This window comes from Ovis canadensis, chromosome 3 (genome assembly GCF_042477335.2).
Source record: "Ovis canadensis isolate MfBH-ARS-UI-01 breed Bighorn chromosome 3, ARS-UI_OviCan_v2, whole genome shotgun sequence".
Taxonomy (NCBI): Eukaryota; Metazoa; Chordata; class Mammalia; order Artiodactyla; family Bovidae; genus Ovis; species Ovis canadensis.
The window spans coordinates 139822682-139873662 of NC_091247.1; the positions used below are offsets into that span (position 1 = coordinate 139822682).

The 50981-nt window shown below is 49.9% G+C and overlaps 2 protein-coding genes and 1 long non-coding RNA gene across 5 annotated transcripts; 1 reads left to right on the forward strand and 2 right to left on the reverse strand.

Annotated features, from left to right (window-relative positions):
* Positions 1-266: 266 nt before the first annotated feature.
* Positions 267-9477, forward strand: LOC138435756 (keratin, type II cuticular Hb3-like). The gene is made up of 9 exons (XM_069580751.2): positions 267-650; positions 4591-4802; positions 5400-5460; positions 6235-6330; positions 6841-7005; positions 7216-7326; positions 8345-8565; positions 8734-8765; positions 9302-9477. Exons 1-9 carry the CDS (start codon positions 267-269, stop codon positions 9475-9477), a joined length of 1458 nt encoding a protein of 485 aa, XP_069436852.2.
* Positions 9478-11241: 1764 nt separating this feature from the next.
* On the reverse strand, positions 11242-27668 carry LOC138435755 (keratin, type II cytoskeletal 7). Of its 2 annotated transcripts, XM_069580749.1 has the most exons (10): positions 27546-27668; positions 24442-25107; positions 22880-23091; positions 20476-20536; positions 19190-19285; positions 17659-17823; positions 16431-16556; positions 13341-13561; positions 11918-11952; positions 11242-11548 (listed from the first exon to the last, which is right to left on the reverse strand). In XM_069580749.1, the coding sequence occupies exons 2-10, from the start codon at positions 24766-24768 to the stop codon at positions 11391-11393; spliced, it is 1401 nt and encodes a 466-aa protein (XP_069436850.1). In that variant the 5' UTR covers positions 24769-25107; positions 27546-27668; the 3' UTR covers positions 11242-11390. The 2 variants fall into 2 exon arrangements, with proteins under 2 accessions (XP_069436850.1, XP_069436851.1); XM_069580750.1 differs by lacking the exons at positions 11918-11952; positions 27546-27668 and having other exon boundaries at positions 24442-24890.
* A 9439-nt stretch (positions 27669-37107) lies between these two features.
* Positions 37108-49750, reverse strand: LOC138435757 (uncharacterized). 2 transcript variants are annotated; one of them, XR_011255220.1, is made up of 3 exons: positions 49470-49750; positions 48507-48569; positions 37108-37638 (listed from the first exon to the last, which is right to left on the reverse strand). It is a non-coding gene; the product is annotated as an uncharacterized lncRNA (long non-coding RNA). The 2 variants fall into 2 exon arrangements; XR_011255221.1 differs by having other exon boundaries at positions 49323-49750.
* Between the last annotated feature and the right edge of the window lie 1231 nt (positions 49751-50981).

Consider the following 50981-nt stretch of genomic DNA (forward strand, 5'->3'; position numbering starts at 1 on the left):
CGCAGCGCACCGCCGGCGAAGCTGAGCCAGCGCTACCCGGTCCCATAAACCGCGCGGGGGCGGGAGGCAAACGCCGTTTTATGGAGGCAGCCGGGAGGCCCGGTTCACTTTAATTCCGGCTCGCAGAGGCTCGCAGCCCGACCTCCAAGCTCATAAACGAGTGGGCCGCGCGCTCCCCCTTCCGGCCCGCGGGCCGCGATATAAGGCACATGGTGGGCTTCTGGGTCCAGCTGCCCTCTGCCACCGCCGCTCACCGCCAACGCACCATGTCCTGCCTCTCATCGCGCGTTTGCATCCCCCGCGGGGTCCGAGCCTTCAGCTGCGTCTCCGCCTGCGGACCCCGGCCCGGCCGCTGCTGCATCACGGCCGCCCCCTACCGCGGCATCTCCTGCTACCGCGGCCTCACCGGGGGCTTCGGCAGCCGCAGCGTCTGCGGGGGCTTCCGTGCCGGCTCCTGCGGCCGCAGCTTCGGGTACCGCTCCGGCGGCGTGGGCGGCCTCAGCCCTCCCTGCATCACCACCGTGTCAGTCAATGAGAGCCTCCTCACGCCCCTCAACCTGGAGATCGACCCCAAGGCGCAGTGCGTGAAGCAAGAGGAGAAGGAGCAGATCAAGTGTCTCAACAACAGGTTCGCTGCCTTCATCGACAAGGTGAGTCTCCTTGATCACACCCTTCCTGAACCTTCCCTTCCTGGGTGGGCACTCAAGGGTTAGTCAGGGTGCAGGAGATATGTGGTCCAAGTGAGCCCCCAGGCTGATGGAGGAGATGGACACACATCCAGGGCACAGACAGACCAGAGAGATGAGTCTAGAGCAGGGGCTCCTGATTAGAGCACTGTTACTATATACAACCTCTGTCCAGACAGGCAGGGTCCCCATAGACAAGATTCCACCCTTTCTGAGCCTGGACATCCTGGCAGGACCTGAGAATTTACAGGCTAGTCTCCCCTGGAAGTTCATTCCTGGTGGCTCAGTGGTGAAGAATTTGTCTGCAATGCAGAAGACCCTGGTTCAATCCCTGGGTGGGCAAGATCCCCTGGAGTAGGAAATGGCAACCCACTCCAGTATTCTTGCTTGGGGATCAAGAATACACAGAAGAACTATACAAAATATATCTTAATGACCCAGATAACCACAATGGCGTGATCACTCACCTAGAGCCAGATACTGTGGAGTCTGAAGTCAAGTGGGCCTTAGGAAGCATCACTAAGAACAAAGCTAGTGGAGGTGATAGAATTCCAGTTGAGCTATTTCAAACCCTAAAAGATGATGCTGTGAAAATCATGCACGCAATATGCCAACAAATTTGGAAAACTCAGCAGTGGCCACAGGACTGGAAGAGTTCAGTTTTCATTCCAATCCAGAAGAAAGGCAATGCCAAAGAATCTTCAAACTACCATACAATTGCACTCATCTCACACACTAGTGAAGTAATGCTCAAAATTCTCCAAGTGAGGTTTCAACAGTACTTGAAACGAGAACTTCCAGATGTTCAAGCTGGATTTAGAAAAGGCAGAGGAACCAGAGATCAAATTGCCAAATCTTTTGGATCATTGAAAAGGCAAGAGAATTCCAGAAAAACATCTACTTCTGCTTTATTGACTACATCAAAGCCTTTGACTGTGTGGATCACAACAAACTGTGGAAAATTCTTCAAGAGATGGGAGTATCAGACTACTTTGCCTGTCTTCTGAAAAACTTGTATGCAGATCAAGAAGCAACAGTTAGAACTGGACATGGAACAACAGACTGGTTCCAAATTGGGAAAGGATTGTGTCAAGGCTGTATACTGTCACATGCTTATTTAACTTATATGCAAAGTACATCATGCATAATGCCAGGCTGGATGAAGCACAAGCTGGAATCAAGATTGCTGGGAGAAATATCAATAACCTGAGATATGCAGATGACACCACCCTTATGGCAGAAAGCAAAGAACTGAAGAGCCTCTTGATGAAAATGAAAGAGGAGAGTGAAAAAGTTTGCTTAAAACTCAACATTCAGAAAACAAAGATCTTGGAACCCGGTCCCATCACTTCATGGCAAAAAGATGGGGAAACATCTTTTTGGAAACAGAGACAGACTTTATTTTGGGGGGCTCCAAAATCACTGCAGATGATGACTGCGGCCATGAAATTAAAAGATACTTGCTCCTTGGAAGAAAAGCTATGACCAACCTAGACGGCATATTAAAAAGCAGAGACATTATTTTGCCAACAAAGGTCCATCTAGTCAAAACTATGGTTTTTCCAGTAGTCAAGTATGGATGTGAGAGTTGGACTATAAAGAAAGTTGAGCACTGAAGAACGGATGCTTTTGAACTGCGGTGTTGGAGAAGACTCTTGAGAGTCCCTTGGACTGCAAGGAGATCCAACCAGTCCATCCTAAAGCAAATCAGTCCTGAATATTCATTGGAAGGACTGATGCTGAAACTGAAGCTCCAATACTTTGGCCACCTGATGTGAAGAACTAACTCACTGGAAAAGACCCTGCTGGGAAAGATTGAAGGCAGGAGGAGAAGGGGACAACAGAGGATGAGATAGATGGTTGGATAGCATCACCAACTCAACGGACATGAGTTTAAGCAAGCTCTGGGAGTTGGTGATGGACAGGGAGGCCTGGTGTGCTGCAGTCCATGGGGTTGCAAAGAGTCAGACACGACTGAGTGATTGAACTGAACTCTCCTGGAAATGGAGAATGAGGACTGTGATATTTTATATGATAGTTTCAGATGTTCCATTGAATCATTAAATAACATTGAAACACCTGATGAGAAATTTCGTCTCTTTAGTTTATTAATTTAATTTATTTAATTTGATCCTTAAAATCAAATGGAGGAAATCTCATTTAGGTATTAATATGTCTTTAATATCCCTCTAATACTTGCTACTCTCATGCTTTTAATGAAAGAGAGCAAGCCTCAGCTTCAAAGCTGTCTGGGGCAACAGTTTCAGCTAGAATTTCATGCTTTCTGTTTTCCTCTTATGTATGCCTAGTGATACTGGTTTTATAGTTATGATGCTAATATAAAGTTATGCCTTTAAGCCCCATTTATGTGTTTAGTGAAATGCTAAACAAATCCATTTGTAGATAAATCATGAGTAAAACAGGCAAAATCCTGAAGTTGGCCTGTGAAGGGCTCATGTTTGAGACTCACTGCCACCAGAGTAGCCCTCTGAGTGCTCATAGAGGAGAAAGGAGATGGAGAGTCACGGCAGGACCGGCCCCAGCCCCCACCCACAATCCCTGAGAGCGGGTGGCAGAGCAGGAGTCCAAGCCTGGCTCTTCCAGGCTCTCCAGGTCCCTGAGGCCAGAGGGTTCAAAGCTTGGGGGCCCAGCTCCCCCACTCCTCTCGAGCGAGAGCTGGCCCACTTCAGCAGGCACTCTATCCTGAGTGTGCTGGAGCTCACACTCGGGAAAGGTGGCCACGGAGTGGAGCAGAAAGGGTCCTGGCCCAGGAGCAGGCAGCATGGGCTCTGTGTCCAGTTTCTCCACTGATTCTCTGTGTGATGCTGGCCGGTGGCTTCCCCTCTCAGCCCCAAAGCTGCACTAGGTGCAGTGTGTGTGCTGGCCACAACTCTGAAAGGAAACATAGGGATCAGGACAGGCAAGCAACTCACCACCATGGCTCGAGGCCTGCCAGCTAAGACCCCCTAAAATGATCCCACGTAATATCAGCAGTCCCCTTTCTCCATTTCTGGGAGTTCCACAGGGATTGCCTAGCTGCATTCCTCAGGTTGGATGAAAGGATACCAGGCCTATGAAAGGCAAGACAATGTCCCAAATCCAGCTAAAAAAAATCTGAGAAGGGGAAAACTGGAGACCAGGGGGCCTGGTCCCGTTTGCTGATTCCTTTCTGGCAGCACAGTGATTGCTGCCGTCACATCTTTCCAGTTTGAATGATTTCCAGCAGAGGTTTGCATGCTTTACTTCCCTAAGGCCCCACCCTCCCTATTTTTGAAAATCATCCCCCCTTCACATTACCTGCCTGGCTTCCAGACACACAAGAGTGTGTGTCTCCTCACACAGGAGTGTGTGTCATCCTCCACCAGGCCTCTTCAGACCCCGGCCATCCTACTTGGTGAGAAACTGCCCTCTCCAACCTCCCTCCCCAGCTAGGAAGCCCTGCCCAGGCTGCCCATCCATTCAAGCCCCAGGCTGGCCACTGAGGACAGAGCTCCGCTGCACTGGTGAGGGTCACACTAAAAGGCTTTCCTCTACTCTAACCCTCTCAACCCTCCTCTACACTCCTTTCCTCCAGGAAACCTTCCCTGATTGCCACTACTGTCAACCCCTATCTCTCTCCACCCCAACCCAACACAGCACAACCCATATGCCAGTCAGTGTCTCACTTATCCCAGCCAGGCCCAACTGGACAGACCCTCACTCAGATTTGAGCAAGCAATCAGGAGACAAGGAGTCTCCAGCTGCCTCCTAAGGCCAGGAGAGCACAGCAAGGACGATGCCATCCACCCACCCTCTGCCTCTGCACACCTTGCTGTGAGCTCCAGTTCTCTGGAGCTCTGCCTGCTCTTGCAGGAGGGCTGGGCTTATTGGCTCCTCTCACTGTTTCTCCCACCTCCCCACACAGGTTCGCTTCCTGGAGCAGCAGAACAAGCTGCTGGAGACCAAGCTGCAGTTCCATCAGGACCGCGAGTGCTGCGAGAGCAACCTGGAGGCCCTTTACAAGGGCTACATCCAAATGCTGAAGCGGGAGGCTGAGCATGTGGAGGCTGACGGCAGGAGGCTGGCCTCACAGTCCAACCACATACAGGAGGCACTGGAGGGTACAAGAAGAAGTAAGTGCATCGGGGAGGAGGCTGCAGAGAAAGGAAATGGGGTGAGATCGACGCAGGATAGATTTGGGTTAGACCCCTAGAAGAACTTTCCATAGGAAGTAGAGAGTGACAGAAAGCCTGTGGGGAAATTTTTTTCTTTTCTGGGATGGGAGAGGAAACATTGGCAAGTCTGTGCTTCTCCAGCCACCTCATCATTCTGTGTTTATTTTATTTTGATTTATCAAGCATTTGTCTATGTTCCAGGTGCTGTGTTGGGCCCTGAAGAGGGGTAAGGATAACAAGTCAAGAGGACAGGAAAGGGGGCACCTGAGCTAGATCAGGGTGCCGCCACCACCACCAGGGAATTAGCTTCAGGGACAGAAAGGAGGCCTACAAAAATGCGCATGGCACCCACCCTACCTCTAAAACAGGAAGAACAGTGGGTGACATGGCTGGTTTGGCGCCCACAGGAGAGGGATGGACACTTTTTGATTCCATGACCACGTCCAAAAGATCCAGTTCCTGGAATGTGTTTGTCTGAGCCTTCCTTCTCTTTGCTTCTCTTCAAATCCCAGCCTATTGAAACTCTAGCCACTGAAACTTGTGCCCTTTTTGTCCCCAGGTATGAAGAGGAGGTGGCCTTAAGGGCCACTGCTGAGAATGAATTTTTGGCCCTGAAGAAGGTGAGTGGCCCCAGAATACACATCCCACAACTCAGAACCGTGGACAGAGGTGGAGGGGGACACTCTGTGACTTCCGCAGAATCACACAGCCCACCTCTCCCCTATTTCTTTCTCCAAATGTCCCAGTGCTCCCTGAGTGGCTCTGGCCATCAGAGCGCAGTGCTTCAGACAGTGCAGTCTTCCACCAGCCAAGCTAACTCCCATCTGCCCAATGGCCTCCCACCTCCTCCTGCTCTGAGCCTGGCAGAAAACGGGCACTGCATAGATTTTTGTGAACAGAAGAGCACCTGAATGCTTAGGGACAGCTCCATCCTTGGCCAGCAACAGTTGGGAAATGCCGGCATGAACAGAGCTGTTGCTTCTCACCTCTTAGGACTTGACTCAGCAACACCGAGGGCGGTGAGTCACATTGGTTTGGGAGCAGAGTTGATCCCTGGGATGACTTCTAACCACACATCTCTAGATTTCTTTCCATAACATTCCAGAGCGGGGAGAGGTGGATCAGCATTAGAACTGAGCTATTTTACATCAGATCCTACATTTCATGATAGTGCCTTCTAGAGGGACCATCCTAGTACCAAGGGGAATGCCTGGAAACACCGGGACACCCAGACCTGCTCTTGACCCCTCAAAATGAGTAAAGGACTTCACTAACACCATGACACCAGGCACCGGAAGGAGCAGCTAAGGAGGGTCCAGGGAGTGCGCTCTCCCTGCTGGGGAGAGCTCTGTGCTGTCTCCCCACTGAGACTCTTGCTCCTCCCTCTCCCATAGGATGTGGATGGCGCCTACCTCCATAAGTCAGAGCTGGAGGCCAACGTGGAAGCCCTGACCCAGGAGACTGACTTCCTACGGCAGATGTATGAGGAGGTGCGGGGCCACAAAGCAGCTGGGCACCAAGGAACATGGCAGTTAGACACTGGAAAGTACTTGCCAACATTTGGCTCCTGAAACTCTTGGTTTGGGGACACAGGGCAGAGTTAAGGGACCCAAGGCAGGTTTACTGTCAGAAGGTGAAAGGCATAGCTTCGTGTCTTATCTGCCAAGCCCAGACAAGCTGGTGCTCCCAGTTAGTGTAGTGACAATTATCACAAATCTCAAGTTCTAGTCCTAGATCCAAAGGATCAAGACAGGAGGCCCTGACTGAAGTCAGGTAAGCAGGCCTCAGAGCTGGACTCCTCGCAGCCTCAGGACTCTGGTCCTGAGGAGCACTGAGAGCTTCCAGGGTTGAAGGGGAGATGTCACTTTTGATTTGGGGTTTCAGACAGTGAGGCTGTGGAAGAAGCAGGGGCAGGGCACAAGAAAGGAGGTGAGAAAGTGGGCTGCCTGGAGGGGAGCTATGGTCCAAGGGGCTCTTAACACTCCCCCACTTCCCCTCAGGAGCTCCAAGTTCTCCACACCCACATCTCAGACACCTTGGTCATCGTCAAGATGGACAACAGCCGGAACCTGAACATGCACAGCATTGTGGCTGAGATCCAGGCTCAGTATGACGACACTGCCGGTCGCAGCCGGGCCGAGGCTGAGTCCTGGTACCACAGCAAGGTGAGTGGTCCAGCACTCCCTTCCCAGAACAGGGATGCTAAATCTGAAAGCATTAGCGGGGTGGGGAGGGATGCTGAAAAAGCGTTGACCTTTGTCTGGGTGGGCAAAGGAAGGGCAGGCAGCTCTCGGGATGGGGTGCAGATGTGCAAGCTGTGGAGTTCAGTCGGATGGCATATCCTGTGTTTCTTGAGCATCTGTGCTTCCCCCCAGTGTGAGGAGATCCAGCATGGGGAGATCCTGCGCCGCACCAAGGAGGAGATCAACGAGCTGAACTGCATGATCCAGAGGCTGACGGCCGAGGTCGAGAATGCCAAGTGCCAGGTACAGGGTCCTGGCCCACCCTCCGGTGTAGAAAGAGAACAGGGTTGGCCCGAGGCTGGGAGATTGAAGTCAGACACCTTGCCAAAGTGTGGGGAAAGGAGCAACTTGAAACTTCAGGCAGGTCCCCCTCCATAGACAATATTCTTCATTCCCCCTGAATGTGGGTTGTGGGGGGAGGGCTATGGAGGAGAATGGAATGACCTGGTCTTTCATGGTCTCTGAGCCAAAATGAGGCAGGGGAAATAGCACAGTCTGAGGGGCCGGAAACCTATGCTTTCTAACCAGCCCTGCCACTAGCTCATCATGTGATTTGAGGGGCCCATTTCAGCTCTCTGGCCCATTGAATTAGGTCAGTGATCACACACTGAGATGTCCCCAGAGATTAGTGAATGAGCGAAGCAGGCTGTACCAAAGGCACTGCTGCTGCTACTGCTGCTAAGTCGCTTCAGTCGTGTCCAACTCTGTGCAACCCCATAGACGGCAGTCCACCAGGCTCCCCTGTTCTTGGGATTCTCAAGGCAAGAACACTGGAGTGGGTTGCCATTTCCTTCTCCAATGCATGAAAGTGAAGAGTGAAAGTGAAGTCGCTCAGTCGTGTCCGACTCTTCGCAACCCCATGGACTGCAGCCCACCAGGCTCCTCCATCCATGGGATTTTCCAGGCAAGAGTACTGGAGTGGGGTGCCATTGCCTTCTCCGACCAAAGGCACTAGGGTTTGGTAAACTGGAAAGCACAATGGGCAGAGCTCTCCAGATCAAACTGCGACAGGCCCCATGGAAAAGCAGGCCCAGTGTGGCCAGATCCTCTGACTTTTCAAGAGAGGCCAGGAACGTGGGTTTATACATTAAATTTCAAAAAGTTAAGGACACTGTGCCGACATTCCCCAAGAGCACTAATTTGCAACCCCTGAGCTAACAAACCAGTAAGGCCTCTTCTTCCCCTGACAGTCAATGGATACCTGGTCTCTGACCCTAAGTCCAAAAGAAGGAGACTTAATAACCTTACCCTCCCCCCCCAGAACTCCAAGCTGGAGGCTGCAGTGACCCAGGCTGAGCAGCAGGGTGAGGCAGCCCTTAACGATGCCAGCTGCAAGCTAGCAGGGCTGGAGGAGGCCCTGCAGAAGGCCAAGCAGAACATGGCCTGCCTGCTCAAGGAGTACCAGGAGGTGATGAACTCCAAGCTGGGCCTGGACATCAAGATCGCCTCCTACAGGCGCCTGCTGGAGGGCGAGGAGCAGAGGTGAGGCCCACATGTGTGCAGAGGATGTCTCTTCACCCTCCAACCTGTGTTCAGCCAGGAACGTGTCTGCATCTTATTTACATCTAATTTGCATCGATTATTTGGAGGAGGAAATTTGCTGGTTCTGCTCTCTTCAACTAATTTTTGTCTCTTTCTTCTCCCCACAAGGTTGTGTGAAGGCATCCGTGCTCTGAATGTCTGAAAGTAATCTGTACTGTGGGTCCTGAAATAAGAGCCTGGGGTTCCTCGTGGGCAAACTTTTTGCCAAATGGCCAAATAGTAAATATTTCAGACTTGGTGGGTCACGCGGTCTCTGCTCAACTGCTCTGTTTGTTGTAATGTGAAAGCAGCCACAGCCATAGCAATACTTAACAGATGTGATTAGGTTTCAATAAAGCTTTATTTACAAAGACAGGAGGCCCTCAAGGGGCTACAGCTTAAGACCCTGAAAGGAAGGAGGGGGATGTGACAGTGAATGATTGTATTTACTTAAATAGCTGTTCCTGCCTATTGGGAGGGCCTGGTCTAACAGTTTTTCTAGGATGCTTGAGGTTGGCCTACAGGAAGGAGTGTCCAGGTATGATGGTGTATGAGGGGGAAGAGGAACAGAATGGAGGGAAGGGGTTCTGAGCAAGAGAAGAATGGCGGGGGGGCGGGGGGTGACTCTGGCTAGCAGGCGGGAGCCGCTGACGACAGCCTTGCACGAGGACTGAGCCACATTCTTTTCGCCCCGCAGGTGATAGCAGCTCCCGCGGCGGGGTCGTCTGCGGGGACCTCTGCCTGTCTGGCTCCGGGCCGGTGACGGGCAGCGTCTGCAGCGCCCCCTGCAGCGGGAACCTGGCGGTGAGCACCGGCCTGTGCGCGCCCTGCGGTCAGAGCAGTGGCAACGGCCGCCTGGTGCGCTTTGCATAGCGCCTTCCGCTTTGTAAATTCACCGCTCCGCAAGCCAATCGTACCTGCCTCGGGCGGCGGCGGGTCTTGGAGCTTCTGGAACTAGCCGGTTTGACCTGCCCCAACGGCTGCTTTCTCCTCCAGCGTCTCTCCTCCGGCTTGTCTCTTCATTTCTCTCAGAGAGAGGGGCGGGCTAATCGTCCGCAGAACTCTGCCGGGCTACTTGCCCCTACCCCCCACAGCCCGAATGACCGGTTTCCTCCAGCCCTGGGCAAAGAGCCCATCGTGACTCGGGCTGATCTGGGAGCTTGGACTCCCGTGGCTTCTAAGGGACAGACTGGCCCCAGGGCGCCTCCGGCGCTTCCTAAACCCTCCCACGGTGCCTGAGTTTGCGTCCCCGGGGTGGGGGGAACAACTTTATGCCCCCGCCTCCCTCCCACTCTCACCCTGGTGCTTGGCCTCCAAGTTTCCCGTTAAGCTCATGACTCAAATATAACGCTCTCTGAGAATCGCCCTACACATGTGGACTGCCAGCTCCGTTTCTGCCCTCTTCCAAGGGAACAGAGGAACTGTGCTAAGCAAAGAGGGAGAGAGGGCTGTCTCTAAGGTACCCTGCCCCTAGGATCACACTGTACATCCTGAAGGGTGCCTGGGGGTGTCCTGCAGCCCCCAGAACCCAGCCACACGGAGGCATAAGGGGCAGCTGGGAGGGAAGTGAGAGCGGCTGCAGGGAGGGGTGGTAGCCAGCAGGGGAAGGGTCTCATCACGTGTGGCCGCTGAAACACCAGTGCTCCACGCCCTCTACTGGTCGCTCCACTCCCACCTCAGTGTATGAAAATTCCCGGCCATGGGATCACAGCCTTCCCTCTTCCCACAAACCAACACTCCCTAGACGATCCCCTCCGACCCTGCCACCACCCACCACCACCCACCACCACCCACCACCACCATCACCTCCCGGGAATCCCAGTCAGAGACCTCCTACCTCCCCTCCAGTACCCAAGCTATGAGCTGCTGTCCATCAGAGATGGATACCCCCAAGCACAGACCCCCAAACACCCCACACACTCACAGACACACACACCACGTCAGAGACCCTGACACATACAGACATCCGTCTAGCAGAGCCTTAACATCCCGATGTCCTCCCCACTCCCCACCCCATCAGGGACCCAGATCCACAGCCTGTCCCTGGGTGAGGGGGGTGAGACAGCCCCCTACCAGGGATCCAGGCTCTGGGACCCCCTCACCCTAAAGTCCTCCCACACGCACACAGACTTCCTCCCACTGCCATCACTCCCGCAGAATCCCAGAACCCCTCCAGGACCTCAGACACACACCATCCAGGGCCCAGGGCCTGGCCAACTCAGCACCAGGAAGAGCTGAATTGCCAGTTGGCTGGTCCACCCGAAACCCAGGCCTGGGGCAGCTAAATGTTTGTGGTCTTCTCACCACTAAGGAATGTTCTCTGACAACACAGGGCATTGGCAGGGGGAGGGGGTGTGCAAACAGCCCTCCCACTCCCTCAGTAGGAGGAGTCCAGTGCCCACTTCCTGGCAGAACCAGAACTTGCAGGGCTTTCTGGCTTGTTCAGGAGAGGAGCTGGAATCAGCCCCAGCCTTGAGAGGGGCCACGGCCTCACTCTAGGTAAGAGCCAGTTTCCCGTGAGCAGCGCCCCCATGTCACCAGTGTGCTCTCCCAGTGCTCTCTAGAGCCTTTCCTCGCCACACCTTCCCCTCTGGGCCTAATGAAGCCAGGATACCAGGTGCCAGGCAGGGGCTCATCCAGGCCTTAGAAAGCAGCTGCTTTATTGGAAGCTATTCTGATATCTTTTTCCAAACTGTCTTGCAGTTCTTGGGATGAGGGGTAGGACCAGGGTTGGGGGTCTCCTTGTGACTATGGGAGGAGGGGGTATGTATCCCCACATCCAGGGCTCAATTGCGGGGGCTCCTGCTGGTGGCAGATGTGGTCCTCATGGAGTAGGCCTTGAGGGTCCCGGGCCCTCCACCGCTGGAGAACCTCAGGGCATTGTTGCCCATGGTGCCCCCAAAAGTCAGCCGGCTACCAGAGCCGCCCGTGGAACTGACCACAGCTGAGAGAGAAGAGAAGAGGTCTCCATCAGTGTGAGGCCCACGACCTGAGCCCCCAGCCTCCTGCCGTAGCTGCCTGTTTCCCTCCCTCTACGCACCACCCTTCCCCTACCAACAGCCAGGGGCCAACCCAGAAGTAGCCTCAGAGGTGAGGGCTGCTCCACACTGCCCCCTGCCCCACCCTGCCCTCATGCATGGCTTTGCTGGGCTGTTGAGCCTGTCTGGATGGAATCTCCAGGCACCTGCTGAAAGCTGTTTAAGGGAAGGAGGCTCCGGGCCTCCATGAGGCCAGGTCTTCAGGCCAATGTGCCATCTAATAGACCCAGCCTCGTCTGGACAGCACAGGTGATGGGCCGCAGCCAAGGACTTACAGATGTTCACGGCTCCTACTCCATCTCCGGTCAACCTGGGGGCAGAGGAGAGACCTGTGAGGGCTGCTCTCTCCTCAGCACTGGAGGAGGCACTCCTGCACCCCTCCATCCAGGCCGCAAGCAGGACTCATGTTCACTCCTGTGTCCCCACACATCCAGCCTTCCTGCAGCCTTTCACTTCTGGCTACAACAATCTTGGGAATGTCTCAGAGCCCCCGTTTCGTCACTTGTAAATGCAGTCTTAGCCTGTCCCAAACTCACAGGGTTGTTTGTGAGGGTTAAACTCATAACTTACCTAAAGCCCTGGGCACACAGGATTCTATAAATGGTAGCTGCTCTTATTGTTTATGTAGATGGCTGCCTCCCTTAACCAGATCATAAAATCCTCAAAGGCGGCTGTGGCTTATTGATTCCTGCATCACCAGTCACCAGCATGAGGTCTGGCACATGCTAATTACTTAATATGGGTTGAAATTGTTAATGAAATGTTAAGTGTTGACTGAGTGAATTCAGCTTTGGGAACTGCAAGGGGAAGGAGGAGGCAGCGGTGGCTTTAAGCAGCCTGGGGAGCTGAAACAGGTCTTGTACTGGAAATTAAAAATCTATCCGAGACAGGTATGTTTGTTCTGTGACTCATAGCCCCATTGCCACCAAGCCCTTGGCCGTGAGGATGAATTTATGCTGCAGGGAGGAGGGAAGGCCTCAATTTAGTGGAGCAAGCAAAGGAAGCCCAGCTGACCTCAGCAACCCCAAGTCCTGGAAGGGGATAGAGCAAAGGGCAGGGGTAAGAGAGGTAGACACTAGGAAGCTTCCAGGCCCCTTATCTGTTGACAAAATGAGTCAATCAAGCCATCAAGGTATGAATGAAGACCCAACTTTACGGACATAGGTTTTGAGTCTTTTGTGAAGAATTTCCTGTAAGACTAACCCAGCCCAGCTTCATCACAGGCTGCAGGTAAGCATGCAAATATCTCTGCGGACAGGGGAAATTTACCTCCTCACCATGCTCAGTCAACACCACATGACTTAGCCCTCAATTATGTCGTGAGAAGCAGACTGTTGCCAAGGAAGATGGTTGAACCAGGAATCAGCAGAGCTCATACTGGCTCTGTCCCCTCAGTTAGTAAAACTAACCAGTTTACCCTCTGCACACTCAGAAGTCAATAATACCTGTCTTGCTTACCCGATGTGTTCTGAGAATCAAATAAGATGACCTTGTTAACACACAAAAATGCTGTTATCAACTTTCCCACTGAGCTTATGCCACAAGCAGAAAGCCATCAAGGGCAAAGAAGCAAGCATTATCTGTACCCTCCCTGCACTTCCCATCCTCAGTGCCCTGCAGAAGGAGGGATACAGGAAATGCTCGCAGGCGGATGGGTGTCAAGCAGCAAGCCCCACCGACTAGCCTGTATGTCCTTACCGGCTCTCCTCGCCCTCCAGCAGCTTGCGGTAGGTGGCGATCTCGATGTCCAGGGCCAGCTTGATGTTCATGAGCTCCTGGTACTCCCGGAGCTGCCGGGTCATGTCCTGCTTGGCCTTCTGCAGGGCGGCCTCCAGATCCTCCTGCTTGGCCCGTGCATCCTTGACAGCCAGTTCCCCACGTTGTTCAGCATCGGCAATGGCGGCTTCCAACTTGGCACGCTGTGGGGAGTAGCGGGGCTCTGAACCAGGGTCGCAGGCCTCATCAGTCACTGCCTCCCTGCCTCCCCATCCTGCAGTGAGCACCTGGGCAACGTGCTTACTGTGGCTTCACTGGCACCAGCCTCCTTCCCCAAGCACCAGGGAATCCCAAGGGTTTAAAACATGGGCTTTGAGGGACTTCCCAGGTGGTCCAGTGATTAAGAATCCACCTGCCAGTGCAGAGGACACAGGCTCCCTCCCTGGTCTGGGACGGTCCCACACACCAAGGGGTAACTAAGCCAGTGTGCCACAGCTACTGAACCCGTGCGCCCTAGAGCCTGTGCTCTAGAACAAGAGAAGCCACACAATGAGAAGCCTGCACCTCACCACTCGAGAGTAGCCCTTGCTTGTTGCAACTAGAGAAAGCTTGCGTGCAGCAACTAAGACCCAGTGCAGCCAGTAATTAATTAATTTTAAAAAACATGGGCTTGGATACCCAATGCCTAGCTTTCAGTTCTGGCTCTGCCTGTTACGAGCCATGTGATCTTGATGAATCAACCCTCCTAAGCCAAAAGTCTCCTCTTTTCTAAAATAACAGTAATCACGGTATATAACTATAGATGGGAATAGCTCAAGTAATGAAATGAAATGATACACAAGTCCTTGGCACAGTGTCTAGTATTCAGTAAGTACTTAATAAAAGCTATTATGAGTAAATGCGATTATGATTTATAAATGCTCACATACCCGACCCCTAGTTGGAGGAGCTCCAAGGCCGTGGGATTCTAGTGTAGTACTCAAATTTCAGGCAGCTGACCAGGCACCTTTCAGGTACCTTGAAAACAGGAGCCATTTTGCAACAGGCCCAGAACGGGGAGACTTGGAGCACAGAAATGCTTCCTGGAACCCCTAGATTCCAAGTCAACAGCCCGCCAGGTGCAGGTAGGGGTGATGTGATTCAGAGGGACCTGAGCAACAGCTCTCACTTCCTGCCTGGCCTTAGTGTTCCCTCTCTTGTGCCCCATCCCCTACTAGAGGAGCCTATATAGTGGGGTGTGTGTGTGTGTATGTGTGCTCAGCTCAGTATGTGTCTGACTCTTTGCGACCCCATGGACTGTAGCCTGCCAGGCTCCTCTGTCCATGGGATTCTCCAGGCAAGAATACTGGAGTGGGTTGCCATTTCCTTCTCAAGGGGATGTTCCCGACCCAGGGATGGAACCTGCCTCTCCTGCATTGACAGGTGGACCCTTTACTGTTGCACCACCTGAGAAGCCTGAGCCGCCCCTTATTCATTTCCAAGGGCCACCATCCCATCCCCTAGCCCAGGGCTCCTCCTCCTTCATTCTCACAACCACCTTCTGCCCTCAGATCCTCTCCCCTCAGTGCATGCACTCTGCCTCTCTGCCCGATCCTCCCAGTCCTGCCCTGGAGGCTGGCTGACGCCCTTGCCCCCATCCACCGGTCAGCATCCTCCCCTGTCACACTGGTGCCCCCTTGGCAGGGTCATTCCACAGCCTCTGAGCCACAGCTTCAGGACCTGAGCCTGCCCTGCTGTGTGAGAAGAGAACCAGATGTGGGAGAAGCTGTGGGGTTCAGGAAACTGCCATTCGTTGCTCTGTGCCTCCCCTCCTGGCCTGGATGCTGGCTCACTGCACCAGTGACTCATGGCTCCAAATCTGTGCCAGGAGGAAGCTTCCATTCTCACCCACCTGTAAACAGGCCTGCAGGGCTCCAAGGGGAGGACATTTCTGGGTAGATCACCCTCACATCCCATCCCCCAGCTGTCATCCATCAGCTTCTTTCCCTTCCCACTGCAGATGCCTGCTGAAGCTTAGCTGCCTCCTCCACTTCCATGCCTTCATCAGATCTTAGGGGACCCTTTCTCATCAGTGCTCCCTGCCCCAGCTTCACAGGATCTCCTCCTATCAGTCTGTCTTCTGACACCTGTGCCCTACTATGTGTCAGGTGGGGGCAAGGGAGGAGCAGCGAACCAGATGGACGGGGAGCCCAGCTCTTACAGCATTTTTTAATATCCCAGGGGAGGTGAGGGACAATATTTACTTACACTTAATTAATAAGACTTACCTAGTAAGTCAATGGACTTCCCTGGTGGCTTAGACAGAAAGAATCTGCCTGCAATGTGGGAGACCTGGGTTTGATTCCTGGGTCAGGAAGATCTGCTGAAGAAGAGAATGGCTACCCACTCCAGTATAAGACAGGACATTTCAGAGCGTGTTAAGTGTTTCAGGGATCTTCCCACAGACTGCTGAGAGAGTGGCTAGGTGGCTGAGGAAGCCATCTCTGAGAAGAGATCTTTTGTCCTCAACAAAAGACGATGAGAAAGGGGCACGATGTACAGAGCTGGGAGAAGCACATTCCAGGTGGAGGGAACACCGAGCGCAAAGGCCCTGAAGCATGAAGATGCTTGGCAAGCATCATCTCCAGCAAGCGGCAAGAGCATGGCCAGAGAGGGAGTGGTGGGGAGTGAGGTCAGCGGATGTGGTGGGGTCTCGGGAGTCACAGCAAGTTGGCCCCAGACCCCATGGCCCCCATTCGCAGGTATACATTGCACCCAGAGCTAGGTGCAAGAAGAGGGCTCAGGACCAAGGTGGTAATGAATGGTGGTTCTCGTCTGGCCGGCAGCCTGAGGCTCCCTCCACAAGCGCTATGCCCTGCTAGGACTCCTGTTCTCCCTTGGCCAGACCAGCACCTGGCCAAGCATATTTCATCCTGGAGAGCCCACAGGTGGGTCTGAGAGGCTAGAGCTGCCCCAGCCTCGTCCCCAGGGCAGCAGGGGCAGGACTGATGCCCCTGCCTCCTGCTTCTCGTCCTGAGCATGGTCCCAGCTGGCTGCCCTTCACCTGCCCCAAGGACAAGCACTGGTGCCCACCTGGTTCTTGATGTTGTCGATCTCAGCCTGCAGCCTCTGGATAGCCCGGTTCATGTCTGCAATCTCATTCCGGGTATTCCGGAGGTCGTCCCCGTGCTTCCCAGCCTGGGCCTGGAGGGTCTCAAACTGGAGGGACCACACAGAAGGGTATGACAGGGGCGGGCTATGATTACAGGGGGCTCGTCTTCTTCTCACCCAAAGAAGGCCCCAGGTTCTGAGTGACAAGGCCTCCCAGCTTATCGTGCCGGGGAGGGACAGTCTGACTCCCAGCAGACTTTGCCCGATGCCAGAGGCCAGACTCCTGGACAGTGGGGTGGGGCAGGGTTCAGCTTCCTCCCAGCCAGGACAGGGAGGACAACGATGGCTCCCTGGACCCGTCCCCACTGATACCAGTGCTCTTCCCATTTCCATCATGTCCTAACGCTGGAGAACCACAGGAAGTCTGAGATCCTCACCTGTTAACCCCTTCATCAGCATCATCCATCTCACAGATGAAGAGCATGAGTCCCAGAGAGTGGAAGGGACTGCCCGAGAGTCACACAGCAAGTCCTTACTGACATACCTGTGTTCTCATGTGCACCATGGATGACCCCCTATATCTGCAGAGACAGCACTCTACGCCACTTTTAAACCCTCAGGCTCCCTCCCTCAGTTACCCCAGCACCCCCCACCCCACCCCAGCCCCATACATTCCCTCAGCACCTGCCCTGTCAGCTGTCCTGCCCTCGCCCAGTGCATATAATGATTAAACATAATCTGGAGCCCTTGGATCCAGAATCTGGTCTCTACTCTTCCATTCACTACCTGTGTGGAGCTAGAAAAATCACTTAACTTCTCCATGCTTCAGTTTCCCCACCTGTGAAAAACGGATAATATTGCGTACCTAACAGGCTGTTCTGTGGGTTATATGAGTCAATACAGGTAAAACATTTGAAATGTTGCCTAGCACTGTGCTTACTCGCCAAAGTTCAGCTATAATAATTATTACTCCATGTCCATTTCCTCTGCCTTGCCCCTTACATCAGGCTGGAATCTCTCCCTGGGCAGGTGCCTGGCCTTCTCTTCCTCTTCTTCCCGGGGCACTGGAGACCCCCATAGACTTAATCCCTGGCGCCTATCAGCACAGTGAGACCCAGGCCCCAAAGGCTCGAGACAGGGTGAGAAATAAGGGAAGCCACCACCCAGGACCCTGCCAGGAAGAGAAAATACGCCTCCAGTGACCACACACCTTGGTCTGGTAACAGGCCTCGGCCTCAGCCCGGCTGCGGTTGGCGATCTCCTCGTACTGGGCCTTGACCTCAGCAATGATGCTCTCCAAGTCCAGGGAGCGGTTGTTGTCCATGGACAGGACCACGGACATGTCTGAGACCTCAGACTGCAGCTCTTTCAGCTCCTGTAGGGACCAGATGGAGCATCAGGGCTTGGGTGATACATTCCTGTCCCCACGCCCATCCTGGGATCCCTCGCACTAGGCAAAGATAAAGGAAGAAGAGGCCAGAGTGAGAGCGAGTAACCAGGCAGCCAGAGGGCACAACAGACCCTGCACCTACTAAACGGCTCTGCCAGTCCTGGCTCCCAGAGGAGCCCATCAGCAGCTCATCAAATCAAAGAGTCTGGTGGGATCACAGAGGAAAAAACAAGAGACAGAGTGTGCTGAACTGCGGTAGTCCTGGCTGTGAGTTGCTCTGCGGGTTGAGCTCTATGATGATACAGCCATATTTATGGACAGGGAACTACATTCATGATATACAGTTATGTAAAAAAGGCACGATTCTATTCTATTAAATATATATACTTCTGTATCTTTATGTATAGATATACATACAGAAAGAGCCTGAAAAGGTAGCTATCAAGATGATAAGAGATGGCATAGGAAGCTTTTTTTCAATTTTATCCTTTACTTAATTCTCTAGATTTTTTGCAATGAGTATGTACTTCATAACGAGAGGAAAATAATTACATATATGTGTATACACACACACACACACACACATATATAACATGTGATAGATATACAAAGACCCACAATGAGACTAGGAGGGCCCAAAATCAGCTTCAAGGATCCAGCCCCCGAAATTAACACACGTGGAAATTCTCTCGGAGATGCAAATGGAAGCTGGATGTTCAGGTAAAAGCGAGACTGAAGAGGAGTAAGAACTGGTCTATAGTTCGCCTCTGGTGTAACTATGTCCCAGACCAGCCTGACGATCAACCATACTGTCTTCTGCCTAAGGCCAGAGCCTCACTCTAATGGATGAAGTGGTTTTTGACCCCCTTCAGGGAAAGGATCTGGAAGCTCAGGGCAGGGCAGGAAAGGAGATGGGAGGGGCAGGCAGAGAGAGAGGCTGGGTGGTGGGCATACATCCTCAGGCACTCCAGCCTCTCCTGACCTGGTTCCCCTGCCAGCCCACCCAGCGCACCCATGAACCCTTTCACAGCCCAGATCCCTCAACATCCTCCTGGTTTCTTCCAGCCCCTCCCAATCCCCCTTCCTTACAAATGGTCATCCCCTGTCTCTAGAAGGCCAATTTTGACTGACACACACCCCACCCCCCATTCTCACCCCCCTGCTACACTGCCTCAGCTCTTCCTGAGCTCCTCGCCCACCACCGATTCCTGAATCTAGAAAAGAGCAGGGTCATCTCCGCTACATGCACCCAACACACACCCAGACTGACCCAGAGAGAGAGGGCGGACCAGATGGCCCCCTGGCTAGGGCATGTAGGGTGTGGCATATTTCCCACCCCTGAGGTCTCCACCTGCTCATAGAGGGTCCTGAGGAAGTTGATCTCGTCATTCAGGCCATCCACCTTGGCCTCCAACTCCACCTTGTTCATGTAGGCAACATCCACATCCTAGGAGGGGTGGTGGCAGAAGGGGTAGATGGATAGCGTGTTCTCAGTACATGAAACATTCGGCAGCCAGTACTCTCCAATCCCAGGACCAAACCCCACTGCCCTACCAAGAAACATGCAGCAGCTCCATGCTGCCTGACATATCCACAGCAGGAAGTTCCCTCCAGTGGACCCGCCCAGGCTTTGAGATGGACATTATCTCCACTCAGCCCCAGGACTGGAGGTGCCTTCTCAGCACTGACAGCCCAGAGCATTCTGAAGCCCCAAACCGAGCGCTTCACCAGTTCCTAAAGGCTTCAGTGGTTTAGACACACCGCCGGCTCTGCCCCCTAGTGGCTATGTCACCTTGAACAAATCATTACAACTGCATGAGCCTCAGCTTTTCATTAGTCAAATGGGAGAGCATGAAATCATGCAGACTCCAGGATACCACACCCAGAGATGAGAAATCTCCAGCCCAAATGTGTAACTGGCAACTTGGGTGATGCTGAAGCAGGCAGGCCACAGATAACACCACAAGTCCAGATGATGTCTGGGCACCATCCTCTGCTGTGGGTTCCTCCGGTGGGGAGCGCTCACTTCCACTCATCCCTGAATCTCCAAGGGCACAGCACTCCAGGGCAGGTTACATTTCTGTGGATGGGCCTGGGACACTGAGTAAGTGTACTTTAAAGCATAGTCTTAAGTCAAGCCCTTATTCCTAAGGTCTTCCAAACTCAACTTGCACACCTCCAGGTATAGGAAGGCTCACTCTGCCTCAAGGCAGCCCATTCATTCACTATTTCAGGCCGGCCATGTGCCACCCTCATCCGTAACTGAATGTTCTAACTGATAGAACACTTACTTATTGTGGGGTTGCAATTGCCCTCTCCAACCTCCAACTTGTCGTCTTAATTCTAATCTTTCCAAGCCCAGAAACAAGTCTACTGACTTGCCACACACACACACACGCACAAACACACACCACACGCACACACACACACACCACGCACACACACATACATGTACACGTTATAGCCTTATAAAGGGCCTGGCTTTCAAATCTTTCCTTCTCCAAGCCCATCATTTCCCTCTTATAGACCCACCAGACTCTGACCACAGGTCTCTATTGGTTGCTTTGGTGAGAGGCATGTGGTCCCCGGGCCCCTGTTTCTACACTGTCCCCTACCCTCCCTGTATGCCCCCCTCACCTTCTTCAACACCACAAACTCATTCTCAGCAGCTGTGCGACGGTTAATTTCATCTTCATACCTGCAGCAAAGAAAGGAAGCATGGTGTTGGTGCAACTCTGCCTCTATCCCCTCATATCCAAGTGTGAAGGTTTGCCGTGCATCACCTTCACTCCCTCCTTAATGACATGGTAGCTCAGTTGGTAAAGAGTCTCCACAATGCAGGAGACCCTGGTTCGATTCCTGGGTCAGGAAGATCCAGTGGAGAAGGGGCAGACTACCCACTCCCGTATTCTTGGGCTTCCCTGGTGGCTCAGCTGGTAACGAATCCACCTGCAATGTGGGAGACCTGGGTTCAATCCCTGGGTTGGGAAGATCCCCTGGAGAGGGAAACGGCTACCCAATCCAGTGTTCTGGCCTGGAGAATTCCATGGACTGTGTAGTCCATGGGGTGGCAAAGAGTTGGACACAACTGAGCGACTTTCACTTTCACTTATGATGCAAAATGTCCCTGACTCATCCATATGGCTATTCCTAGGACTTTGAGTCTTGGCAGGGGGTGGGGGTGGGGGAGCAGGGAACATATGTGAATTAAAGGACAGAGGCTGCATATCCAGGGAGTGAGAAGGCAGAGAACAGCCATGCTTATGGACCGCTTCATATGGCCCTGCCCCATTACATGCTTCCTGCGCATTCACTAATTTAATGTCCACAACAATCCTGTTAACAATTGCTGTGACTCACAGGAAGAGGAACAGAGGCGCTGAGAGGCAAAGTACTCTGTGCAGTCATTAAGCTGCTAAGTGCAAAGCCCAGACTTGAAGCCTGGTCATCTGAGGCTTGAGCTTAACCTGCTTAATCCCATTGGCTGAGGGTGAAGAAGGGGCCTGAAGAAGAGGAGCCCTGTGGACTTGGGAAGAAGAACCAGGTCCCAAGTAGGTGGGGAGCCCCCATCCCTACTCTCACAGCCCCCCTCCCATCCTTCTTTCTCTCAAGGAGCCAGCCCCTTGTCCATAGAAGGACACCAGCAAAGCCGGGCACAGAGCAAGAAGGCAGCTGGGCCTGGCCCAGTGTTTACTGGAGGATTCAAACTAGGTGTCGGAAACTGAGAACAACAGGAGCAATGTGGGGCAGCTTCAGTGGGGAGCAGGATGCTCGGGCAGGCAGAGGCCCTCCAGGAGCCCAGACCCCCAAAGTCCACTCCCCCTACCCCATCCTCTAGAAAAGTTAGAAAAATATCTACAAGGCTGTCTGCCCATTCCTGCTGTGCCGCTGGGCCCAGAGGGCACACAGATGAGGGCTCCCTGGGCAGCCGCATCAGGACCCCTCCCGACATTCCCTTCCAGCTCCTCCTTCAGCCTGGTCCGGAGCTCAGCCTGGGGCCCCAGGAAAGCGCTCTGGGGCTTTGGCTGGGGGGAGCATGTGTGCACACCTGCAGGGCAGGGGAGGCCTGGACAACAGGGGCTCACAGGCTGTCCCAGGCCTCCCCAGCCCTGCACCTGTCTGGTTCCACCTGCTGTGGGATTAATCCTGTTGCCCTAGGGAAGTTGGGGGAGGGGGGAAGGGCGCTCCCTTCAGAGGCCTTTGTTTGTTCTACCTCCAGTCAGAGGAAGTGGCCCTGCTCTGGCTTAGTCATACACCCCCAGGCAGAGCACAGAACTCACTCATTACCCACCCCCACCCCGTGCCCACAGGCCAGGGATGCCCACTCAGCCTCTGGCTTTGGTTTCTATTCAGTGAGAACAGCGGGCACCTCAAAGGCCTGCCCTCAAAACCAGCCTCCACACTCCCTGCCCCTCCTCAGAGCCTCCTTTCTGGTTCCTGCTCTGGCCAGAAACCCCCATCCCCACCCCCACCCCAGCCTCTGCAACCTCGCCCATCGCTCACAGTGATCGCCCTCTCTGCTTCTTTCCTCCTCAAGTTGGCTCCATGTATGGAGTCAGGGGCCCCAAAGCAAGATCCAGCATTCCCAATGATCTACTCTGCAATCTCAGTCAAGCCCCTGCAACTAGCTGGACTCTAATCCTCACAGGAACAAAATGGAGTTGTTCTGGAATAATCTGAGGGTCATACAAGTTCTGGTGCACATCTGTCGCAGGATGCTTCCTGCCCTGCTGTCTCCTGGGCCCTGGTCAGGCTCCCAAAGGGAACGGTGCGGATCAGGAAAGCGTTGAGAGAGTTCTTTGGGAATGAGTCGGGAGAAAGGACCAGAATGACTTGGAAATGGCCCCCAGAGACAAAGAGAAGAAAGGGGAGGAGAGGCAGGGAACCTGTGAATCAAGACCTTCCTTCCCTTGAGGGAGTTATTGTACTGAGCAGCAGCACCCCCTGACCTCTGACCCCAGAAGGATTATGAGGGGGTGAGCTGAGAGGGGCACATTAGCCCAGGGCACGAATCCCCACAGGTTGCACTGGGGGACCATACTTATTCTTGAAGTCTTCCACGACATCCTGCATGTTCCGAAGCTCCACCTCCAGACGACCCCCATCCAGCTGCAGGGCCTCTAGCTGCTTCCGCAGGCCAGCAATCTGGGCCTCAAAGATGCCCGGGAGGCGATTGCTCTTGGCAGACTTCTGCTCCTGCAGCAGCGTCCACTTGGTCTCCAGCAGCTTGTTCTGCTGCTCCAGAAACCGCACCTAGAAGGAGCAGGAGGAGGGAACTCACGGAGGGCAGACTGTGCCACTCAGCGCAGCCGGGAGGGTCTCCCAATGCACACCTGGCAGAAGCCGCATCCCCACTGGCTCTTCCCCCAAGCTGGGCCCCTAGCCCTTGGCCCTCTTCTCCAGGAAGCCCACCCTGAACTAGCCTCTCCTCCAGGACTCTCTGTCTCCAGTGTGTCCAGGGCTCAGATCACTGACATGTCCCAGTGCTTACGCTTTAGGGTCTCCTCCTTCCTCTGCTCCCCATCACACCACAGGTGATGGTCTCCACTGCCCTCTCGGAAGGGCTGCCTCCCGTCTATCTTCATCCTGAGCCTGACTGGGGTCCCCTTCCTTCAGGCTGGGACCTTATCTCTTCCTCTCTCAATATCCTCCCTTCCCCTCTTCCCTCTTTGTCCAACAAGGCCTCAGGACAGGATGCTAGAATCAAGCCAGTGTAAAGGAGCCCTAAGAAGCACCAGTATGGCTGGTGGTGGGAAGCCAGCCTCCTCAAGACCAGCCACTCAGGCAGCAGGACCCGGGGGCTGCAGCTAAGTAGCAGGGGGAGGAAGCCTGGGCCTGGGGCTTCCTGTGGAGGCTGTCCCAGAACCTGAAGGATGTGTATGGTCTGAAGGGTGAAGGAGAGGAGATGGGGGAACAGAGAAGCAGAGAGTTACACAAGGAAGGAGGCCCTGGTCCTGCTCCAGGGAACTAGCCCTTAGTTCCTGGGTCCAGCCCCACAAGTCTGCACCCCCATCTCCATCCCCCATTCTTTGGGACCTGAACAACCAAGAAAAACACCTCCTAAATGGCCGTTTCCGGGGGTCACTCAGTGCCCCCAGTGGGCCCTCTCCAAGGGCAGGAAGAGCCTCTTCCCACCACCAAACAGAGGGTTGGAAGACCAGGCAGGTGGGGCAGCCAGGGCTGGGAGCCTCCCTCTCTCCAGCCCTTTCTTTCCAGCAACTGCTGGAGAGGACAGGTGGAAGTGTTCTCAACCTACCCCATCTCTGACTCCACACAGCCCCCTCTCGGAGAAAAGGGCCCAGGGAAAGAAGTCCAGGACCCCAGAGTTGGAGCTCGAAAACTGGCCGCTAAAAGCGGCCCAAGAACTCCAGGTCACAGGACAGCCCCGGACACACGTTCTGGGAGGAAAAAGCAGGTTGATTTGGGTAGCTTGCCGGAAGAGAGAGGCTGAGGTTGGCAAAACAGGATTCACGGGGAGGGTTCAGTCCCCGATATCGGAGGAAAGAGAGCCAGTACCAGCCCTGCCAGCGCCCGGCTCACGTGTGGCACCGCGGGGCGGCTGCTGGGGCCTGGAGTCTGGCTCCTGGCAGTGAGGGAGCTCACCTTGTCGATGAAGGAGGCAAACTTGTTGTTGAGGGTCTTGATCTGCTCGCGCTCCTCCTGGCGCACCTGCTGGATGGAGGGGTCGATGTCCACCTGAAGCGGGGTCAGCAGGCTCTGATTGATGGTGACCGCGCTGATGCCGGTGCCCACAGGGGCCCCGTAGGATGAGCGCGCGGCCACTCGAGGCCGAGAGGCGCCCAAGCCATAGAGACTGCTGCTGCTGCCGAAGCCGCCGGGCCGCACCGAGCTCAGGCGCACCGGAGCGCCACGGCCCGGGAAGGCGGCGGAGCGCGAGCTGAAGACCTGGGAGCCGAAGTGGAGAGACATGCTGAGCTGGGTCTGGATAGAACGAGCGGCTAGAGACAGGGGGCTGAACTCGCTGACCTCCGGGCAACCTGGCCGCTTTTATCCGCTACGCGCGAGCGGATCGGCTTACACAGGTAGGGGCGGGGCTGGCTGCGCGCCACCTTTCTCTGCCCGCTGGCCCCTCCCGGGACCGCGCTTCCGCCCTCCGCGCGGTCCACCTGGCCGAGGCTTTCGGTCCCAGCCAGGGCCAGTCCAGACTGGGGAGGAGGGCTGTAGACCCCCAGACCCCTTGATGCAGGCGAATGCAAAAAGCGGTGGAAGACAGCGGGCCCGATCCATCTGAGAGTGAGGGGAGGCTTCCTGGAGGAGGCACAGGGAAGAGGAGAAGAATATCCAGATTTCTGACAGCAGAAAGATCAAGCGACAAAAGATTGAGCTAAGAGGTGAACAAAACGTTCTAGGGCAGGAATCAGCCTCCCCCCTCCGGTCCCTTCCCCAGGATACTGAAACCAGAAAATCATTCCCACCCAAGTTCATCTCTAACTTGAGAGATGAAGCAGCTCAGTTCTTGAGTCAGCTAACCCCAAGGTGGGCCCCCCAGAGCTGGTTTCCCTGGCCACAGGCCCCCACACCTCATTTCTATACAGAGACTAGGCCAAGTGGAGCGGGACCCCAGTTCTTGCCCCTCTCCTCCCCACCCAGGAGACATCTGAAGCCCAGAGGCCCCTGAAAATAGTTACCCTGGGCCTGCCCTTCCCCCAACTCCCAAATCACATTCCTGTCCACTTACTTCATTTGTCTCAGGAGAAGAAGGGGACACCTGTGTGTATTTGAGACACTTGGCGCTAGTGTTTTGTGCGTACATGCCTGCAGGTTCCTGGGCTTGGCTGTATACACATTCTAGGCATTTGTGTTTACATATGTGTTTGCATGATTGGGAATGAACTTATACAAATGGGAGTCTATTTGGGGGGAGCAGGTGGATAGGTGCGTCTGTGGATACACACATGCACACTTTTGTAAGCACGTCTGTGCAATATGCTTATATTTGCACTCAGACACTCCTGCCTATTCCCCACCCCTGCCACTTTCCTGTTTAAAGGTCCCACAGCTGAAGCCACCACCAAACAATCCCCAGCAGTTTCAAACCCAGGATGAAGATGGGGATAAATGTGCTGGACCAAGGAACGCTGGACCAAGGAGCTAAGCACTGGCCTCACTTCCTAGTCTCCAGCCACACGTGCCACACGCTCTGCGTGGCTCTGCTAGAGAGGCAGCCAGAGAAGCTTTTCGAAAAGACAGCTGACAGGGCTGTTGTCAGCTTTAGGCCACTTCTAGCCTCACAGGCCAAGTTGTCACTTCAGACCAAGCGCTTGGGGGCATTCTGGGTGGAGGAGGGTGGGCATGGAATGCCTTTCCTGGTTTTCATTTCAATTAGACCACGAGGATTAATCAGCAGCAACCCTTTCTCGGTGATCTCAGTGGAGACCCAGGCCCCTTCCCCTCCTTCTCCTCCATAGTGGTGTTGGGACAGCTCAGGCCAAGGGATTCCCAAGGAGACCTTCAGTGTGTCTGCTTCAGGGTGTATGTGTGTGTGAGAGAGAGAGACACACTCACACACATACACACTCACATACATATATGCATATATACATACACGCGCATACACATTCATACAAACCTTCACCTACATGCACACCATGTCACAGACACACATACACACACATACCATATCACTCACATGAGCACATGCACATCACACACTCACACACACACACTCTAAAGTCCGTATCCCTCAGTGTTCATCCTCAACTCTTTTCCCCGCTACCTCCCACCCCAGCCCCCTAGCCCTCCACCTCCTAAACCCACCCAAGTTCCACAGCTGGCCCCTCCGCTCCCCCAGACGCAGCTCCCCCCTCCCAGGATCTGTCCTCTGGAGTCTACGCCCCACCCAAGCCAGGAATTCCTCCCCCTATACCCCACACCCCCACTTCTTTCCTGGCCTGGGAAATCTCTGGCTGGGCAATGCTGGTGACCCTGAACAAGTCACTGCCCTACCCTGGGCCACAGCGTCTTCACCAGAGGTGAAACCTGCAGGTTAATGGGGAGAAGGAGCTGGGAGGACACAACAAAGGAGAAAAGGCCTGTGGGCTTTTCAGGCCCAGGACGCAGCCTGGCTTCTGGCCACGTTTCCCCATTCCAGACCTGCCCTGGACCCGCCCCTCAGCTCCCTGTCTCCTCCCTCATGCGTTCTGGCTGCTCCAGCCCTCCCCAGCCTCCTCCTGTCCCTCCATTCCCAGGCCAGCACCATGAGCCCACTGGGTGCCCGGCTGCCCACACAGACACCTTCTGGAGGGCTTCACACAGAGCTATCAACACCGAGAGGCCAAGGGTCAAATTCCTGCCCCGCAAGAGTGCCCCATCCAGGGGTTCCCACCAGCCGATCCGGTCTCCCATCAGCCCATCTGGTCTCCCATCAGCCGATGCCTCTGCTGGCCTCACAGAGACCCCCTTGGGAGATTCTGGGTAGAATCTTGAGCTGAATAAATTTCCAAAACCTTTACCAGTTGTTCCTCCCCACCCCAGAGGCTCGCTTCATCTCTGTAGTGTTCTGTCACACACTCACACACACACACACACACACTCACACACACACACTCACACACACACACACGGGCACACACCATGCACATCACTTGTCCTCCCGCTGCCCACCTGACCTCCCCTGCACCTCTGGACCCAGCTGTGAACAAGCAAGCTGTGCCCCAGGTCCACAGTCCTGCTTGGCTTCACCAAACCTGCCCAGAAACCACAGTCCCACAGCCCTCAAAGCTGGAACAGACTGGATCTCTGTGAGAAGTGGAGTAGACATTCTTTCTGGCTCCATTACTCATTGTCCATCCCCTCCAAATACCTCCTTAGATTCCTAAAGAAAACAAATGTTTAAGGCATAATTTGTTTTCATTATCTTGGAATTCCAATTATTGCAATCATAACAAAAGCCATTTAACATTTCCACATGCAATGTAATACTTTAAAAATAAAGCCAAAACAATTTTTTTAAATAAAGTCAATTGACAAAACACATATATAGCAGCCAACTTTCCAAAAGAGACAAATCCATAAGGAAAAGAAAAGTGGGCAACGAACACGTATCGTATCAGCCAGTGCTTACCTCGTATTTACTTTATCTGTGCCCAACTCTGTTCTAAGCACTTTGCATGCTGCTGCTGCTGTTGCTAAGTCGCTTCAGTCGTGTCCGATTCTGTGCAACCTCAGAGACGGCAGCCCACCAGGCTCCCCCGTCCCTGGGATTCTCCAGGCAAGAACACTGGAGTGGGTTGCCATTTCCTTCTCCAATAAGCACAGTGTACATTGCATAGTGTACATTATTACCTCATTTTAAGAGAGGTAAAGCTAATGAATTTGAATAAATGGCCCATGGTCACACAGCTAGTATGCAGAAAAGCCAGGATTTGAACCTTGGCAGTTTGAACTGCTGGATTGCTTCTAAAAAAAAGAAGAGAAAGAAACAAAATCAAATACTAAACATGAAAAAAAAGTTCAACTTCACTCAAATTAAGGAAACACAACTAGAATAGCAATAAAAAGCCATTTGTACCTGTCAGGTTATCAAATGACTAAATCATTTGCTAACAGTGTTAGGGAATGTGTGGATAACAAAGTTTTGTCCTTTATTGGTGCATCCTCTTTAGAGGGTAAGCTGGCGATAGCTATCAAAATTAAAGGCATTTCCTTTACCTCCATAACCAAAACTAATGAAATGCATATGCTTGTCCTTGGCCAAGCACATTCACTGCCAGGAACTTACCCTACAGATGTTCTCACCAAAAGTGCATACACACACACACACACACACACACACACACACACACACACACACACGGTCTCTGTTTCCATTATTTTATATCAGCGAGACACAGGGAACAATATAAATGCCCATCAGTTGGATCTGATTCAATGCATTGACCTGCACACATTCAGAGAAACGCTATCTATTGAAAAGAATAAAAGCCTTTGTACACTGATTGAAATTTTACCTTTATATATTGATTGTACAAATCACTGTGATTTTTTTAAAAAAAAGCACATACCATCAGCTATACCACATCTACCCTCTACCCTGTGGCTGGTCCCAGCAGGCCCCACAGTCACTTCCTGATCCCCTGGCCACTCCCTCACATGCACCAGCGACTCTAGATCCTGGTTCTGGGTGCTCCTCTCCCCTCCCTGCCCCAAACCTCATCTCCAGGCATATGACCCACTCAGCATCTTAGCCTGATCCAGGCTCCCCAGTTCCAGTGCCTTCTGTGTCTATCCTTTTTCTCTTGTCTCTGCCTGTGTCCGCTCTCAAGACCCCAGACTGCTCGTCTCTGAAACCTCACACTCTGACCTCACACACAGGGCCCTTCAGAACTCTGCCACTGTCAGCAGGCGGGCTCTTCAGCCACAGCACCACTTCCAGTCCTGAATCCAATTATTCCATTTTCTCCCTCTAACCTCCTTCAGTGGAGAAGGCAGTGGCACCCCACTCCAGTACTCTTGCCTGGAAAATCCCATGGATGGAGGAGCCTGGTGGGCTGCAGTCCATGGGGTCGCTAAGAGTCGGACACGATTGAGCGACTTCACTTTCACTTTTCACTTTCATGAATTGGAAAGGGAAATGGCAACCCACTCCAGTGTTCTTGCCTGGAGAATCCCAGGGATGGCGGAGCCTGGTGGGCTGCCGTCTCTGGGGTCACACAGAGTCGGACGCAACTGAAGTGACTTAGCAGCAGCAGCACCAGCCTCCGTTAGGGGCTTCCCTGGTGGCTCAGATGGTACTGAATCTGCCTGCAATGTGGAAGACCCAGGTTCCGTCCCTGGGTCAGAAAGATCCCCTGGAGAAAGGGAATGGCTACCCACTCCAGTACTCTTGCCTGGAGAATTCCATGGACGGAGGAGCCTGGTGGACTATAGTCCATGGGGTTGAAAAGAGTCGGACACGACTTAGCCACTAACACTGTCACTTTCTCCATCTCTGGGTCAGTCTGTACCTTGGATGTGTGCCCACCTCTCCCTGGCTGGCAGCTCTTCTTCTTTGCAAAGCTTTCCCCAGTTCCCAAAATGGGACTGCAAGTGTTGAGAGCCGAGACAAGATGGAGCAGAATGATAAAGCAGAATCATCTTGGTAGGTAATGCTGTCAAACCACCGGTGACCAATTCCAAGGTGACTGTCTGAGCTGACTGTACTGTCTATGCATGTAACCCCCTCACTCTGTCAATAAAAGCTCTTGCCCCATAATTGTGGGAGAGCGAGGGGAAGTCAACCTTCAGATAGGCATCTGCCCTCCCCAACCCCAGGTTGCGGGAAACTTTTGTTTCCACCCACCTGACTTCTTTATTGGCTTTTGAGTGGTGAGAAGCTGGACCCCCACTTTCAGTAACAGGAGAGATCATCTTCACTGTGTGCACGGCCTGTAGAGCATGGGACTGCACAGACCTGTGGGCTTTAGGCACAGCTCCCGTGGGCCTTGGGCAAGCCACTTCTCTCATTCCTTTATTTGCTGATATAGACATTTAGAGAATGTTGACTCTGTGTGGCAATACAATATTTACGGGGTGAGAAATGAGTCTCAGAGAGGGTAAAGTGACTCACACAAAGATAGATGGCTCACAAAAATGGCAGAGCTGCAACAAAAATCCAGGCACCCTAACTTCTAGGTTAAGAAGATCTGGGCTAGAGATCTCCCTAGCAAGCCACTCCTCTAGCAGCTTCCGATCTGGGGTCACCTAAGTCTCATCAGAGTCCGATTTTCCAACCTTGAGAACACTGAATCCCCCAGAGGGCTACCAGGCCATCTCCTTCTGCAACAAGCGAGAACATGTAAGCACACAGGTAGCCACCTACATTTATAGCATATAGTCTGCACTTTTCACCCTGGGGCCTCAAGAGCTATCTACATACCATTCCCTAGCCCTTTCCTTGAGCAGAATTCCTTAGTCATTTGTAGAAAATGAACAGTTATGCTGAGAAAGAAACGGCGAATCAAGGGGACTTCCCCGGTGGTCCAGTGGCTAAGATTCTGAGCTCCCAGTGCAGGGGCCTGCATGCCATGATGAAGTGTGCCACAACTAAGACCTGGCACAGCCTAATTAATTAATTAGTAATAAATAAAAATCAGTATTAAAAAATGGTGAATCAGGACAGAACAGTTTTCTCCAAAAACATTGCAGATGGTATCTGCTGGCACCTTTGATCACTGTTAACTTTTCAGAGTTTCTTACTTCATTGTCTTTAATTATAAAGGCTGTTAATCAATACATCCTACTTGTTAAAAACAACTCAACAACTCAAGAAGCACATAGAGAGAAAGATGAACGTCCTCTCTTCACGTCCCTGAATCTCACTCCCTGACCTGTCCGTGTAGGTCACTACAGTCGTGGCTGTCCTTCCAATTTTTTTCTTTTTTAAATTCATTTTTCTCCTCCCTGGTGTTTGGAATTTTTTCCCATGTATCTCAAGTTTATTCGTAATTAGATTTCAATTTATATTTTAGTATCTCTTTATTTTTAAATTAATTAATTGATTGCATTTGTTTTTGGCTGCACTGAGTCTTCGTTGCTGCATGTAGGCTTTCTTTAGGTGCAGTCTGCAGGCTTCTAATTGAGGTGGCTTCTCTTCTTGCAGAGCACGGGCCCTAGGGCACACAGGCTTCAGTATTTGTGACTCATGGTCTCTAGAGCACAGGCTCAGTAGTTGTGGCATAGGGGCTTAGATGCCCCATGGCATGTGGAATCTTCCTGGACCAGGGATCCAACCCACCTCCCCCACATTGGCAGGCGGACCGCCAACCATTGGACCACCAGGGAAGTCCAAGGTTTCAATCTACATTTGAACCCATGCTTCCCTATCAACGTACCGAAATTATATCGTTATATGATACCCTCCGCTCAGTGCACACTGTTGTGCTTTCTATCTCCTCGTCTTCATCCCCTCTTTCCTCTCAACTCCATCAGTCTCTCCATCCCATATCCTGGGCTTGGTTAAAAATAATCTGACATTTTAATTTCAACCTACTAGGAAGGATTTTCCTTCTGTCTTCTATTTCAAAATCTTTTCTGGTTTATAACATAGTTAAAAGTCAGTTTACCATCATCCATTTATTTGCTATAGATTTTACTAGATTCGTTACTCTCCGCTGCTTGACATGCTGTTTGTCTTCTCTTGAGATATCTCTGTTTTCATTCAAATTTAACTTTCTTTTGTCTTAACTACCTTCTTGATTAGGTTCCTGAGAAATGGATCATGGATCTTGCAGATATGAAAATATCTGCCTTCTGTTCTCACACTTAAACACCATTTTGGCTAAGATTCCTTTCCCCTGGAAGCTGGGAGACTTTTCCAAGGCCCTGGGGCTTGCCGAGTTGCAGGTGATAACTTCAGTGCCAGTACAATTCTCTTGGCTTTGCAGATTACCTGTTTTTGTTGTGAATTGTTGGATTGTTTTTATGTCTGGAGAGTTTCAGGATTTTCATTCTTTTTTTTAAGTTCTGAAATTTCACTAGGGTCTAGGGTTCTAACAACTCAGAGAATTCAAATCTTCTGACGTTATCTCCTCTGGGATCCAACAAGAAACCAAACTTCCCCCAACCACTCTCATTAGGTGGTCCACTTTTTATCCTCTTTGTTGAGTCTCCCAGAAGGACAACGGGAAAAAGAAAATCACCCTTCTCCAGCCACTGGTTTCCCAGTAGGCCCCAGGTATAGATAAATTCAAGAATGAATGGATCTCTTATTTTCTCGCTTGCACTTGAATCCCTGTTTCCTGCATTCTGTCTCTTCCTCTTAAGTTTACCTCTTTATTCCTTTTTAAACTATTTATTTATTATTTATGTATTTGGCTGTGCCAATTCTTAGCTTTGCCACATGGGATCTTTGGTCTTTGTGGCAGTATGCGGGATCTTTAATTGTGGCATGAGAATTGTTAGTTGAGGCACATGGGATCTAGCTCCGTGAGCAGGGATGGAATCTGGGCCCCCTGCGTTGGGAGTAGGGACTCTTAGCCACTGGACCACCAGGGAAGTCCCCTGCCCCTTAGTTTTCTCTCTTTTTTCGTTTTTTTTTTTTTAAGTATTCAAATATAGTTGATTTATAATGCTGTGTTAATTACTGCTGTACAGCAAAATGACTCAGTTATACATATATGTTTTCTTTTTCATATTCTTTTCCATTTTGGTTTGTCACAGGATATTGAATGTAGCTTCCAGTGCTATACAGTCCTACCCCTTAGTTTCGATAAAGCATATCCTCCAGTAGCTTTCTGAGAAAGGTGAGGTAAATGTGTTGATAGGAATGCATGTCTGCATATTCCCTGTGCTCAAGAGTAACTCGTGGTTTGTAAAGCTATAGAATTCTGAGTTGGAAAATGTTTTCCCTCAAAATTTGAAGGTTTTAATTGTCTTCTAGCTGCTAATAGTACTGCTGACAGGTTTGAAGTCATTCTGATTTTAGACTCTTTATATGAAAGTTTTTTCTCCACTCTATAAGTTTGTAGAGTCTGTTCTGTCCCCACCTTGATATCTGTTGGAGATTTCGTGGTCCATTTCAACCTGCAAACTCACATCCTTCAGTTCTGGAAGTTTTTCTGGGAATATTTCTTCTTTTGTTTCCCCTTACACTTTCCCTGTTCTCTCTCTGGGACTCTTCTTATTTAAACACTGGACCTCTTGAATTGGTCCTCTAATTTTCTTATCTTTGATCTCCTATTTCTCATATTTTTATCCTTTTTCTCTACTTTCTATATTTCCTTCATATTCTCTTCAAAATTATTTATTCAAGTTTTCATTTCTGTTATCATAGTTTTTATTTCCAAGAGCTGACTTCTTTTCTGAATATGCATTTTTTATTGTATCCTGTTCTTGTTTCAGGAATAAATTATCTTCTCTTTCTTTTTGAAAATACTGATAAAATCAATGTTAATATTTTGATCTCCCTAGTCTCTGCTTCCTCCACAGTTTCCTTTCATGTTTGCTATCTGAGCTCCAGTTTTTATGTGGAGGCTCTTCTCAAATGACTGACTGCTCCATGGCTGACAACTCACATTTCCAGGGGCAGCACCAGCAACTCCACGAGTGTGGATGAAGCATGTCAATGGTAGGCTCTCTGTACAGTGTTGGTTAAGCTATTCACATGGAGAGATTCTAATATCAGTGTTTTGGGTCTTTCCTTTGCAGTTAGTTAGAACAATCTTCCAGATTCCCTAAGAGTCCACAAGCCTGACTTCTAGCATTCTGGAAACCAAATGAGAAAAGAGGGCTGGGGATCTTAGATCCCCATTCACCATTCACCATTTTTTCAGTAAGGCGTCTGTGCCCTCCTGTGCCTTGTTACAGAGACCCTCTGTTTAACCCTTCGGAGAATAAACCTCAAGCCCTCCGTGGAGGTGGGGAGGAACAGTGTCTGGCCATTCTGAGCAGAAGAGGGGATTCCAAAGTCCAGTGGCTCATGGAATAGATTTCGACCAATCTTCCAGATTTTTCAAATCGATTTTATTGAAGTAAAATAAAATGCATCCACTTTAAGTATAAGTTGGATCTGTTTTGATAAAAGTTACTTGTGTAACCACCACCAAAATAAAGAACATACCCATGACCCACAAAGAATTTCCTTATATCGCTTTATAATCAACCCCCACAACCCTAGGCCCTGAGCAAACACTTATCTCTTTCCTGTCACTAGAGAATAGATGTGTCTCTTCTAGATTTCATATAAATGGAATCCCACAGTGGGTACTTTTCAGTACCTAGCCCTTTTGCTCAACATAAATATTTTGAGATTCGTCCATGCTGTTGCATGGATAAATTTTCATTTCTTTTTATTGCTGAGTAGCATGATATCATGGCACAGCGGTGAGGAATCCACTTGCCGATGCAGGAGATACAGGAGACACAGGTTTGATCCCTGGGTCGGGAAGATCCCCTGGTGGAAGAAATGGCAACCCACTCCAGTATTCTTGCCTGGAAAATCCCATGGACAGAGAAGCCCGGTGGGCTACAGTCCATAGGGTCGCAGAGTCTGACACGACTAAGCATGCGCACATACAGCATTATATCATATGAATATAGCACACTCTATAATTTTTATGGACATATGAGTTCTTCCCAATTTGGGGCTATTTTGAATACCTGATATGAACACTTGTATATACATTTTTATGGACATACATTTTCATTTCTGTCGGGTGAATAAACACCTGCTGCTGCTGCTGCTGCTGCTGCTGCTGCTGCTAAGTCACTTCAGTCATGTCCTACTCTATGCGACCTGAGAGACAGCAGCCCACCAGGCTCCGCCATCCCTGGGATTCTCCAGGCAAGAACACTGGAGTGGGATGCCATTTCCTTCTCCAATGCATGAAAGTGAAAAGTCAAAGTGAAGTCACTCAGTCGTGTCCAACTCTTGGCGACCCCATGGACTGCAGCCCACCAGGCTTCTCTGTCCATGGGATTTTCCAGGCAAGAGTACTGGAGTGGGGTGCCATTGCCTTCTCCAGAATAAATACCTAGAAGTCGAATTACTGGATCATAAGTAAATTGATGTTTAACTTTATAAGAAACTGCAATGTGGTTTTCCAAAGCAATTTTACTTTTCTACCAGGAACACATGAACATTCTAGTTGCTCCACATATTCTCTAATACTTGATAGTATCACTAATTCTAGTGATACTGCGGTTTGGTGGGTCTAATGGTGGTTTTAACTTGATTTCCCTAATAATTGATAACACAAAACATATTTTCATGTGCTTATTGGCCATTCATGCAGCTTATTCTGTGATGTGTATGATCAAATATTTTACCCATTCTTAAATTGAGCTACTTGTTTTCAGCAGGTAAAGAATCTGCTTGCAATGCAAGAAACACTGGAGACACAGTTTCAATCCCTGGGTTGAGAAGACTCCCTGGAGGAGGAAGTGGCAACCCACTCCAATAGTCTTGCCTGGGAAATCCCATGGACAGAGGCGCCTAGAGGGCTACAGTCCATGGGGTCGCAAAGAGTAGGACACGACTGAGCAACTAAGCACACACACACGTGTGTCGTCTTATTGAATTGTACTAATAGCTCTTCTTTCTGTATTTTACATTCAAGCCCACTGTCAAATACGTGGATTATGAATAGTTTATATTTGCAAGGATGACCTGACTTTTAATTTTCTTAATGCATCTTTTGAAAAACAGAAAGTTTTATTTTTAGGAAGTCTAATTTATCAAATGTTTTCCTTTATGATTCACGCTTCTTGTGTATTATCAAAGAATTCTCTCGCTCTACTCCAAGACTGTAAAGATTTTCTCTTATGTTTTCTTTATAAGTACATAGTTTAGCTTTTATGATAATGTATATGATCCATTTCTACTTCATTCTTGTGTAATGCATTGAGCTCCTTTTTCTCTAACATATACCCAGTTCTTCTAGGACCATTTGTTGAAAAGACTATCCTTTCTCCAATGAATCGCCTTCTTGTCTTTGTCAAATATCAATTGACCATACATGTATGGGCCTGTTTTTAGATTCTGTTCCATTCCATTGGTCTGTGTGTCTATCCTTTTGTCAATATCATACTGTCTTAATTACCGCGGCTTTATATTAAGTCTTGGAATTTGGTAGCACAAGTCCCCCAGTATTAAGCTCAGTATTCAGGGTAAGTTTAGGGTAGTCTTTACTGTAGACCGACTAGCTTATGCTTTCCAGTAGTGTGTGATGCTCCTGGGGTCTCCACTGAGTACCCAGGGTGCTTATTAAGGATTCTCCTCTCTGACTGGTTCTAACTTGAATGGGTTCTGAAAATTGTTCAGCTTATAACTCCCCAGTCATTCTTTGCCTAATCTCATGATCATCACTCTACACATACAAGACTGGTTACTCAACCATGTACTCAAGGAGAATTCCCACAGATTTCTGAGGCTCTCTCTCTGTAGATCCCTTCTGCTTTCTCCCAGCTGCCTCAACAGTCAACTTTCTTGGGTCTAAGATAGTGTATTTGAAAAACCTAGAGTTCCCCTGCTGTGTGTCTCCTTTACTACTCACACAGACACTTCATTATTGATCATCCTGGTGGCCAAATGTGTGGGAAGTTTTCCCCACGCCAAGTAGTTCTGCAACACCGTCCGGGTCCTTCAGTCTAACTCAGCTCTGAAACTTAATCTACCTAGAGACAGGATCAGGTCTTAAAAAATTGCCCCCTCCTTTCAGTCCAGGTTGTCAGGTATGCTTCTGATCGATTGGCTATAAATCTGAGGTTCCCACAACTCTATCCTCAGGTTCCATCAGTTTACTAGAGTGACACACAGAACCAGGGAAACACTTATTTATACTAACCTGTTTATTAAAGGATGTGATTTTTTTTTTCAAAAACGTAGACAGCCAGATGAAGAAACACTTGGGGTGAGGTGTGGGTAGGTCCCAAGAGCAGAAACTTCTGTCCCCATGAAGTTAGATTGCGTCACCTTCCCCAGCCCCATTCATGGATGTTTTCTGCAGTTTGGAAGCTTCCCAAACACCCTTCTCTTGGGATCTTATGCAGACTTCTTCACATCAATTCAGTCCAGTTCAGTCACTCAGGCATGTCCAACTCTTTGTGACCCTATGGACCGCAGCACACCAGGCCTCCCTCGTCCATCACCAACTCCCAGAGCTTGCTCAAACTCATGTCCATCAAGTTGGTGATGCCATCCAACCATCTCATCTTCTGTCGTCCCCTTCTCCTCCTGCCTCAATCTTTCCCAGCATCACGGTCTTTTCCAATGAGTCGGTTCGTTGCATCAGGTGGCCAAAGTATTGGACTTCACAGAGGCAGGATCAATTATTAACTCCATTTCCAGCCCTTCTTCCCTTTCTGGAAAATGAGGGGTGGAAACAAAAATGGCAAGCTTCTAATCACGGCTTGACATTCAGGAGCTCACCCAGAGTCTCCTCAAAAGAACAAGATGCTTCTGCTGCTCTTATCACTTGGGAATTTACAAGGGCTTTAGGAGCCCTGGGTCAGAGACAGAGCCAAAGACCAGACTTTACAACAAAAGATGCTCCCTAGGCTCCTATCACTTAGGGAATTACAAGGGTTTTAGGAGCTCTGTGCTGGGAATGGGCTGTTAAGGGCAGAGACCTATATATATACATACATTTTCAAAACAACCAACTGTGTTTGTATTCAAAGAAACAAATTTCACTGCAGTTTTTGTGGGTTTCAGAGGGAAACAGAGGTAAAGACATGTGTTCAATCTGCCATATTTGTTTCTTTACATGATGACTTCCCAAGTGGACAGCAGGACCTGCCAGGGTAAGGACTAGTAACTCTGTATCCATTTTCCCAATCTCTAGCCCAGGATCTGACTCTCACTGCTGTGCTTGAGTTGCTCAGTGTTTTGCGACCCCATGGACTGTAGCCAGCCATGCTCCTCTCTCCATGGGACTTCCCAGGCAAAAGTACTGGAGTGGGTTGCCACTTCCTTCTCCGAGGGATCTTCCAAACCCAGGGATCAAGCCTGTGTCTCTTGTACCTCCTCCACAGGCAGGTGGATTCTTTACCACTGAGCCACCAGCGAAGGCCCCCAACCCTCAATAGGTGCTCACTAATGTTAGTTGAATAGAGTTCAAATGAAAGTTGTTCTTTGGCCATTTAATACATCAAACAGATGAAATATTTGTGTGAATTTATGAAGACAATTTAAAATAGATTCTCATCTCCAAGAAATGCCATAACTCCATGGAACATACAGCAGCCAAACATTCTAACTGGAATTTCTCCAGCCACCAATTCCTCAATGCAGCTAGACACTTCTTATTTGAAACTTGTCAAGAGAAAGCAAGAATGTTCCAGAAGGGGCCACTTTCTTTCAGCCAACACTATAGCTCCCACAGTCCCACTGGCCAGAGAACTCTCTCTTCCTCATACCTCTGTGTACACAGACTTTAAAAGAAATCACGTAGGCACAACAAGGGCCTCTGAACTTCAGGAGCTCAAGACCTGCCGTTTGTCAGTCAGGTTCCAATAGGGAGAAAAGGGTCACACTAGTTTTTTGAATAGAAAGAATTCTGAAAGAAATCTGAAAACCTATACAGAAAGAATTTAATGTAAAGAACTGTTAACTAAATGTAGAGTTGTTAACTGGGAGATTGAAAGCGTGCCCTAAGATATCGCGGAACTGGCACTGACAGACGTAGAAGGTGTAACTAGGGTTGAAGGAACAAGGGAATGAGGTTAGCGGTGTTAATACTCAGAACCCTAGAAGAGGGGCCCCTGGAACAAAGAACTCTGGGGAGGAGGCGCCGCTTGGCTGGCACTGCTGCCTCTAGTAGGAGGCACAGTGAAGCTTATTGATTCTTCAAGTGTTGGGAAAACTGCCAACTAGATTCAGCTACGACTACAGAGGACAGAGCTGCTGTCAGCGTGAAGGCACATTACTGGGGCATTGCGTGCGGACCGGAAACCCACACAATGCACCGTGCAGGCTCCCTCTGGCGCCCCCTACTGGCAGCTCCTAACAGAGCGAGCTTGAAAACCCAGGTCTTAATGGCACATTGGAGCTAAGGCACAAATAGATGAGAAAAGAGAAGCTAAAGGCAAAGGCGAAAAGGAAAGATATACCCATTTGAATGCGGAGTTCCAAAGAATATTAAGGAGAGATAAGAAAGCCTTCCTCAGCGATGGATGCAAAGAAATAGAGGAAAACAATAGAATGGGAAAGACTAGAGATCTCTTCAAGAAAATTAGAGATAGGCTCAATAAAGGATAGAAATGGTATGGACCTAACAGAAGCAGAAGATGTTAAGAAGAGGTGGCAAGAATACACAGAAGAACTATGCAAAAAAGATCTTCACGACCCGGATAACCACAATGATGTGATCACTCACCCAGACATCCTGGAATGTGAAGTCAAGTGGGCCTTAGAAAGCATCACTACGAACAAAGCTAGTGGAGGTGATGGAATTCCAGTTGAGCTATTTCAAATCCTAAAAGATGATGCTGTGAAAGTGCTGCACTCACTATGCCAGCAAATCTGGAAAACTCAGCAGTGACCACAGGACTGGAAAAGGTCAGTTTTCATCCCAATCCCAAAGAAAGGCAATGCCAAAGAATGCTCAAACTACCACACAACTGCCTTCATCTCACACACTAGTAAAGTAATGTTCAAAATTCTCTAAGCCAGGCTTCAACAGTACATGAACCGTGAACTTCCAGATGTTCAAGCTGGATTTAGAAAAGGCAGAGGAACCAGAGATCAAATTGCCAACATCCATTGGATCATTGAAAAAGCAAGAGAGTTCCAGAAAAACATCTACTTTTGCTTTGTTGACTATGACAAAGCCTTTGACTGTGTGAATCACAATAAAATGTGAAAAATTCTGAAAAAGATAGGAATATCAGACCACCTGACCTGCCTCTTGAAAAAATCTGTATGTAGGTCAGGAAGCAACAATTAGAACTGGACACAGAACAACAGACTGGTTCCAAATAGGAAACGGAGTACGTCAAGGCTGTATATTGTCACCCTGCTTATTTAACTTATATGCAGAGTACATCATGAGAAATGCTGGGCTGGAAGAAACACAGGCTGGAATCAAGATTGCCGGGGAAATATCAACAACTTCAGATATGCAGATGACACCACCCTTATGGCAGAAAGTGAAGAGGAACTAAAGAGCCTCTTGATGATAGTAAAAAAGAGAGTGAAAAAGTTGGCTTAAAACTCAACATTCAGAAAACTAAGATCATGGCATCTGATCCCATCACTTCATGGCAAATAAATGGGGAAACAATGGAAATAGTGACAGACTTTATTTTCTTGGGCTTCAAAATCACTGCAGATGGTGACTGCAGCTATGAAACTAAAAGATGCTTACTCCTTGGAAGAAAAGCTATGACCAACCTAGACAGCATATTAAAAAACAGAGACATTACTTTGCCAACAAAGATCCATCTAGTCAAAGCTATGGTTTTTCCAGTAGTCATGTATGGATGTGACAGTTGGACCACAAAGAAAGCTGAGCACCGAAGAATTGATGCTTTTGAACTGTGGTGTTGGAGAAGACTCTTGAGAGTCCCCTGAACTGAAGGGAGTTCCAACCAGTCAGTCTTAAAGGAAATCAGTCCTGATATTCATTGGAAGGACTGATGTTGAAGCTGAAACTCCAATACTTTGGCCACCTGATGCAAAGAACCGACTCATTGGAAAAGACCCTGATGCTGGGAAAGATTAAAGGCAGGAGGAGAAGGGGACAACAGAGGATGAGATGGTTGGATGGCATCACTGATTCGATCAGCATGAGTTTGAGTAGGCTCTGCGAGTTGGTGATGGACAGGGAAGCCTGGCATGCTGCAGTCCATAGGGTCGCAGAGTCAGACACAACTGAACAACTGAACTGAACAGATTATACCCATCAACTGGGAATCCCATTTAGCCCACACCACATTTTTCTGAGCTGACTAAACCAACTCATCGTTTTGGCGTTTGCCCACAAATCACCCCCTCGGTCTTAGGCACAATGACCAAGTCCCTAAAACAATCAACTTAGCCATGGGTTGAATGAATTGAGGTGCCTTCCTGTTGGCTTTCTCACTGAGTTGTGCAATAAAAATATCTTTGTTGTTTCCATTCCTGCCATCAGTCCTGGTAAACAGCAGATACACCTTAAATGCTCCTTGAATAAAAACAAACTTGTATTCAAATATACACTAATTAAATCAAGTAAGGGTTTTTTTGTCTATTAAATTATAGGCTCTCTTTTTAGATAATATGTCATTGTCATTTCAGTGTGGCATTCAAATTAGGTCAAACCTTTAGAAAACAATTAGTGAAAAAAATATCCATGAAGATGTTCATTATGGAGGAGAAGGGAGGAGAGGGGGAGAGCCAGCCAGCAGCTCACATATCCTACAAGATGGGAGCAGTTGTGTAAGTTATGAAAGAATGTCTCATTAGTACATGCCTGCATTTAACATCAGAGTTATGGAACTAGTGTTGTACTATGTTAAAAAAAAAAAATATATATATATATATATATTTATCTTCAGGGAGGTTGGTAGCAAACAAGACTGAAGTCAGAGCTATCTGGTTTCCAGTCCTAGCTCAATCACTTACTAGAAGTGTAACTTTTAACAGTCTCCCTGAGCCTCAGTTTATCTCTAACATCAGGAAAATATCTACTTTGCAGATACAGTAAGGATTAAAGAGGAAACAACACATACAGAGCCTGGCACACACTACATATTTCATAAGTAGTAAGTGTTTTTATTATTGCCTAAGGTAAACATGCAGGCTGAAAGGTGTAGCAACATTAAAGCTGTAATTATATTTAAGGGAAAACAGGTGCATGCAGGGGAGAAACTGAAAGGAAATGTACTAACATACCACACAATGGTTGTATTTGAGTGGTAAAATTATGGATGACTTTTTTCCAAATATTAACCATGCAGTCTGGAACATTTACAATGGCAAAACAAGAATCATTTTGAAGGGCAAGTTTTGAGAAAAATCTCCCAAAGATCGGGAAATGTAATGATTCATTGGTCAGTGAAAAGTCCAAAATGTTGCTTACTTGCCTGTATAATTCAATCCCAGTGCTGTAAGATGGGCCCAAAGGAAGCAGGCATACAAGCCAGAGAGCAGTAGGGATGGGCAGGGGACGGGGGGTGGTGGGTGCTTGTCTCTACACAGAAGAGAGCATCCTTGCTGGGGGCAGTGGCTATAAGAGATGATGGAAGTGTGAAAACTAAAATGACCCGTGTGGTGTGTTGGGATTGATATTCAAGGTATAAAGATGGACTCATGGCCTTCAAATTAGTCAGATAAATTAAAAAACATAGATTTAAGTTGCATTCAAATGAATGTTGCTGTTGCTCAGTCGCCCAGTCATGTCCAACTCTTTGCGACCCCATGGACTGCAGCTCCGTGACCCTCACCATCTCCCGGAGTTTGCCCAAGTTCATGTTCATTGAATTGGTGATGCCATCCAACCATCTCATCCTCTGTCACCCTCTTCTCTTTCTGCCCTCAATGTTTCCCAGCATCAGGGTCTTTTCCAATGAGTCAGCTTTTCACATCAGATGGCCAATGGCCAAAGTATTGAAGCATACACACACACACACACACACAGATGCCTTAGATTCAATAAACTGTTGTTTATTCAATAAATATATGTTTGTTTTTAAATTTTAATTGTGTGTAGTGGGAGTCTTAATTGAATTAGTTGCAATATTGCTTCTGTTTTATGCTTTGGTTTTTTGACCATGAGGCTTATGTGACCTTAGCTCCCTGACCAGGGATTGAATCCCTGCCACATGCACTGGAAAGCGAAGTCTGAACCCCTCGACCACCAGGGAAATCCTATATATTTCCATTAAAAGTTTCATTATGTCCATGCTGTTCACCACCTGAACAGGTTTCATAGTCACCCAGTCCAGAAGATTAAAGCTTGAAGGTAACATTCTGTTCCTGGCTAAAGAGCTGGAAAATCACTGGCAACATTTCAAAAGCTATGAGCATACCCAGCGCCAAGATCTTGGTTTCTACACCACTCTCCACCAAAGGAAGCTAAGTTCCTTGGAGAAATGACAAGTTCCAGGGCTGAGACAGATAAATCACAAGATAAGTCAGGACTACCTGGTACCAGAAATTTGGGAAGTGCTTAAAGAATGGAGAGACTATATCAAAAGGACACAGCAGCCACCTTGAAGGGGTTCCCACCAGCCAATGCTGAGATAATCTGAGCCTCAAAATAAAGAATTAATAAAATAGGAATCGCTGAGTCTACTCTAACATAAATAAATGAATGGATGGATGAATAAATATGAAGAAGAGAAGGTTTATTTCCCATACAGATGATGCCAACTAATAAATGTAGAAGTAATCCTGAATTTGGCAATCAGTATAGTAAGAAGCCAAGAAACAGCAGCAGTCGTAGTGGGAGGAAATTTGGTAAGGATCAGGATACTTAAATCGTCCCAAAGTATCTCTCCACAAGGTACATTTTATTTACAAAGAGAAAAAAAGGTACTTTAGAGTGGAGAAACCTGGCCAACTATTATCAAAGTTAGCATCATCAATAATGGGACAAGTTGAAATCGTACACTGCCTTACAGGATACACACAACATCCCTTCTGTGGTACTCCTGCCCACAACGCATACTCACGAGGAAACACCAGACAAACCCAACTTATGGGTCATTCTACAAGATAACTGGTTTATTATAATCCTCAAAAGTGTCAAGGTCATGAAAATCAAGACTGAGAAACTGTTCCAGATGAAAAGGGATTAAGAAGATGTGATGACCAAATGTAGTTAACGCTGGATGCTTTCCCTACAGAGGATATTACTGAGACAACTGGTAAAGTCTGGGATCCCCTCAGATTGGGGTCTGATGATTAGGTGGCAGGAATGTATCAATACTAATCTCCTGGTTGTGATGGCTCTATTGTGGTTGAGTGAGACAGAATGTCTTTGTAAGAAATACACATTAAATATTTGAGTGGTAAAGGAGCATCAGGTCAGCAACTCACTCTCATATGGTTCAGAAAAAAAAGTTCTTTGTACTATCCTTGCCACTTTTCCCTAAGTTAGAGATGATTCAGAGGAAAATTAAGTTCAAAAAGTTTATTTCAGCTGTGGCCAAAAGCCCTGCCTCTTTATCTTACTAAAAGCAAAGGCTGCAGCCAGTTCGGTCAGCCAAACCTGTTTGTCTTGATGGTTGGGGACAGACTGCCAGGCGTGGATTGGGCAAACAGCTCAAGGGATCAGACCAGAGGCTGGGAGGGCTGGGGCGGCAGCTTCAGCCATGCCTTATGTGAGGAACCTCAGCGTGGGGCACTTAGGAAGTGCTCAGAAGCTTATGATCTCTGGGACTCAGCATAAGAGGAGGAGCAAACCAGGATACTTTCCACACCTAGCTAGCACCAAGCCCCCTCCCATCAGTCCCTAAAGGACTAGAGAAGGCAGAGCTTGGAGAAAAGAAGAGGAGAGGGAGAAGGAGAGAGAAGAGAATGACCTTGAATTTCTGGTACTGTCACATTGTTGATACAATAAATATGTATTTAGTCCATAAAGTCACCAAACTCTGTTGTCCTTGGACCTCTATGCCTTTTCCCCAGCCTTGTGTCCCCAGCACCAGTGGGCAGGACCCTGCTGACGCAGTAGCCTAGCCTGGGTCAGGGCTGTTTTGGGAGCAGGCGTCCCAGTAGTTAGTCACTGAGGGATTGTGAGGTTTGGGGGTTTTCGGCTACTCAGCAAAGTTGCTGCTTCATTTTTTGCCTATTTTAGTAGGTTCAATGTTTTCCCTGAGCTAATTCTGCAAATTTCAAGAATGGAAAAGAAATACACGTTTGTCAATACATATCTCAGCAGTGGCCACAGGACTGGAAAAGGTCAGTTTTCTTTCCAATCCCAAAGAAGGGCAATACCAAAGAATATTCAAACTACCATACAATTACACTCATTCCACATGCTAGCAAGGAAGGTTATGCTCAAAATCCTTCAAGTTAGGCTTCAGCAGTACATGAACTGAGAGCTTCCAGATATACGAAAGGCAGAGGTTTAGAAATAGGAAGAGGAATCAGAGATCAAATTACTAACATTCACTGGATCATAGAGAAAGAACAGGAATTTCAGAAAAACATCTACTTCTGCTTCATTGACTACACTAAATCCTTTGACTGTATGGATCACAACAAACTGTGGAAAATTCTTAAAGAAATGGGAATACCAGACCATTTTACCTATCTCCTGAGAAACTTGTATGTGAATCAAGAAACAACAGTTAGAACCAGACATGGAACAGTGGATTGGTTCAAAATTGGGAAAAAGAGTTCATCAAGGCTGTATCTTGTCACCTTGCTTATTAAACTTCTATGCAGAGTACATCAAGCGAAATGCCAGACTGGATGAATCACAAGCTGGAATCAAGATTGCTGGGAGAAATATCAACAACCTCAGATATGCAGATGATATCACTCTAATGGCAGAAAGTGAAGAGAACTAAAAGAGTTTCTTAATGAGGGTGAAAGAGAAGAGGGAAGAGATGGCTTAAAACTCAACATTCGAAAAACAAATTGCATCTTGTCCCATCACTTCATGGCAAATAGAACGGGGAAAAGTGGAATCAGTGACAGGTTTTATTTTCTTGGGCTCCAAAATCACTGAGGATAGGGACTGCACCCATGAAATTAAAAAATGCTCGCTTCTTGGAAGAAAAGCTATGACAAACCTAGACAACGTATGAAAAAGTAGAGACAGTGCTTTGCTCACAAAGGTCCATATAATCAAAGTTATGGTTTTTCCAATAGTCATGTACAGATGTGAGTTGGACCACAAAGAAGGCTGAACACCAAAGAATTGATGCTTTCAAATTGTGGTGCTGGAGAAGGCTCTTGAGAGTCCCTTGGACTACAAAGAGATCAAACCAGTCAATCCTAAAGGAAACCAACCCTGAATATTCCTGTCTCTGCAAACTGTGACCATTCAGCACAATGTACAGCGCCCATGTATTGGGTGGGCTTAGGTGGGGATGAGTGTCTCTTGCAACATTTAGTATTTTCACTACACTATGTAGATCCCCTGGGCTTCCCAGGTGGCGCTAGTGGTAAAGAATCCACCGACCAGTGCAGGAGATCTAAGAGACCCAGATTCGATCCCTGGGACGAGAAGATCCCCTGGAGCAGAAAACGTGCCATTTCATGGTATCCAGTCCTATCACTTCATGGCAAATAGATGGGGAAACAGTGGAAACAGTGGCTGACTTTATTTGTCTGGGCTCCAAAATCACTGCAGATGGTGATTGCAGCCATGAAATTAAAAGACGCTTGCTCCTTGGAAGAAAAGTTATGACCAACCTAGATAGCATATTAAAAAGCAGAGACATTACTATGCCAACAAAGGTCCATCTAGTCAAAGCTATGGTTTTTCCAGTGGTCATGTATGGATGTGAGAGTTGGACTATAAAGAAAGCTGAGCACCAAAGAATTGATGCTTTTGAACTGTGATGTTGGAGAAGACTCTTGAGAGTCCCTTGGACTGCAAGGAGATCAAACCAGTCCATCGTAAAGGAGATTGGTCTTGGGTGTTCATTGGTAGAACTGATTTTGAAGCTGAAGCTCCAATACTTTGGCCACCTGATGCAAAGAGCTGACTCATTGGTAAAGCCCCGGATGCTGGGGAAGTTTTAAGGCAAAAGTGGGCGACAGATGATGAGATGGTTAGATAGTATCACCGACTCAATGGACATGAATTTGAGCAAACTCTGGGAGATAGTGGAGGACAGAGGATTCTGGTGTGTGACAATCCATGGAGTCACAAAGAGTCAGACCAGACACGACTTAGCGATTGAACATCTCCTCCAAGTGACTATGAGCTGCTGTAGGTGAAAGCTGTGCAAAGTCAGCCTCAAGTGGCATTGCTTTATCCACTCTTTCCCAGTCTCTAATAAGGGCTGGGCCATAGGCAGTGCTCAGTGAATGCTCTGTTTCTGTGTGTGTGTGTGTGTGTGTGTGTGTGCGCATGTATGTGATTCAATGGACTTTTTTTCATGTCTGAGCGGCAGAGATAAGTCCCATCACCACAACTTCCCCCTATTTTTCCATGTGCAAAGGCTCTCTGAGCCATCTCAATGCAAATCACATGTTGTATGTGGATGTCTGGAGTGGTGTGTTTAGCTACTGAGAATGGGTAAGCCATAATTTGCTGTCCTTGAAAGAAACTGAAAGTGCAGTCGCTCAGTCGTGTCCGACTCTTTGTGACCCCGTGGACTGTAGCCCACTAGGCTCCTCTGTCCATGGGATTCTCCAGGCAAGAATACTGGAGTGGGTTGCTATTTTCTGCTCCAGGGGATCTTCTCGTCCCAGGGATCGAATCTGGGTCTCTTAGATCTCCTGCACTAGTTGGTGGATTCTTTACCACTAGCGCCACCTGGGAAGCCCAGGGGATCTACATAGTGTAGTGAAAATACTAAATGTTGCAAGAGACACTCATCCCCACCTAAGCCCACCCAATACATGGGTGCTGTACATTGTGCTGAATGGTCACAGTTTGCAGAGACAGGAAAAGACAGAACCTCCTGCCCAGTCACAGGTGTAGGAGAGAGTTCAAAGTAGGCATTTTCACATCTCCAATGTTCACCAAAGCCTAGAGAAAGTTCATCTGGGTCTTCATTGGAGACTGCTAAAATCTAGATGAAGAAGAGAGGTTCTTGAGGAATCAAGATAGGTCTCTGGGTGTTGCAAGCTGGATTCAGGAGCTCTGATAGAAATGAGGCAGTCCTCAGCCACAGGGACAGAGGCCCCACCCCCAGCAGCAGCAACAGCTATGAAAGCAAGGCCTTCCAGGGCTTGGCTGGGTCCTTTTCAAGATATTTTATCTGAAAAGCATCTACATATTACAGAGCCCATGTCAGCAACACCTTCAGCCCACAGACCTGGGGGTACTCATTTCAGCCCTAGGGCCCCGGGTTCCCAGCTCCATCACTGGCAGTGGGCATCGCATCACGATAAGGCAGCAACCAGGTGCAAGCCTGCTCCCGCCTGGGTCCAGCACCTGACCCCAGTGTGACCTCCCTCCTCCTGGACTTGGGCTTGACTCATGCTTCCAGAATGGGAACCTGGGGATTCCTGCTGCCCCACGGTAGCTGACTCATAGCTGGCCCAGGGATAACTCTGGAAGGGGCTCAGGGCAGCTGTCAGCTCTCAAGGAAGAGATACCTATAGTTCCCTAAGTACCTACCATGGGCCAAGCACCAGGCACACCGCCATATTTCATTGGTATAATGACACTGTTGGCTAATTCCTAGAAAGGAAGAAAGTGAAGTTCAGAAAAGATCATGCACAGAGCCAGCCTCCCACTTACCCTTGAGAGACTCCCTGGAGCCAGCCAGCACCCTGGGAACCACCATTTGTTTGTTCATTCCCCCAGCCAGTATTTATTGAGGGCTTCCTGCCCTCTGCTTCAAGGCCTCTCAGTCCCTGAGGGCAGCCTGCAGGAGGCCCACCCACCTCTCCTGGAGGAGCCAGGCTTGACAGGGAAAGGGGGGCTCCTGGCCCCCAGGTCCACCAAGGCATCCCCCAGGTGTCCCACCCCCTGCCAGGGTATTGCTTTGGCAGCAGAGGAGGGTTCTCTGGCCGGGACTGGGGCGTCAGCTGGGCTGTGGGCTCCTGCACCCAGGAGGTGCTTCAGTGCGGGAAATGCGCTTGTTCTCCCAGCCTTAGCCTGCAGCAGGTGGGCAGGTAAGAGAGGCAGTCTCTTCTCATTCCTGTGGTTTCAGGTGCCTGGATGATGTCAGGCCAGAGTGATGCGTGGGACTCACTGTGTCTGGGGCCTGACTGGGGGTGGAGTCATTTCTTTGGAAGCTTATAAATCACTAACGACTTCCCCTTTCAGCCCAGCCCCACCCCTGGCCTAGGAGGAGTTGCTCCGCAGGTACACAAAGACAGCTTGCCCCGCCCCCCACCCTCCGTGTCTGTGCACCGCAGAGCCAGGCCCCGTTCCGCGGGGCTCCTCTCCCCAACTCTGCAGTGGCAACACATATACACACCAACCTACCTCGCGGGCAGCCAGCCTGTCTTGGACACACAGGTGCACGCTGTAAGCGGTCCCACGCGCGTGCTCGCAGCCCTCACTCGCACTCACGCTCCGTCTTCACGCTACTCCCCTGCTCAGTGGTGTCCCCAGGCACAGATGGACTCTTACCTGCCAGAGCCCTCAAGCTCTCCTCCAGGAACCCACAAAGCCATGTGTCTTTCCACTGTTCCATGTGCTCTGGAGTGTGCACCTGCACAAGCCCCAGTATCCATGGGGCTTACATACAAGTAACAGTCTGCAGGGGCCTGCATTCCATTCACACACACACACACACACACACACACACAAACACACTACTGCATGCACTCGACATGACCACAGACACACTCCAATCACACACTCACACCAGGCACACACACCCAAATCTACACACACCTTCACACACTCAGGCACACCCCCACACAAACAAGTGTGACTGTCACGATGTCTGGGGTGACAGCGTGAGCCAGCAGAGAGCTGAAGCCTACTCAAAGCCGCAATCCCCAGCCTCACCTCCAGGGGCCGCTGCCCAGCCCGAAGCCCTGGCTCAGCGGTGGGGACAGAAGCGGCTTTAGGCACGGTCCTCCCTACGTCAGGAGGAGAGGGACTTTCTGCAGACAAGACTGCCCCGAACTTCTGACCTTCCCGCAGTGTGTGGAGAGACCTCCCACCCAGGTGGGCAAGGACTCCAAGAGGGGAGTCTGAACGGGGACAAGTGAGTGGAAGAGAACCACAGGGAGCAAGGGGCAGAGGCAAGAATGAAGACGTGGGGGTCCTGGGGGGAACCAGGAGACAGAGAGGGACTGGGGGAAGAAGAAGAGAGAAAGGGAGGGAGATGGAGGGATGTGCCATAGATGGGAGGGACACTAGAGGAAGGAGGTAAGGGAGGCATGTGAGAGATGAAAGGAAAGAGGCTACTTGGAGATGGCGACAGGGCTCAGTACACCTTTTCCAGGGCCAGAAAGAGGGGTGGCTCTTTCTGTCTCCTAGGCTGGCTGGACCACCCTGCATCCTACCCCCACCAACAGCAACCACTTAGAGGGCGTACTCCACCTCGGTGCCTTGGCCAGCCCCAACCTGCCACCCACCAGACACATGAAGACCCTTCCAACAAGACCCAGATGGCAGGTGCCCCAGGATGGGGCCCTAGGGTGTGAGAATCTCTCACCTCAACTCACCCAACTGCTCCCCTGGGGTCTGGAGAAAGCTGGGACCCCTGAGACAGAGCGGGAATTTCTTGTTGCTGGAATCCTTCCTGCCAACTGCAGGCTCTGTGAAATAAGTCAAGCTGTAAAAACGCCAAGATTTGGAGATTTTCGGAGCTGGGAAAGTTCCAGGTTCTCACCCCTTTATGTCTAAGTGCTCACCCCATCTTGCCTGTTCCATCCAACCCTGGTCCCACTCTTGGTCCCACTCTCACAGGATAAGAAGTGAGCCTAGTAAGCTGGAATGTTCTGAGACACCAGCTCAGATTACGGAGGAGCAAAGGAGGCCTTGGACCCACATCTTGTCCACCAGCTCCTCACCCTGGACACGCGCCCAGAAACCCTGTCCCTGCAGCCCCTCCCAAAGCACTCCAAGAGCTTCATGTCATGCCCAGAGCCCACCTAGGCTTCTGCCAGATTCTTTGTCATTTTTATT

Bases quoted from the DNA above. Each gene is read 5' to 3' on its own strand.
- LOC138435755 (XM_069580749.1), bottom strand. From the start codon at position 24,768: ATGTCTCTCCACTTCGGCTCCCAGGTCTTCAGCTCGCGCTCCGCCGCC. The intron at 23,092-24,441 runs GTGAGCTCCCTC...TGCTCCTTCTAG, and splicing joins TTGCCTCCTTCATCGACAAG to GTGCGGTTTCTGGAGCAGCA. The intron at 17,824-19,189 runs GTGGAGACCTCA...TGGTCCCTACAG, and splicing joins TCAGGACCCTCTATGAGCAG to GAGCTGAAAGAGCTGCAGTC.
- LOC138435756 (XM_069580751.2), top strand. From the start codon at position 267: ATGTCCTGCCTCTCATCGCGCGTTTGCATCCCCCGCGGGGTCCGAGCC. The intron at 7,327-8,344 runs GTACAGGGTCCT...CTCCCCCCCCAG, and splicing joins TCGAGAATGCCAAGTGCCAG to AACTCCAAGCTGGAGGCTGC. The intron at 8,766-9,301 runs GAAAGTAATCTG...TTCGCCCCGCAG, and splicing joins CATCCGTGCTCTGAATGTCT to GTGATAGCAGCTCCCGCGGC.